The sequence below is a fragment of the Anastrepha ludens genome, chromosome 2 (assembly GCF_028408465.1).
Source record: "Anastrepha ludens isolate Willacy chromosome 2, idAnaLude1.1, whole genome shotgun sequence".
Classification (NCBI taxonomy): domain Eukaryota; kingdom Metazoa; phylum Arthropoda; class Insecta; order Diptera; family Tephritidae; genus Anastrepha; species Anastrepha ludens.
In genome coordinates this window covers 24,147,130-24,219,218 of record NC_071498.1, presented here as the reverse complement: position 1 = coordinate 24,219,218, position 72,089 = coordinate 24,147,130, and the positions used below count along the sequence as shown (strand labels likewise).

Sequence of the window (72,089 nt, the reverse complement as noted above, 5' to 3'; positions counted from 1 at the left end):
ATGTAAGAAATCATTAATGTTTTCTATAATTAAAAAAAAATATGTAAATGCATTGTCACGTTTACATTAATTATTGCAAAAGGGGTAATTTTAATTTGTAGTCGTTAATGGGTTAAATTCCATTTTTTTTTTCAAGATTTATTCTTACTAGTGAATTGCTTTTGGTTTGAATATGAAGATTTTCTAGCTGTAATTAATTTTGCACAGAAAAAGTAGTCATTTGACCTATAGAGCGTAGCAATGAGTTTTACGTTCGAATTACCGAGTGCATAAAAATGTAGGGACATAACTTGAAATATAAAGAGATTTTGTAGGGGACTCGTGATAACTTTGAATTAATGAGAGGTTCGAAATATCGCGGGCTTGAATTAACGAGAGTCAACTGTATATATTTTCCCCAATAATTGTATTGAAATTTGTAAATAGATGTGAAACTAAATATATACAAGGTAGCACAAAATTAATCATAGTATCAGAAGATTTATAATTTTTGCAAATGGCATCGTACGCCAGTGGTCTAATATTTGACACTTATAAACTCGACAGCTGCTGTACATAAACAGATTAGCAATGAAGGTCAAAGTAAAGAGTCCCATCAGTCGAAAACAATTTTTGTTATTTAGTAAAAAGTTATTCAAAAACAAAATTGGATGATTAATTTTGCGCTACCTTCTTTTCAGCGCTTTCAGAAATTTTATTGATGTTTTATTCTCATTTCTTATTCTTCTTTTATTCGCATATTCTTACAGTCTTCTTCTTCTTAATTGGCGCGATAACCGCTTACGCGATTTTGGTCGAGCTTAACAAAGCGCGCCAGTCGTTTCTTTCTCGTGTTAACCGGCGCCAATTGGACACACCAAGTGAAGCCAAGTCCTTCTCTACCTGATCTTTCCAACGCAGAGGAGGCCTTCCTCTTCCTCTGCTACCACCACCTGGTACCGCATCGAATACTTTCAAAGCCGGAGCGTTTGTATCCATTCGGACGACATGACCCAGCCAACGAAGCCGCTGGATCTTTATTCGCTGCGCTATGTCTATGTCGTCGTAAAGCTCATACAGCTCATCGTTCCATCGTCTGCGATATTCGCCGTTGCCAACGTGCAAAGGTCCAAAAATCTTACGTAGAATCTTTCTCTCGAACACTCCAAGCGTCGTTTCATCGGATGTTGTCATCGTCCAAGCTTCTGCGCCATACGTCAGGACGGGTATGATGAGAGTCTTGTAGAGTGTTAGTTTTGTTCGTCGAAAGAGGACTTTACTGCTCAGTTGCCTACTTAGTCCAAAGTAGCACTTGTTGGCAAGAGAGATTCTACGTTGGATTTCAAGGCTGACATTGTTATCGGTGTTAATGCTGGTTCCTAAATAAACGAAGTCTTTGTAAAAAAAAAAAAAAAAATTCTTACAGTACTTTGTACAATAATACATATATTCTTTCACGCAATAATCGATAATCTTTCACGCGATAATCGTTGATTAAATGCAATCATTATTTACTGCGCTGATTTAATGATAAAATCTACTCTTAGGTATATAATTAAGTAGGAAGCGGTAGCTATGAAAAAATATGCCTTCGTAGCACCTTATACAGAATACAAAGAGGCTACTCATCTCATGCCGCTATTTCGCTCTCAGGGAATTTGACCGAATCGCTGTGCGGGGACGTCACACTTGTGGCATTTATTCGTGTGCTATTTGTATAATTCCTTTTTCTTCTTGCATTCTTATTCGCATTTTCACATTTCTCTTAAACAAACTTCACCATTGTTACGTCATGTATTCTATCATTCTTGCCTTAATAGAGCACTATGCCACGGATGGACACACAACGGCCCAACACCGAACAGTGTGCGCCAATTTTATTACCGCACAAACGAACTTACGGCAGTGAGTAGCACAGAAGTTGAGCCAAATGCTGCTTTTCGGCACAATACCTACCAAGGCTGATATGTTTGTAGCATAAATCAAAAGTCAAAAATGTCCAAAAAATTTTAAAGTATGGCTCTAAAAGCTTTGTGCGCGACTATTCGCTTCAATAAACATGAAAATGCAAGTTCATTGCATTGAGTAAACACGAGTACGTTTGTATTTATGTATGTACAGTGGCCACACAATTTATTCGTACGGGGGAGCCTGCTTTAGAGGCTTCAAAAAATCGGTTTTTTCGTGGATTTTTTTGGAAGGAAAAAATATTCGATTGAAGTGAAACTTTTACGCTTTAGTGTTATGTATATATTTCAACAGTCTTCTCAAATTTTTTCATAAAAATATATGTCATATTTTGCCTGGTACAAGGTTTTCTTAAGGTTTTTTAGGTTCAACTAGAAGACAATTTAATTCCAAATACAATCAATGTTATCTCGTTTCGATAGGACGTTTAACTTTTTCCCTATACTTTCCGCCAATTAGGAAACATCGTAAAAATAAAAAACCGAGAAATCGCACTGCGAGCGATCCGGCCGCTCGTATACCTGCTCGACGCTTGCTCACAATTTCTTCTGTAACTCCGAAAATACTTTGAATTTGCTTTTGAAATTTTGAGGACAGATTCTTGGATAGTTTGGGAAGACATTTATGCAAAAAAAAAATCGATTTTTTGAAGCCTCTAAAGCAAGCTCCCCCCTTAATACTGGTAAATTGGAAGTTAATCGCCACCAAGCCGGAGGGCGAAAAATATTGACTCCACGTGAGGAAGGCAACCAAGTAGCATCAGTCGCGCAAAATTCAAAAGTAGCCCCACCGATACTATGCCGAAATATTCAAGAGTCTTTGCATAAAAAAGTAAGCCCACAAATACAGTGAAATTCCTTATAACCGGACACTCACCGTCGCAGTGTTTTTGTCCGGCTATGGGAGATGTCCGCTTATAAGGGATGAAGTCACAAAATATATACCATACATATAAATTGTATTGTACATAGTTTATTTAAGAAATTTTTGGAAGTAAAGAATATTTGCATTCATTATTATTATTACATATAAATACATATAGTATGTACATATATCGATTAAGTGCATTGTACAAGTCTTTACATTTCAATACTAGTTTGATTGAAAAAATTCGGTAATGCTTGATTACTTAAACATTGATTGCTTTAATTTAAAATGTTCATTTTCAAAGTGACTCTCGATATTTTTAATGTGCTGAAAAGCTACATAGTCATTTTTTGCAAATTGTTTCAAGCCCGCAACAAGTTTTAAAGCCTCATCATATGATGTTATAGGCTTACTTATTTCTTCTGAAAATTCGTCTTCTGAATCACTTATGTCCATAGTATCATCTTGTTGGTCAAATTGAATTTCTATATTGTTGTCCTCAGTGAAAACATTTTGATCCATTTGGAGAAAACCTTCCAAATCGTTTGCAAAGTCTAGTCCTTCCTGAAGCCTATTATAGATTGCCAGTGGAATATCATCTTCAGAATCAACATCTGGAAGATCCTCATAAGTTTCCAAAAATCCTGCTTTACGGAAGCAATTTCGGACGGTTGTGGCTTCCACTTTATCCCAAGATGCTTTGATGAAATACACAGCTTCTAGTACATTAATCGATTTTGAAAGCTCTGTGGCTGAACTTGTATTGTCAATTTTAGATAGCAAGTGTTTTAAAACTAAGCTTCTATACAAAGTTTTAAAATTTTGGACTATACCTTGATCAAGGGGTTGGCTAACTGCCGTTGTATTTGGCGGCAAGAAAATAATTTTTATGTTGGTTAAGTTTAATTCCTTTGGGTGAGAAGCCGCGTTATCTAAAAACAAGATAATTTTTCGATTCTGGGCTTTCATTCTTCGATTGACCTGCTGCAGCCATTCCCTCATTACTTCTCGAGTCATCCATGCTTTTTTATTAGACTTCCAATCCACTGGCAGTTTTGCGATTGGGACATGTTTAAAAGATCGAGGACGGACTGCTTTGCCTATAACCAAAAGCTCCTTATCTCCAGCCATGTTAGCACAGAACAAAATTGTGAGTCTTTCCTTTAATAGTGTACCGCCCACGCATTTTTCGGATTTAAGAGCGAGGGGTTTGTCAGGTAAGGCACGAAAAAAAAGCCCACTTTCGTCTGCGTTGTAAATGCCTTGAGGCTTGTAACCGGTCAACAGAGATGGCAGTTTTGTCCTAAACTGTTCGACACCATCCTAGTTTACATCTGCAGCTTCACCAGATACGCATTTGAAAGCAACATTATTCCTTATTCGCCATTTGTTTAACCATCCATCTGAAGCATTAAAATTAGGTACACCCAGAGCCGCCTTCTTTAAGAAAGCCTCGCTTTTGATGAACATTAACTCCAGACTCCCATTTAGAACGAATTTTTTTTTTATTTTTATTGATTTCAGCAGCTTGTGTTTTGCCAATATTGAACCTTTCAAAGCAATAGAAACGTGTACCTACCATTAAATTTTTGGGCTCAGTATACTTTACCTTTTTGCAATTCCACCTACTGATAATTTATCTTTTTCGAAAACATTAATAATTTCCATTTTTTCTTTAATAGAAAGTACTTTCTTTTTCGGCGCCATATTATTACGAATTTTGAACAAAACCATTCGCATGCAACTGACTTAACAAACTGAATGGAAAACTACTCTTAATTTAAAACACAGGACTTGAATGTGTGCATACATGTTAAAAGGGGAATCACCTATTTCATTTTTATAATGAACAACAAAGCTTGCTTGTGATATTTTTGAATTTTGTCCGTTTATGAGAAATTTTTTTATGAAAATGGTTTGAAATACTTTGTCCGCGTCCGGTTATTAGAGTGTCCGTTTATTAGGATGATATTTGTATGAAAAAATGAATGAAAAACCTGTGTGCCCAAAATTTGTCCGGTTATAAGGACTGTCCGTAATGGGGAATTTCACTGTAGTTCATAATTGCCTGCAAAACGCTGGTTATCACAGCAGTGTGGCACGCCACAAGCTCAACATTTCAGATATGAACAGAAAGCAGCCAAACGCTGTATAAATGAGCCAGATTATTTTTGGGAAAATGCCATATTCAGTGATGAGTCGAAATTTTATGTTTTCGGTTCAGAAGAGCCTCTAAAAGTTTGGCGAAAATAAAATACAGAACTGAATGAAAAAGTCGTATTCCTACCGTTAAGCAAGGATGCAGTGAGAAATGCATTGGTTTGGGGGTACATAGCTGCACCTTGAGTTGATGTTGTTGTTGAAGTAGTTGAGTATTTTCACTGAAACAATCCTATTTTGTGACCAGCACCATTTTACTACCCCTGTTATCGTGTGATGATGTCCTTTTTTTTGTTTTTTGCTTCTGAGTCAGATCCATTTAGTGAGGTCCAAATATAGCAGCAAATCCCTTGCCTTGATGTCTGAGATCTCATTAATTTGCTGTAAGAAAAGCTTACCGAAGGAGCGAAGTTGTGCCATAGCTAGCCCTGGACATTCACATAAACAGTGGAAAAGACTTTCCTTCACCCCTTCAAGGGGAGGTTGAGTCTGGCTGTATAATCTGCTACTTTCCAATGACCTGTAAGGGTTGCAGTGATGCGTGAAATGTTTGGTCGAGAACATCCTAACAGGTGATTCGTCCTTTGGATTTTGTACGACAGCCATTTGTTTTTTGTTGTAATAAAAAAAAAAAAAATTGACGCGTACACTTCTGTTAGGTGTTTGGCCGAGCTCCTCCTCCTTTTTGTGGTGTGCGTCTTGATGTTGTTCCACAAATGGAGGGACCTACAGTTTCAAGCCGACTCCGAACGGCAGATATTTTTATGAGGAGCTTTTTCATGGCAGAAATACACTCGGAGGTTTGCCATTGCCTGCCGAGGGGCGACCGGTATTAGAAAAATGTTTTTATTAATTTTGCTTTCACCGAGATTCGAACCAACGACCTCTCTGTGAATTCCGAATGGTAATCACGCACCAACCCATTCGGCTACGGCGGCCGCCGTAATACATGTAGTTAATTGCTTCCACCTTCTTTCGGCTAAAGCATGATAGTGGGAAGCAATGCATGCTTTCATTGTGTTCAGTGGGGTGGAGACTGACACCGCCTCTGCTATGTCTAGTGTCGAACCTTTTCTTGCTAACTCATCCGAATCTCATTACTCCGTATGTTTCTATGACCCGGAACATCTATCAGAGTAATTTCAAGCCAATGACTAAGTAATTCCAGTTCCTCTCTATACTGTAAGACTAGTTTGGATGAATTGGAGTTGGAGTCTAAGGCCTTGATAGCTGCTTAACTGTCTGAGAAGATAGCTACTCTTGCACCAACTTCCTTGTAGAGTTTTAGTGATTTGCATGCTAAAAGTTCTGCCTGGAACACGCTGGCATAGTCAGGCAGTCGAATTGGCTGAGATAGGTTCAGTGGCTCCGAATGGAAGCCAACTGCTACACCACAGTTCATCTTAGAACCGTCAGTATGGATTTCGATATCGTATCTTTCAATCACCTTCCTCTTGCTCAACTCGGCTCTCGGTGGAAACCGTACCGTAAAGTCTTTCTTGAAGTTTAGGTCGGGGACTGTGTAGTCTGATCTATTTTTGGGCAGCGAGGGTCCCTGTAGGAGGATCTTACTGTGACCGTACGACCTTGTTGTCCAGCTTCCTATATCTCTGAGTCTCGCCGCGCTGCAAGTAGCGATTGTTTTTATATGTAAGTCTAATGGTAATAGATGAGTTAGTACATTGAGCGCTTCAGTAGGGTTGGTGCTAAGCGCTCCTGTAATTAGATACACGCTGTTCTTTGTATCTTGTTCAGCTTGGTTTAGTTGTATTTCTTTTCTATTGCGGGCCAGCAAACTAGTGCCGCATATATTAGTATTGGCCTTACAATGCCTGTGTAGGACTAATTGGATAGTTTTGGTTGTAGACCCCATTTTTTACCCAACATTCTCTTACACGTGTAAAGTGCTATATTTGCTTTCTTTACCCTGTACTCTACGTTAGACTTCCAGCTGAGTTTAGGGTCTAAGATAACACCTAGGTATTTGCCTGTTGGGTTAACGTAAGACTAACGCCGTTTAGTTTCGGGGGTTTAAAGTTTGGTACCTTGGTTTTCTTAGTGAATAGCATCAGTTCAGTTTTGCTCGGATTTACACTTTAACCTGTAGTAGAAAAATGGTTTTTCTTGATGATAAAATAGACATTTAAACATTTTGCACAAAAATTCTCATGATAGTGCCGTTAAACTTGGACTGGATGCTAAAAGGTTCTTGTTTCAACAAGACAATGATCCAAAACACTCATCTTATCTTGTGCTACAATGCCTTATTTACCACTGTAAGCAGCTCCACCTCAATCGACGGATCTGAACCCAATTGACATGCCCAGAAAGCTCTTAGAAAGCAGAATCAGAAAGCACAAAATAACATCAAAGGCGTTAAGTGTTGAGTGGGAGAAAATTGCAGCTCATGAAACCAAGGTATTGGTAAAAAGTGTGCATCGACGTTTGGAAGCAGTTATTGAAGCTAAAGGTGACCCATACAAATACTGAATACTTGTTTTTTCGAAAGGGTTTTCCAATAACAAGTGTTATTTAAATGTATAAAAGGCTATCGAGAGATGATTAACAATTTCTTATGGCCGAAATTGGATGGTATTGATCTGGACAACGTTTATTTTCAATAAGACGGCGCTACGTTCCACACAAGCAACGAAACCATTGATATTTTACGGGAAAAGTTTCCGCATTGTGTTCTCTCTCGAAGAGGTGATCATAACACTGCGTTATAAAAACGAACTTTTTTTCTGTCCTATGAACCAAATGTACTTTTTCGGAAAGGAGAGAAAAAATAAAAATACACGTGTATCGGCGATTTTCTGTACACGTCAGAATTTTTTTTTTTATGTATAAAATATAGAGCTCGTAGTCCGCCTGTGTGAAAAACTTTGGATCAATTTTTAACCCTTTTTCCGAGATCCAATCGCGCTGAAATTTCTGCAGGAAGACTCGTGGAAATTTTTTTATTATGTAAAAGTAAAAAAAAAATTTTGTCAATTCTCAGATTTTCTTGAATTTTTTTTTTTTTTTTTTTAAATTTTTTTTCTAAATTTTCGGCATAACTTGAAGGGATTCCAAATTTTTAAACAACTTATTAACCTTTAATTTATTGTTTCATACAACAAATCATTTTGCCATCACTACACATTAAGCTCCGTGTCGTATCAAATTTTGTTAAAAAACTGGATCGTGAGGGCGAGGCGATTGCGAGTTTGCGCAATATTTTTCCGAAACTGAGCGGCGCAAAGATTCATACAGGTATTTTTTTTACGAAGGCTTTTAGTAACTTTATTTTTTTAATGATGTGTAAATTAAACAATTCTATTTATTTGATAATTTTATTCTCCGACACGACCACTTTCAAAGCCGATCTTCTTCTGTTCTTCTTTTACAATATTTTACTTACGCTAAGCCTATCCAATTTTGCTAACCGTTAATCGTAAATATGTTTTTGCTAATTCTATACAATACCATTCATAAAAAACACTTTCCAGGAATTTATCTACCGCTTTAGCGTGCCGTGTGCAAAACCTTTTCCATTCCCGCAATTTTCCTTTGCAATCAATGAAGATCATTCATACAGTTGTAGTGAGGCTTCGTTCTCATTCAACTCTTGTTGTTGTCGCTCTTACTATTTTCTGAATGAACTTTTATCAATGCGAGCGCGTAAAATCATTGTGAGTACTTAAAGGTGATAATGAGGAAAACATACAGTGGTGGTTTTAATAATCCTTACTTAATAAGTTGGGGAAGTTAGCACGTTCCATTAACTTGTATAATTTAAGGTGTTTTCAGTGGTCCGCAGATAAAAAAATAGTTGCAAGTTATGAATTTTCATCAAAATTGAATGCTATCGAACAACGTGCATGGAAAGACACAGTTGCCGTTATTGAGCAGATTCTTGGCAACAAACGAGCTGACAATTATAAAAATATTGTTGGAGAAATGATTTCGGCATATGGCGAAATGGGCATATTAATGTCGCTAAAGATCCATTTCCTTCACAATCATTTAGATTGCTTCCCTGGTGATTTAGGAGCTTGTAGCGATGAACATGGCGAAAGGTCCCATCAGGACATTGCGGCTATTGAAAAGCGCTTTAAAGGACAAGACATTACGCATATGCTTGGCGAATACTGTTGGTCTATTTGTCGCAATACTGACACAAATGCTTACAAACGCAAAAATAAAAGGCCTAAGTTTCTTTAAAAGCATAACAAATTTTTAATGTAACAATTTTTAATTTTAATATAATAAAATTAATAAAAAAATTCGGGGTTTTATATCTCTATTGTAATGCGGAGTGAAATACCTTTCTTTTGATACCCACATCGGCATACCTCATGCAATTTTTTTTTTAATTTCGAACAGGTGGCACCCCTGTGAAACATTGTCAGTGGCAACACCTAGGTGAAAAGTCTAGAAATGTGATACACTATCTGTGTGTCCAATTTCATTCAAATCCGTTAAGCTAATCCTGAGATCGTGTGGCTATACAGATATGCATACAAGAATTGCTCGTTTAAAGTTATAAAACACAAAAAAAAAAATCGTGACGTGTACATGAAAACCGATACACGTGTATTTTTATTTTTTATCCCCTTTCCGAAAAAGTATATTTGGTTCATAGGACAGAATATGTGTAACGCGGTGTAATTGGCCACCGAGAACTTGTGATTTAACTCCTTGTGATTTTATTCTTTGGGGCCACGTGAAAGAGAAGGTCTACGCCATCAGTACAGCGTCGATTCAAGACCTCTAAGATGGAATTCGTGAGGCTATCGAGGACATAGGGCAGCCAATTTGCAATTCGGTTATGGAAAATTTCATGAAAAGGATATTGTCCTGTAAGCGTAGTCGTGGTGGTCATTTGCCTGATGTTATTTTCAACTCCACTATTAACGGCATATAATGAAATAAACCTCCGATCATTTGTATTAAAAAAGTAGCATTTTTCTTTGAATATCAAAATAACACCTCTTATTGGAAAACCCTTTATTATTTTTTTGATAAAATTTTCTTTCTATGGTTATGTACGAATAATATATTTGCCTTAAGTTCTCTAATTCCAGAAATTAATTTGGAAAATTTTGTTCCTTAAATATTGAACGAAAATGTTATTTTTTACGAATATGTTAAAATTTTGTTCTTTTGGGTAAATCGTGCTAAGTACCAGGTGTATCTGTTTATAAACTGTGAGTGTACGAATAAATTGTGTGAACACTGTATGTGTGTAATACACGAAATGGCGTTGATTAATACGTTTTTATTCTACACAAGAATACAGGAGTAATTTGGACTGAGGCAAAGTGAACTTGCAAATAACGAAGTGCATGCATTAGGCAGCCGTAAATACATAAATACGTAGGTGTTTACTTTAATGCAAACATACATACATACCTGTACAGACTCATCCCTGCAGTTAAACCTACTAGCTCTGACCTGCCTTCCCATAACTAAAGTAGTTTGTTTTCCATCTCACTCAAATGCTAGCAACTGGTATTTTTAAAATGGCGATATTCTACCAAATGCCAACTGAGTGAAACCCACAGCTTTTACCCATCAGCCCTATCGAACCAGTAAGCCTATTTTAGCAGTAAATGTACTAGTAAATGTAAAGGGGTTAGTCCGATTTGTGGCGAAATGACCAATTATTGGTGAGTTGCAAAAGAAAAAGAAAATATATGAATTAAGCTCTAAAAAATATTTTATTATGAATTAAAGTATTCACAACATTTTTTCATATCTTTAAATTTGTTGTTCGGACCTGCATCGGATATGCATTTTTTTTAATTCACTTTTTTTAATTTTTATTTCTTTTATAATCAAATGTAAGCAACTTCGAAAAAGAAAAAAAAGAAATATTATTATTTAAAACTATGACAACAATAAAAACAACAAACATAGTAAAAGAATATAATACTTCTTTAATATACAGCTCTGACTGGTCAGCTTGTGACTGATACAATTCTAGTCACTCTCGAACTATTATGATTTAAGCCGTCTTCGATTCGCCAAGCGTTAACAAGAGGCGAATAGATGAAGCAAGTGGCATAAATAAACATATGTTGGCAGCACTGGAAAAGAGTTGCCAAAAATTTGATTTGTCTGGAAGCACTTAATGAGTAATAGTAATACCGCGTTCATACAGGGAAAACTTTGTAGTCACGAGTCCCGAGTCCGAGCATTAGCCCTGTCAATACCCTTTGTTTTTGTGTTATGTAGTTTAAAAATTAATTAACGGTGTGAACACGATGTGCAATACCAAAAGAGAATTCGCAAAATTGAAGCAAAAAAGTTTGCTCTGTATGAACGCGGTCTAATGAAACTTTCTGGAAGGAGAGTTGGTAGCATTGAATATATCGTTGTCGATAACTATGTTTTTTGTTGCTTTTGCTGGTTTCACATAAAAATATTTAGTCAAGCGATCCGAGGGCAAACATAGCGGGCAGAGAAATGGCGAATCGAAGACTAAAATGTTTGCTGAATAGTTTAATTTTTCAAAATGAAAAGTTGCTCCTTCTTTAAAAACATCTGCTTTAATGCAAGAAGCAAGAAAAATAAACAATTTCACAGTTTCTTAAAATAACAAACGATACTAGGTGAAGTCCAAAATAAAAAAGACTTGCGTCATAAAAAAGTGTTTGATGGCGCTAGCTCTTTACTGAGTTGGAAATAACATCCCCAGTTGACTTCCAGTGAAAGCTTGGTGACATTCGGTTCAGTGGAAGCGAAGTTATTGCATCTAAAGTGTCTGTATGTTTGTGCCATCGGTGCAAAAATGAGTTTCGAACAAAGAGCTAATATCAAATTATCAATTCCATATTGGTAAAACGTTTAGCGAAACATTTGAATTGATGAAAAAGTTTATGGCGACGATTGTCTATCTCGTGCCAGAGCTCATGAGTGGTTTACACGTTTCAGAGATGGTTGTGCGGGCATAAATGACAATGAACAAAATCAGTAATCACCGAAAATTCCATCGAAATTCTTCGTAAATTTATCAAAAATGAACCAAAATCATCATTGAAATTGATGGAGTTGAATATCTCCGAAACATCTATTTATTGCAATTCATTTGATCATTTGGGCTTACGAAAGGTCTGTGATCGCATTAAAAAGGCGAGAAAAGATGAGAACTTCCTTTACAATATTGTAACTGGTGATAGAACGTGGTGTTTCCAACATGAACCTGAAACTAAGCGTCAAAGTGCCGAACGGAAGGCCTCAGACGAGCCACCACCCAATAAATTGCGTTTGGAGAAGTCAAAAATCAAGTTGATGCTCATTTGTTTTTACGATTCCAAATTGTCCACAAGGAGTTCGTACCAACGTCCCAAACCGTCAATGCAATTTTCTACCTTGGCGTTTTGATGTGTTTGTTGCATCGCATTTGTCGAATTCGCCCTGAATACCACGAAGGAGGAAGCTGACGCTTATTGCATGATAATGCACCATCTCATCGATCCACTCTTGTGACTGATTTTTTGACTAGAAATCGCATTTTAACCATCAATCACTCACCGTATTCACCTGATATGGCTCCCTGTACTTCTACCTATTCGGAAAATTACATTTGGCCATGAAAGGAAAACGTTTTGCGTCCGTAGAGGCCATCCAAAAGGCTTGTACCGACATCCTGAAGGACATTTCGGATCCCGGTCAATGACCTGAAACACTCTTTCGAAAAGCTTTTAGATCGCACCAAACAGTGTATCGAGGTCAGAGGGGACTATTTTGAAGAAATAACTTTGAAGTTATCAGAACAAAGCTCCTGCCTTTTCTATTAGAGCTCAGTCTTGTTTATTTTAGACTTTACCTTGTATGACTTTTTACGTTCTAGAAATATCCACAGGTCTACCTTTGTATGTGTAGTATAACCTCTCACTCCGTTTTAAATTCTTAAAAATGCACTCTCAGCGGCAAATACCTGTTCCCTAATTCAGTCTCTGAGTTTCGCGGAAAATTTTAAGATTTTCTACTTAGCCCCACATCTATCTGCAGATCTGCATCTAATTTTAAGGTAACTAGTTTATGGATCACTGTTGAACTATTTTGTATGTAATCTTAATTTTCTGTACACATTTCATTGTTTTAACGTCTACAGTTTCAGAATGGAAAACCTTTGTTTCCGACCTTCTTTAGCCCTTTGCCATAAAGCGTTGGGTAAATCGTGAAGGTAATGGCCGAATTTCGTCAGTGGAAATTAGTAGTTGAAGAGTTTGAAAGTCAGCTGTCAGTGACATGTGGGCCGGCAGTCACGAGTGCGAAGATGGCATGCAATTGCATTTCTGCCTCCGTATTCAAGTTCGTTTGTGATATGCAGAAAACAAGAACGCAGCCTAAAATAAGGGTAAGGCCATACCTCAGTGCACATGCATAGACATACAAACCTGCTTATGCAACTATGTACTCGTATGTGTTTGTGTGAGCTGACAAAAACTTATTGATTTGTGTTACGAGTTTCGTTGCCAGTGAATTTCAAAATACTTCCGGCAGGAGTTTAAGCATAAAATTATGCATGTATTGTATGTACGGTGGCGCAAAAATAACTATTCAATTTTAAATGTTTGTTTTTCGTTTATAGATTTAAAATATTTTCAACATGTATCAATCTTTTTATCTAAGAAAAACATAAATTTTTCTACTTCTTGTAAAAAAGTTAATACATTTGCAAATTACTCGCGAAAAATACTTAGGAACGAAGAAAAATAATAGTGAAATCATAAAAAATGCAGGCGAAACGGAGAAGTAATAATACTAATAAGTAATTTCCTTTTTCCTTGTTCACTCGTCTCGGGAGCATAGAGCCTCGACAAGACTCTGCCATCGTTCACGGTTCTGTGCTGTTTTTTTTGTACCGTCCCATGAGATGTCGGCATCAGCTAGTTCGCGCAGCATCGACCTTCTCCAAGTGTTTTTGGTCGACCGCGACCTCTGCTCCCTTGCGGGTTCCAGCCCATTGCTATTCTCATGAATAATAAGTAATAGTTTGTTGAAAATCCTTTTTGCACATTATTAAACTTCTACAACGTTCAACAGGAATGGATTCCCATGCTTCTTTGACCTTTCCAAATAACTGATCCCAATTTGTGATATTCTGCGTACTGAGTGAATGTTCCAAAATCCAAAGCAGTGATCAAATTGTCTTCGAAAAACTTTTTGCAACACGAGAAGTGAGCTTCGGATCAATGTGTTGTTGAAATTACCAAATCACCCGTAAATTCTCTTTCGCATAAGGTGGCATTAAATTTTGAAGTATCTGAACGTACTTGACCGCATCCGTGTTACTTTGAATGCAACGAATTGGCCCGACGTCGTTCCCTGAAAAGCAGTCCCGCACTATTATGGAGTCTCCTCCGTGCTTTATGATTGGTAAGACGAACTTGAGGTCGAATGCTGCACGTTTAAGGCGCCTCACGTACTTCCTATTATCTGAACCAACTCTATTTATTTTCGTTCGTCGCTGAATGAAATATAACTCAATGGCTTCTTTCGTGCCAGTTGACCGTGAAGTATGCTTCTGACGATCGTAGCGCAACTGTTCCTTTGGTTATTGGCGTCTCCAGGGGAGCAATAATGTCAGCTGCACTCTTCTTGGGCTCTTATTTTCGCAATCTAATGATCATCCTATTACTCTGGCTAGTAGTCTTTCGCGGCACTCGAAGTGTAATCAATTAAAAAGGCCATAAACTTAGTTTGGAAAATTACTATTTGCTCGATATGACCTCCTTTTGCCTTGATTATGGCCTTGAGACGGTCCAGAAACGAATCGCAAGGTGCCCGAATGTGACTTTTTGTATTTTGGCCCACTCGCAGACAATGGATTTTTTCAGCGCCTCGAGACTGGAGAATCTTTTATTTCGGACCTTGCTCTCCAAAATGGCGCAAAGAGAATAATCCATTTGGTTCACGTCTGGTGAATTTGAAAGCCATTATGTCGAAGTTATGAAGTTCGGAACGTTGTTTTTTAGCCATTCTTGGCTCACTCGAGCTTTGTGAGACGGTGCCGCGTCATGTTGAAACGAAATGTTTGTCTACCCACAGCTTCAAAACAACCTCCAGAAGACTTTCCCGAAAATATTTCGCATTTACCTTAACGCCAGGCTCGATGAAAACGATTGGAGAACGCCCATATGCGGTTACACCGCCCCAAATCATTACCTGTGACGGGTGCTGCCCACTGGCGGCCAATCGGTGACTCAAATTCTCGTATGAACGGTCGGTCAAATAAACCCTATCGTTTGGGAGTTTACGAATTGCTCAATGTGAAAAATTGTCTCGTCAGAAAATACAATGTTCGGAAATTGACCGCTTTCGGCCAAGCGAAACAACTCCTTCGGCCTTTCAAGTCTGACTTCTTGCTGCTTTGGTGTGAGAATGTGTGCCTTTTGGATCTTGTAAGGCTTGACTTTCAGGTAATTTTTCAATATGCGGCGGATGCTACGATCAGATATTTTGAGTTCTTTCGCCATTTGATTGGCACTTCATCGGGGATTTCGCTCAAGTCGCTTCTTCACTTTTTGAACCATTTCACGTGACGTTGCAGTCTTTTGAAGACCCTCTCCATGACGTTTCGCGATGCTTCCAGTATCATTGTAACGCGTAATGGTGCGATAAACAAAAACTTTATTTACTTTAAGGTGCTCGAGCTCACGAACAGTCCTTGGTTGTGATTTTCCAGCCAACTGTAATGCAATCACACCATTACGTTTGAAATCCATTACTGATTTTCGTTTTTCGGGTTTACTCTCGGTAAAATGCTATATTTCTCACAAAAATATCAGTACTCCTGCTAAAGCGCAGGAAATTAATGTGAACCCTTCAAGAGAAGTAGGTAAATGAATACACGTTACGGCACTGTACTCGATAAAAGATGCCCATATATGGTTGCTTGGTTGATTTTATTGAAAAAAATCTGAAATGGATAGATTTGGGTATCGTTCATAAGTATTTTTCAACGACTGTATATCAAATAAATATGATTGATGGGCACTTTGCATTACCAGTAAAATTGCAGTATAAATAAATTTTTGCTGATTATTAAAACAAAACAAAAATGCAGTGGCCAGTAAACGTTCACTCCTCAAATCTCTTCGAATGAAAGAGGAGAACAACAAGAATCAAAGTTGGAAGTTGGTCGGGAATGCAATGTTCGAATCAGACGCACATTAACGCGGACTTACTAAAATAAATAAACATAATTGGTTAGGGGTAGTCAAAATTTTGCATTTTCTTTAAGTATAATATCTTAAAAAATTGTGTCAAAATGAATGAATGTGAAGTGAATCCGACAAATACTTTTCGAGTTACTCAAAGGTTAACAAAGGACGCTCGGGCACTCCGGAACTTTAAATGCGTTTTTCTCAAAACTATGTTTTTTGAACTGGTGATCACTGTAACTTAAAAACCGATTGGTAGATTTCAACGAAAAATCCAACGTAGAATCTCTCTTGCCAACAAGTGCTACTTTGGACTAAGTAGGCAACTGAGCAGTAAAGTCCTCTCTCGACGAACAAAACTAACACTCTACAAGACTCTCATCATGCCCGTCCTAACGTATGGCGCAGAAGCTTGGACGATGACAGCATCCGATGATGTGACGCTTGGAGTGTTCGAGAGAAAGATTCTGCGTAAGATTTTTGGACCTTTGCACGTTGGCAACGGCGAATATCGCAGACGATGGAACGATGAGCTGTATGAGCTTTACGACGACATAGACATAGCGCAGCGAATAAAGATCTAGCGGCTACTTTGGCTGGGTCATGTCGTCCGAATGGATACAAACGCTCCGGCTTTGAAAGTATTCGATGCGGTACCAGCTGGTGGTAGCAGAGGAAGAGGAAGGCCTCCTCTGCGTTGGAAAGATCAGGTGGAGAAGGACTTGGCTTCACTTGGTGTGTCCAATTGGCGCCGGTTAACACGAGAAAGAAACGACTGGCGCGCTTTGTTAAGCTCGGCCAAAATCGCGTAAGCGGTTATAGCGCCAATTAAGAAGAAGAAGATTTCCAAAAATTGTATACTACTTTTGAAAAACATAAAAAACTCGTGTCTGATCGAAGGATTTTTTGTTTTTTAAATTTGAATTTTTTTAACAATTAATTGTCGAATTTTTTTTTCGAAAATCTGAAATATATTTTCTGAGGCCGCCACGTATTATTTTTGAAAAAAGGTTTCGCTCAGTCACAAGATTATCTATTAATAAAACTAATTTTTCGTGTCCGATTGATTTTAGATGAATCCCCAAGGAGTTGTGATGATCACCGCAAGGGACTTCTTGAGAAACGGGCTCCACACAAATAGCGATAAATTTTACAATTATAAATGTTTTCTTTTTAAATTTTTCTAAAGTCAAGTCGAAACATGATGCATTATTGCTATGTTTTTATTTTTGTAAAATAAAGCAATTGACTAGCAAAAAAAAAATATTGAAAATAATAATTTTTTTGGGCCTCAGAATACACCTAAATAAATAAAACGACCCTTTGAAATATTTTCGCGTTTAAAGTAAATAAGTTTCCTTGCACTTTCTCTCTCTGAGATAGAAGCAGTGTCCGACGAGTTAGCTAGTGGGAAAGTGGGGTGGCGCAAAGTTAATCACCCAATCGAAGATTTATTATTTTTGCAAATGGCGTCGTATGTCAATCATATTTGACACTTGTGAACTAAGCAGCTGCGGTGTACAGAAAGGCAATGGAGCTCGTGAAGGCCAAAATTAAGATTTTCATAACTCAAAATCATTTTTTTATTTAATTTGGATTATTAAGATTTTCAATATAAATTAAACGTTTTTTACTAACTTTTTTCTCTTTCCATACTAAGCGCAAACACTGCACCTGTACGAGGTATTAAATAACTCGAGAGTCATTGACTTGCCATGCACTTGTGCGCTAAAATATTAGCAACACATGACACCCTCAATAATACATAATATTGAGGCTAATAAAATAAAGAAAAGCAAACTCGAATGAAATACAATTATGCACGGCTTGTGGAGTGCCTTAAGATTGGAATTAGAATCAAGTGGGGGTATTGGTTTTCGTGTTTTGCAATTGGCTTCCCACTCTGCGTGAAACTTGAGTAGCAAATGTGTGTGTATGTGTGAGTATGCACTCTCTTTCTTAATGAGTCATATTCAACCACAGTTCACGGCTCACATTTATTTTTATTGTCAATTTGGTTTAGATGCCTGTTGCCACATTCGAAATAATTCATATATTTCAGTTACGAGGGTTGCCTTTTATGAGCTTTAATTCGAAAATTTTTTAGCATAAACTTATAAATAAAATTTTTATTTAATTTTTTTTTTATTTAAAAGCTTTATTTATTCTTTTTTCGGTGAGTTTGTTCCTTTTTAATCTCGCCCAAAATATGGAATTAAGCAGCGCGGAAAATCTGGTCGCAACTGTACTATTGGAGGAACTTAAATCAGTCAATTCAGAGTGGTACACCACCATTACTTTGCCAGAAATTTTCGCAGAAATAAGTGGTTAGGGGTAGTTAGAGGCCCGAAAAAATGATGATTTTCAATAATTTTTTTCTGCTAGTCAATTGCTTTATTTTACAAAAATAAAAACATATCATACACACATCATGTTTCGACTTGACTTTAGCAAAATTTCAAACAAAAAAATTAATAATTGTAAAAATTATCGCTGTTTATGGTGAGCCCGTTCCTCCAGAAGTCCCTTGTGGTAATCAAAACCAGTCCTTGGAAATTCACTAAAGTCTATCGGACAAGAGAAATTAGTTTTATTAATAGATAATCTTGTGCCTGATCGAAGGTTTTCTTTTCAAAATTAACAATATGGCGGCCTCAGGAAATATTTTTCAGATTTTCGAAAAAAACCGACAATTAATTGTAAAAAAAAATCTAAATTAAAAAAATAAAATCCTTCGATCAGGCACGAGTTTTTTATGGTTTTCAAAAGCAGTATACATTTTATTGAAATCTGACAAGGGGATTTTAAGTTACAGTGATCACCAGTTCAAAAAACATAGTTTTGAGAAAAACGCATTTAAACTTTTGTTATCGATTTATCGAGCGCCCGAGCGCCCTTTGTTCAATGTTGAATAACTCGAAAAGTATTTGTCGGATTCACTTCAAATTTTCACACAATTTTTTTAAGATATTATACTTAAGGAAAATGCAAAAAAAGCAAGTTTTTGAAAATTCTGACTACCCCTAACCTCTTAAGGAAAACCAACCGCCGAAGACCCATCATCTTTCGTTCTCAGTCGCTTCTACGCTACTGGAATGACACGGATTTATATTCGGCCAAAGACTGTCACTCCAGCAGCATTTCTTCGTCCAAGTATACGGAATGTTCATGCGGTTACTACAACAACATCAACAGCAAATCATCCTTCACCAAGACAATGCAAGCTCTCACGTGTCGGGTCACACAAGAGAGTTTTCGAGCACTCAAAAGATCGAAAAAGAAAAAAGGCGAGGTCTACGTGTTCCAGTGCCTGAAGAAATTTTGAAACTGCTCGCTTTGGTATTATCTACTTCTAATCGGTAAAAGTAATTTGAAAATTGGTTCGAGCAAATGCCAAGGAGAATAGTTTGAGAAACAATTAAAGATATCTGTTAAGGGTTTAAGGTTTATTTTCGCATCACCCACAATTTGGGCCCACCCTAACTTTATTTTCGCATCACCCACAATTTGGGCTCACCCTATTCCTTTCACTTCTCTATCGCTCACATTTCATTTCATCGTTCATTTCGCTCTTCGCTGCTTTACACATTGTTGTTATCACTTACTCATCATTTCATCGTTCACTTCGCTCTTCGCTGCTTTACACTTTGTTGTTATCACTAACTCATCATTTCGTTGTGCAGAATTTAGTACATCTGCATTGCCAACAACATACATGCACATCGATACATATGTATGCCGAAAAAATACATAAAGCCCACGTCGCATCGTCTTCGCATGATCTCCCCTTCACCTAGCATCGATAAAGGGATAGCGGTGCCCAAAACCATTATAAAAGGATCAGCCTACGCACCTTTTGATACAGTTTCGTTTTCGTTGGCCAGACAGTTTCGTTTTCGTTTGCCATCACAGCTCCCCCGGTATCGGTAATTAATAAATTAAGAATAAATTACTTCATCGCCCTTTTTGCTTCGGTTCGAAAATAATTTACATTTATAAAATAAAGAATAGTTTTTGAATCTAATACTCTCGTTTCAATTTGCGGATAAAACTTAAGTTAACTGGGTTGGCCAGTTCATCATCCATAAATTGGTCCTTCGAGCCGGATTTGAAGAGCTGGCCATCGCCATCGTTGTCAACCAATTGACTTAAGTTTTAATCATCACATACAAGCATTGGAAATGGAGCCTCACAATATACCTGCGGATACGTCACCACCATCAACAACCCCCTTTAGAGAAAGCGATTCGGTGCATCATGAGGCGGGAACACCACGAACTTCCCAATCCGTGTGGTCTCAGGCTAATGATGCGTCTGCTCATTTGAAAACGCAAAATGAGTACCGCATCAAGGTCAAACAGCGTCAACAAATTCTGGATAGAATCAACATCGAACGCATACTTCCGCATCTTAGCAGTATTTCCGTGCACGAGCTCGAGGCAAAATTGTCGGTACTGGAACGTCAGTACGAATCATTTCACCATCTACAATCAGAATTGGAGCTAATGAACGATGAAGAACTCAATCAACCACATCGGGATACATTCGATGAATCCTTTTGTGCAGCGAAGGCAATAATAGTGCAGCGCATAAATGTGCTTAACCCCGCACGCCGAGAAACTATATTCAACAGCACAGCGATTGCATCTCCGTCACATCGAGTCAACCTTCCGAAACTTCAACTCACGAAATTCAATGGTCATCATCGAAATTGGATGGATTTTTACAACATGTTTTTAGCGCTCGTTCACAACAACAGCCAATTAGCAAACATCGAGAAGTTTCAGTACCTCCGATCATGTCTCGTCGACTCAGCAGCTAGCCTCATACAATCGTTTGAGGTGACCGATGAAAATTACATCAAGGCGTTGGATCTGCTACGGTCTAGATATGGAAACAAGCGGCTAATTTTCCAAGCTCATATTCAACACATTTTCGAAGTACAGGGAGAAACAAGGCCGAATGCATCATCGATGAGGGCGTTCATAGACGTCGTCAATACCAACTTACGAGCTGTGCAATCACTAGCTTCAAATCAGCAAGTATCAGATGGCATACTCTTGCATCTGGTATCCTCAAAGCTCAATACAGACACGAAAGCCAAGTGGGAGGAAGAGGTTACCCACTTGTTTGATCAGCGATCAACTGCCATGAGTTTTCATCTGCCCACTTGGGAGGACTTAGCAAAATTCTTAGAACGTCGTTGTCAAATTGCAGATATTTTGGAAGCCGGGCAGCCTAAAACACTCATACCAAGAACTCAGCTAACAACACATAGGCACAACAAACGTGACGAAAAATGGGCTATGGTGACTACCAAACAAGCAAAGTGTGAATTTTGCAATGCGGTTCCCCATCATAATGCCTTCAAATGCGACACGTTCCGTGCCATGGATCCACTTGCAAGATATAACTGTGTGAAAAGACTGAACTTGTGCTTGAATTGCCTTGGATCAGGTCATAAGTCGAATGATTGTCCTTCAGTCCATCTCTGTAAACACTGCAATGTAAAACATCATACACTATTACATCGAAATGATTCAGCCATTACCAACATATCACCAAGAGCAGGTTTGCTCTCATCATCTGCTCTTAAGGTGAGTCTCGATCAATCAGAAGTTATTCTTGGAACAGCAATTATTCATGTTTTTAATTCTCGGGGAGTGAGCATCCGAGCTCGCGCTCTGCTAGATTCCGGATCTCAACTGCATTTCATCACGGAGAAATTGGCACAACATTTAAGAGTAACTCGAAAGGGCGTAGATATCGACGTCAGTGGAATAGGTCAAAGGAGAGCAAAGGCGCAACATTTATGTTGCATAGCGATTAAATCTCTAACCGAAGAGTATAGTGCTACCATTGATGCACTAATCATACCATCCATTACGTCATGTCAACCTAGTCGTCGCATCGATCAGTCAACCATTTCGATTCCAGATACCATTTCCATCGCTGATCCGACATTCAACATACCAGGACAGATTGACATACTCATTGGAGCAGGATTATTTTTTGAGATACTTAGTAAGGGCCAAATACGTCTCAACGGTCCAGTAATACAAAATACCAAATTTGGTTGGGTGGTTGCAGGTGCCATTCCTGCGCACGTAACATCAGCAGCTGATCCATCACCTCCATACAAAGCATTCACATCAGTCACATCAGAGTCCATTTTAGATAAGCTCCTGGAAAGGTTTTGGGCAATCGAAGACATTCCAGCATCGTCATCGTCGACTCTATCATCGGATGAGCTCGAATGTGAATCCTATTTCAGCTCTACTACTCACAGGTGTCCCGTTACCAATAAGTTCATTGTTCGCCTTCCATTTCGTGAAGAACCTCATCACCTGGGTGCTTCAGAAGAAACCGCAGGCAAAAGAATGTTTTCGTTAGAATCCAAACTGAATCAAAACTCAAATCTTCGCAGAGATTACAATGAATTCATGGAAGAATATATCAATATGAAGCATATGATTCCAGTTAATTTAGAATATTCACCAAGAAATCGCCTAAACTATATTCCCCACCACGGGGTCACAAAACTTGATAGCTCGACTACTAAGCTGCGGGTAGTCTTTGACGCCTCCTGCAAAACCTCAAATGGATATTGCCTAAACGATATGTTGAGAGTTGGTCCCCAGCTACAAGATACGATATTCACAATTTTGACCCGATTCAGAAGACACAAATATGTCATTATGGCTGACATTGCCAAAATGTATAGGCAAATCTGGGTCGACGAACGAGATACCCAATGGCAATGCATTTTCTGGCGCCCAACCTCTGAACAACCACTTACCACATATCAGCTACAAACAGTTACTTATGGTACTAGTTGCGCACCGTACCTTGCTGTAAAATGTCTACAACAGCTGGCAATTGATGAAGCAAAAACTTACCCAATCGGATCAAAGGTAACACTAAGCGACTTCTATGTAGACAATTTAATAAGTGGCGCAGCTAGTATCGGCGAGGTCATCGAAATCAAAAATCAAACCATAAACTTACTGAATTGCGCGGGGTTTCCTTTACGAAAATTTGCATCGAACGCATCCGAAATTGTTGCCGATATTTTACCAGAAGACAAAGAAGAGACAATTCGTTTCCACGACACTGAGTTTGTAAAAACGTTAGGGTTAAAATGGTCACCTGTTGAGGATTGCTTTCTATTTCATTTGGTAGCGGATAATAGCGTTAAAACTACAAAGCGTTCAATTCTATCAAAATTGGCAAGTTTTTTTGATCCGATAGGTCTCCTCAATCCTTTGATAGTAACATGCAAAATTTTGATGCAACAACTGTGGAAGCTGAAGTCGCCATGGGATGATGAGGTCCCGCCCGGGATCAAGGTTCATTGGGAGCTATTCAATAAACAATTACCGCTTTTACAAACATTAAAAATACCCAGGTATGCTAATATTGATATCGACACTAAACTTCACGCATTTGCAGATGCAAGCACTAAGGCATATGGAGCATGTGTGTATGCAGCATGGAGTGATGCATATGGTGAGCATTCGTCACTACTCTGTGCTAAATCTCGAGTGGCACCAACGAAAGAGATTACATTACCTAGGCTAGAACTTTGTGCAGCCCTAATGGCCGCAGAACTGATGTCAGCAGTTAACAACATACTCAATCTTCCTAGCGCAAATGTATACTGCTGGTCAGATAGCACAATTGCGCTTGCTTGGATAGCAGGTGAACAGTCGAGATGGAACGTTTTCGTGGCCAACAGGGTAGCAAAAATACAGCAATTAACGAAAACCTTTTCCTGGAATCACGTACCAACATACCAGAATCCCGCTGATATTGTATCACGTGGAGCATGTGCCAGCGAACTTTTACGAAATACACTTTGGTGGCACGGACCAGAATTTATCCAACAGAGCTGTGATTATTGGCCTTCAGCAGTGCATGTATCACAAAACGAATTACCAGAACAGCGGCTTCAAAGAACTGCATTAATTGCTATTCCAACTTCTGACTTCATTAGTAAACATAAGTATGTTAATAGCTACATGAAATTGCTGAGAATTTTTGCTTATGTAAGTCGATTTATTCGTGGATGTCGAAAGCAGTCATCAGTTAATGATTGCATCAACATATCGGCACCTGAAATGGATGAAGCATTAGAATTGATATGCAGACATATTCAATATATTTCATTTTCAGAAAACATCCACGCCATTGAGATTGGAGAACAACATCGCAACTCAAAGCTAATTTCATTGTCGCCATTCTTGCATAAGAACCTACTCAGAGTTGGAGGGCGACTTAAAAATTCATTATTGCCTTTTAACAGTAAACATCCAATTCTACTTCCATCATCACACGCATTTGTAAATACATTAATTCGACATTTTCATCATCATCACTTGCACGCCGGAGTCCAAACGCTTCAAAACATTTTAAGAGACAAGTTCTGGATAACAAACGCACGCCATGTTATAAGAAGGGTAATTCACGATTGCGTATTATGCTACCGCAGTAACCCAATTATTGCTGAGCAGATTATGGGGCATCTTCCAGCCGATCGAGTCCAACAAACTTACCCGTTCGAAGTGACAGGAGTGGATTATTGTGGACCTGTCCTTATAACTCAACGAATTCGCGGCCGTTCACCAATTAAGTCTTATATTGCAGTATTTATTTGTTTTGTAACTAAGGCAGTACATTTAGAAGTTGTACCCAATTTGTCCACACAAGCATTTATAGGTACCTTAAAGAGATTTATCGCTCGACGGGGGAAAAGTCGCAAAATAGTGTCCGACAATGCTACCAATTTTGTGGGTGCCAATCGAGAACTACGCCAGCTTTTGTCCGCTTTCGTTACCAAGGAACATATAGAAGAGGTTCAACGTACATGCCTGGAGAATGGAATCGAGTGGCAGTTCATACCTCCCAGGTCTCCACACTTTGGTGGACTCTGGGAGAGTGCAGTTAAATTAGCAAAGTACTTTCTTCGTCGTGCTATCGGAACCACCACCCTAACGTTGGATGAGCTTCAAACTGTTTGTTGTCAATCCGAGGCAATAATCAACAGCCGTCCACTTACGCCGATGTCGACAGATGCTAATGACATGCGCCCATTAACACCGGCTCATTTTTTAATAGGACGGCCTCTGACAACAATTCCAGACTCGAACTCTTTGGGCCGTAATGATAACTTACTGAAGCGCTACCAAATAGTCCAGCAAATACACCAAAATTTTTGGGAAAGATGGCACTGCGAGTATCTTAAAAATTTACAACAGCGAACAAAATGGAAAACGGAATCTCAAAATTTACAAACGAATGACATGGTCTTAATAAAGGAGGAAAATACACCTCCACTTAAGTGGACAACAGGTCGCATCACTGAAGTCAAGCCTGGCGACGATGGTCGTGTTCGTGTAGTGGTAGTAAAAACCAGAAATGGTCTACAAACACGAGCAATATCAAAGATTTGCAAATTACCAGTATAATTTGTTGATTATTTTGGAGTAGTTGACTCCAACCGGGGGAGGATGTTAAGGGTTTAAGGTTTATTTTCGCATCACCCACAATTTGGGCCCACCCTAACTTTATTTTCGCATCACCCACAATTTGGGCTCACCCTATTCCTTTCACTTCTCTATCGCTCACATTTCATTTCATCGTTCATTTCGCTCTTCGCTGCTTTACACATTGTTGTTATCACTTACTCATCATTTCATCGTTCACTTCGCTCTTCGCTGCTTTACACTTTGTTGTTATCACTAACTCATCATTTCGTTGTGCAGAATTTAGTACATCTGCATTGCCAACAACATACATGCACATCGATACATATGTATGCCGAAAAAATACATAAAGCCCACGTCGCATCGTCTTCGCATGATCTCCCCTTCACCTAGCATCGATAAAGGGATAGCGGTGCCCAAAACCATTATAAAAGGATCAGCCTACGCACCTTTTGATACAGTTTCGTTTTCGTTGGCCAGACAGTTTCGTTTTCGTTTGCCATCACAGCTCCCCCGGTATCGGTAATTAATAAATTAAGAATAAATTACTTCATCGCCCTTTTTGCTTCGGTTCGAAAATAATTTACATTTATAAAATAAAGAATAGTTTTTGAATCTAATACTCTCGTTTCAATTTGCGGATAAAACTTAAGTTAACTGGGTTGGCCAGTTCATCATCCAATATCTTTCTTATTCTTTTCTGTCTAATCTCGAAAAGGCCATTAGCCTAGTATTTATTATTGGCGCCTAAAACTACCACTTAATACCGAACCATCAAGTTTGATTTTGTCGCATAGTGTAACAGTCAATTCAAAATGTTGGTCTTCAACTTAAGGTTGGAGCCTGGTTTATAAGGTCAAAAAAATCAATTTTTTTTTTCGTTTTAAGCGATTCCTAATATATTTCAGAATATTCACACAAAGTTACAGAGCCTAATTCTCAATATTTCCGTAGATACAAAGCCAAAGGTAGGCGAGCGGTAGGTAGTTACGCTGTGACCGGACAGCTATAGTACAAACTTTATCTTCTTTTCTCGACTTTTCATTTTTATGATTTCTTTGAATTGGCGTACATGAATGAAAAAAAACTAATGAACCTTTTGAAATGAATCATAGCTTGTTCCCTTCAGTATTAAATTCTCTTCTATTTGAACTAACAAAATAGATAAAAAAAATTGTTTCAAGATTTTTAGTTGAAGTGAATTTTTTTTTATAGAAAGGCATTTTTTTCTTTAAAACCTCCAAAAAGTTGAAATTTTGGAATTTCTCTCAGTTTTCTTAGTTCATCTAGAATAAAAAATCATGATAATTAGAAATCCATTTGAATCTTTTGCTTTAGATAATAATTACGAGCTGTATCTTGTACGCGCTCTACTAATTTCTATGTTAAAAATTTTTTTCAACTTATTTTAACCAGTACAAACATTTTTTATACTCTTTAAATGTTCACTAAAAGATAGAAAAAACTTTGCAGTGCTAAATTAATTTTTTTCTTAAAAAAAAAATCGCAAAGAGATGCAATTTTTAGACCTCATAAACCAGGCTCCCCCCTTAAAAACTTTGTGGTAGCTAAACAAGAACGAAAAGAGGAAACTATGTTGCCCCATCTGTTGAATGAGGATGATTCGGGCAAAAGCGACAATGCCAGTTCTCTATGTATTTCATCGCTCGTTGAACAACTGCTGACGCCAGGCGACATCAGCATAAATCGCTTTCAAAATGATTAATTGCAACTCATTACATCTTTACAACTCAACAACTGATTACCAGGATAAAGAAAAGTTACAAAAAGTAGTGGATAAACTTTCGGACTCGCCGTAGAACACAACTATTTAAAGGGTCCCGGTGAAATTTCAAAAAATAAATTTTTTATATTTCGAAAATATAGGCTTTTAGGAATATACTGTCGCATTTTTGGAAGGATATTCCCAGTATTTTCGATTCTACAGCTGTTTTAGCAGGTAGAGTCAGATTCGTCACGTGGCGGCATCAACGGTCGCACTTAAATGGTCAAAACTTTAAGCTCAATTATCTCAAAACTACTTTTTTCGGCCTGGTGTTGTCAAAAAAACAAAACACTATTCAACCGAATCGTCTGAATCGTACTAGAATTTATTATTATTTTAATTATTTCGTCTTTTTTTGATTAAAAAACTGGGGAAAAACCGATTTTTAGAGTGTCAAATTCAAAACCGTGCCATTTTTTTAGTTGTTTTTGTTTATTATTATTATTGTATTATTATTCTAATACGGGACACATCTATAGTCATACTGATTAATCATTGTTTTAGTTTTTGTGTTTCAGAAAAATAGAAAAGTCAAAATGGACAACACCGTCTAGGTCCAAGTTTTCGGGAAGGTCAACTTCAGCCCCATTTTTTAAATTACTAAAATTAAAAGAATTTTTTTTTTTTCATTTTTGTATGTAAAGGAAGTTAAATAAAAAGCCTAAGAAATTTAAATATCGTTTTTCACACTTTTTATTATAAAAAAAATTCTAAAAATACCCAAAATTTTCGGGCTCTAGACGACCAAGGCTCCTTAATTTTCCATGCGCCAGCCTGATGAGATGTTAATTTATTGGTTGGCAAGTTCCAACTAACTTAACTCCGTTATCACTTCTTGGTTTGGCACTTACAGTAACTTCAATCGACAGCGGCGCCAGCTTCAATGAATTCGGTAGAAACAATATTTGTTCTGGCGAGGAGCATTCATCAGTAGCACTGTTAAGAAATTATAAATAATAAAATTGCTTCACCTGGGGGTTGAAAGAGCCTCATCTGATTGTTGAGAAGCCAATGTATCAGCAGAGATGCTTAGTTTGTGTGATGTTATTATGTTATCGAACCATGATGACCGCTTTTCGTGGACTGAAATATGAATTTGAACGATTTTTGGTTTCAGATCCAGACACTTAACCCCTTGCCGTGCCATTTACCACGACGAAACTCGAGCCCAAGTGTTAAGCGTCAACGCTTGGTAAACAGATCAGAATAAAAACTACTTTGTAACAGCAATTATAAGACTTCTGACTAACTCTGGTAGCATACAGATAGAAACTAGCATCCAATCACGACTCAGGCTCGTGATGTTTATGTTGGATCCGACGATCTATTTACGAGCCCGGCTCGTCATATTAATGTTTGGACCAAAATTTTCATCACGGGTCAGACTCGTTAAAGCACGGTAAGGGGTTAAGGCGAGTTTCTTCTGAACCATTCCGGAGATAAAACCAGAGACAGTAATGCTTTGTTGACAGGACGATATAACGGGTATGTATTTTATTTATATGATGTGTGTGTATCCCTTCTTCCTTTTTTATTTCGGATAATGGGTGATAGTCATGGTGTAAAGGAATACAGAGGTGGCAACATCGACGAACCACTATTCTGCTCTCAGTGAATTTGACAGAATCAGCTGATTTGATGACGTAATTATATAATATTCGTAATCAGTTTGTTGTTATATTGTTTTTATTTTTATTTTTATTGTTATTCACGAAAGAATCTCTCCTACAACGGCGCTCTCTCTGTTGCTTATTTACTGTTACGTAACAGCCACGCTTGTCGCAATCTTTTAATTGATAAATGGGATAATCACCAGAGTACTCCAAATAATCCCACCCTTTACAAAGGCGCCAATCTCGCTATCAGTGAGTATGATAGAATTGCTGTGTGTGTGACGTCACACATGTGCAATTTATTCGTGTTTTGTTTGTGTGTTTCTTCCGCCAAATCTGTACAACTCTTTCAATTTTCGTGAGATTTGCTTGACATTTTTACACAAATCTATGAAAGCGTCAACATTTCGAAATATGTAAAAAAATAAATAAAAGTGTTGAAAACAAAAATCGGTCAAATTTGCCCAAAGCCTCCCTACCACCTAGTTGCCCTGCCTGAATCCTCTCAGTCAAATTTGTTCAACTCCCTCAATTTTCGTCTGATTTGCTTGAAACAAAATAAAAGGGTTGAAAACAACGCGTCGTCACTTCTCTCCGATAAGCGCAATCTTGTATTTTATCATTCTTGCCCACTCTGGATATATCTGCTAAGGTCGCTCACTTCGTTAAGGCGCCTTGGGTAACATTGTTTTGATTTTCTCTGGCGTAGATCTCCATACCAATTCTGTATTGTCACTGCGAGTTGCACTGGCAGCTTTTATTGCCCAAGCGCACGCGGAAGAACGTGACAACCCGAATTGAGTATCGTAGGTCAATTGTAATTACGAAGCCTCACATGCAACATACACACATATACGGAGAAACATATAACACATGCATACATACATACATACATACATATATGGAGTAAATATATTTAAATATAATAAATTTTTTATTCACACATATAGCAATATTGTAAACATGTGTGTGTGTATATACTACGCTGCATATTCTGAATTGGAAAAGTAAATATTCTACAGATCACGATTACTATGATTTGTACGTGACTCAAAAATTCCATGTCACAGAGGTGCTTCAAGGCTCGATGTGTAGTCGACCATTGAGAAAATTTCAATAAACAAATTTGAAAGCGACATTGGCCTTGAATTTAGCAAGCGAAGTATTAACAAAATGTAAATTGCACTCAGATATCCGTTTTCATATCCATTCATACAAATGTGTAGTGTAGTGTATAAACTTATTGCACAATTGCACATTAGGGCGGGTGAATTTTTTTTGCGACATCGTTGCTAGCTGATTCGGATTCTATAAGTACATGAAATTTAAGAAAAAAAAAATTCATTAGAGCTTAGCTCTAAGGTCGATTTCGAACACCTCAAATTTTAAAAGGAACTATTTTTAATTAATATGAAGATGAGTATTGACCAAAAAAAGTATTATATTATGAATGGTACGAGGTGTGCAACTAAGTTCTCGCTGTTTGTCAATAAATGCCGTCAGCAGTGTGTGCTAGTCGATTCTAACATAACCTTAACGTCATAAACCAAGCTTAGACATATGGTAAACAAACTGCTTCGACACATTAGGGATTTTGTTTTGGTATCATATACTTTTGGTTTTGTGAAAATGTCTGATTTTGTGCCGTATAATTGTCATTTGCGGGAACTCTTGATTTTCCACTTTCATTCGAAAAAAAAACGGCGGCTGAAGCGCATCGAGAGCCACAAAAAGTTTTTGAAGATGCTGCTTTAAGTGAAATAACGTGCCGAGATTGGTTCCGTTGCTTCAAAGATGGTGATTTTAATGTTGACGACCGTCCGCCGTCTCGCGTGAAGGAAGACCAAAAACCTTCGAAGACGCTGAATTGGAGGCATTGCTCAATGAGGATCCGTGTCAAACACAAGAAGAGCTTGCTTCAGTAGTGGGAGTTACCCGCCAATCCATTTCCAAGCGATTGCATGCTTTGGGAATGATTCAGAATCAGGGGACTTGGGTTCCTTATGAGTTAGAACCAAGGGATGTTGAACGTCGTTTTTTCGCCTGTGAACAACTGCTCCAGCGGCAAAAAAGGAAGGATTTTCTTCATCGCATCGTGACGGGTGATGAAAAATTGATTCATTACAGTAATCCAAAGAAAAGAAAGTCATGGGAACTGCCCGGTTAAGCTTCTACGTAGTATTTTTTTCTAATAATTAATTTTTTTGTCTATAATCAACAACTTATTTACAATTATTTTGGATCCTATTCCTTTATATTTAGATATTATTATATATACTATTTATATTTAGATCCAATTTACTTTCGCGCGGAGGTGTATTCTTCGCTCCTATCCTTTCTATCTTCAGTGCCAAAATTAAAGATCCTCGTAATTTCCTTTACCTCCCATTGGAGCATAGGGCCTCAATAAAGCATTTGCATCTGGTCCACCAACCAATTAAAGACAGCTTCTTTAAAATTTTGGGGCGCTCGAAGTTATTTTGAGAGTTATGTTTTATTGGACATTTTGCTTTTTAGAAATTTAGGTAGAAACCGAATCTGCTCTCACGACGCCAAGAAAAATTGTTCGAAGCAAATTGACCCACCCTAATGTATGTATTTACATAGTGTATAAGTAAATAAATATTTAAAATGCATGAATCAGTACGGTTAGGGTGGTTCTAAGTTATGATATTTTGACGTCATTATTTGGTAGGTAGGTAGGTAGGTGAAATGGTTGAAGTGCGACTCTGGCACTCCTCAAGTAGCAGTAAAGCGCCGTTTTGATACCATTTTGAGACCTCTAACAGGAAGATATATACAGCCAAACAGAGCTCTTGATCTAATGGAGATGATTGATAGCATTTAGGTTGGTGCACTGCCCCAGGTTGTGGAAGAAAGGAGCGCTCAGTGACCTTAGTCGTCGGGCTGCCAAGCCCGGTCATTTATAGAGAAAGTGCTCAGCAGTTTCCTGCTCTGAAAAGTCTCCACAGCTTTTGCAATGTGGGTTAAATGGTAAACCTAGCTTTTCCGCGTGTGTGCCGATCGTCCAGTGACCGGTCAGCACAGCAACGAGTTTGGAAATTGAATGGCGTGAAGTCCCCAAGACTTTCTGAGTCTTCCGTATTTTTGTATTAGCGTGATTCGTAATGTTGAAATACATCACAAAGTATATTTTGAGCAGATTTGTTAATTTTTTCGGCGCAAGAACTTACAGGGTCCGGTCCTCGAAGCGTAACCTACTTCAGACTGCTCGCGCAGCTGATGCAAGTAATGGTGTGATTGCATTACATTTGGCTGAAAAATCACAACCAGCGATTGTTCGTGAGCTCGAGCACTTTAAAGTAAATAAAGTTTTTGTGTATCGCACCATTACTCGTTACAATGGTACTGGTATCATCGCGAAACGTCATGGAGGTGGTCATCAAAAGACTGCAGCGTCTCGTGACATGGTTCAACTTGACTTGAGAGGCCGAAGGAGTTGTTTCGCTTGGCCGAAAGCGCTCAATTTCCGAGCATTGTGTTTTCTGAAGAGAAAATTTTTCACATTGAGCAATTCGTAAACTCCCAAAACGATAGGGCTTATTTGACCGACCGTTTATACGAGAACTCGAGTCATCGATTGGCCACCAGGAGGCAGCACCCGCCACAGATAATGGGTTGGGGCGCTGTAACCGCAGATGGGCGCTTTCCAATCGTTTTCATCAAGCCTGGCATCAAGGTAAATGTGAAATATTATCGGGAAAGTATTCTGGAGGTTCCTTTGAAGCTATGCGCAGGCAAACATTTCGGCGGCAGACCATGGACATTTCAACAGTATTCGGCGCCGTCTCACAAAGCTCGAGTGAACCAAGAATGACTAAAAAACAACGTTTCGAACTTCATAATGCCCGCACAATTTCTCTCAATTTCACCGGACGCGAATCCGATGGATTATTATCTTTGGGCCATTTTGGGGAGAAAAGTCCGAACTAAAAGACTCACCAGTCTCGAGGCGCTGTAAATAGTCATTATCTGTGATTGGGCCAAAAAACCTACAAGTCACATTCGGGCAGCTTGCGACTCGTTTCTGGACGTCTCAAGGCCATAGTCAAGGCAAGAGGTGGTCATATCGAGCAAAAAGTAAATTGATTCGTATTTTTGTACTATTTTCACACATTTCTTACTTTAAATTGGATAAAAGTAATTTTCCAAACTGAATTTATGGACTTTTCAATTGGTTTCAATTGGACTTTCGATCACTTAAAATAAAACGAGCGTATTTAAGAAAATCTTGCTGCGTTCGTGAGAGGCAGTGTTAATCAGAGGCGGTAAAGTCTATTTCATGTCGAACTTCAAATGATAATACCAAACAGAAATGTTGCTGGAATGCATTTTTTCAATTTTAAAATCTAATAGAAAATTAATTTGAAGGCTTTAATTTTTTGAATATTATACCCACGCGCTACATGGTTCATTCGATCAGTCAAGTTTTTGACTACTTTTTCCAACAAATCTTGCCGTATCGCGTCAATGGCGGCTTGAAGGTTGCAATAAATCGATTGCTAAGTGCCGCTGTATGGCAAGCTTCGCCGTGTCGTTGGATCGAAATGTCACCGATGTTTATATGATTCATGTTTGGAGCCGAAATTCAGTCAACATCGCTCGATAGGGCTAGCCATTCACCGTAACGGTAGCTCCGTCCTCTTTTCGAAAGAAATAATGACCGATGATGCTGTCAGCATGTAAGCCCTACGTAAAATGGACGAAATGATCTATGAATTTCGTGAACAGATTTATTTTTATTCCACAATTTGTTCTGACGTTAAACGATTCATAATGCCCTGCCAAACCTTAGTGAACAGAAATGACAACTACGTTTGCCAATCTCAGCTGTCAAACCTTGATTATCGATATCGATAGTTCTCATGCAGCTAAAAGAGCACTCGATACAACTTTGCTTGCGCTGTTTTTTCCATATAAAAAAATCGGATATGTATTTATATATTTTGTAAGGAAGGAAAAACATGCCATCTCAGCGAAAAAAAACTTCCAAAAATCAACGGTATTTTGTAGTCACTTGAAACTTGCACTTTGTTATACTAAAGTTCAACGGACTATAAAACTGTATAGCCAAAAATATTCTAAAATGATGCTTGGAAAATTGAGGGTTTCAATAAAATTTAGAAAAATTTTGTACAAAGTTTGGTACTTTGCATTACGTGGTTTTTGTTGTAGCCTGAAAAAATAGTGGTGTGCTTTTATAAAAAAACGCGTACAGGGATGAATTAACAGTGGTTAGGCTAACGATAAGCGCCTTTAGAAGAAACTTTCTTGAATACATAAAAGAAAAAGAAAAATAAATTAAAAATATTTTCTCATCTAAAAACGTGAATTTACAACCTCATATGAACCAACCTCATACTCAACCACCAGATTTCAAAAATAATGGTAAGATACTCCTTTCTTTACATTTTTCATGAAAAGCTTTCTTTAATACTTTCCTTTAAGAATTGAAAATTGAATTTGCTCTGTGAGCCAGTTGCTTAATTTCAATTCCTTCAGTTGAGCTAAGCCACCCCCTAACTTTTGGACATAGAGTAATCAAAATTATAGAAAATGACCAAATAGTAGGTTTGATAGAAGTGTGAATACACATACATATGCATTTGAGTAGTCATGCATACACACACGTATATGGTATGTACGAGGGCCGTTTGAAAAGTCCATGCAAAAATTGTTGGGCTTTAACCTTTTATATTTTTCGACGTTGACCCCTTTAAGGCTTATAAAACCGAAATCATTCTTATGACACGAGGTCACATGACACTCGAGGTCAGGATGCAAATAGGCGACACGTTCTTAGTGACCCAAAAAGTAATGAACTACTTTGGTATTCAACTTGACTGCAGGCTTACTTTCTGAGCTTAGATACGGCATGCGGCTACCAAAGGTCACGGGCATGCTAAGTAGATTAATGGCAAACATCGGTGGGCCAACACAGAGCAAAAGAAAGCTAATTATGGCGGCCACAAACTCAGTTCTCCTGTATGGCAGCTAAGTATGGGGAATTGTGCTAAACTGCAGAGCCAAGCGCAAAGCACTGAAGGCTGTGCAACGAACAGCGGCACTCAGAGTTGCCTCAGCCTACCGCACTGTCTCAGGCGCACCAATTTTCGTGATCAGCGGGCAGATACCCGTCGACCTCATGGTCCGTGAACGAATGGATGCGTGGGACTTCAAGAAGAAACACGGCATCACTAGCATCTCAGAACGGAGTTACCAAACCATGATGCGATGGCAAAGTCGATGGAACACTGAACCGAATGGCAAATGGACGCCGAAACTTATTATTCCATCAATTGACAAATGGGCCTAAAGGAACTTTGGGGAAGTGAACTACTTCTTAACTCAGTTCTTCTCGGGGCACGGAGATACCTATACCGCATGGGCAAGGTAACCGATTCTAAGTGCATATACTGCGAAGCGCTGAGCGATGACGCTGAACACACGTTTTTTAGTTGTAACAGATGGCTTCCGGAAAGAAATGCTCTGAGAGAGCAGATTGGCGATATAACGCCGAGCAGCAAAATGCTCGAAAGTGGGAACACCTGCAACGCGGTATAGAAATACATCGAGAACGTTCAACGAAAAAAGAGATTGACTTCGACACAGTACAGCAAAGTGAATCCGCACAGATGAGACACAAGAAGACGAGCCTATAGCATGAAAGCTGGCTACAAATATAGAGGACGTAGGTGGGTAGAATGGGTCCTTTATAGATGCCGTTCCGGGCCCTCCCGAATTAAGAGTATAGAAAGCAGTTCCGGGAAGGGGGTCTCCCTAGAAGGAGAGGAGGGATTGTTTTAATGACCACACCACTCAAAGTAGCAGACGACGGTTGCTGTAAGTGCGAAGATATTTTGATCCCTACCTCACCCATCAAATAAGAAAAACAAAAACGGCTTATAAGAACGCTGTCTTAGTTAATTGAAACATTCCGAATAGTAGGATTTGTAAAAGTCCGAAAAATAGCAATTTTCTCTCGATTGAATAAAATCTTTTTCCCGCTAGCCATTTCTTCTTGTCACTTCAAATTGGGGAACAAATAGTAGTTCAAGGGATCAGACGGAGACAAGTCTGGAAGATAGCGGAGATATAAAACGAGTTGGAACCCTAAATTTGGAAATTAGTGAAAAATTTGCGACCACAATTGCTGAGACCCGAGCTGGTGCGTTCTAGTGATGGAAAAGGAAAATCCCTCGACTTCCTTGGTTCAAACGAATTAGAAACATAGATAAATAGACCGATCTGGCTGCAACTTGGTGTGTGTTCTTTCAAGAGATGCTGCTAACAAAATTTAGACTCGATATGCACCATTAGTGCGATCTCACTGGTAGGTGGGTAGGTGAAATGGTTGAAGTGCCAGTCTGGCACTCATCAAGTTGCACTGAAGCACTGTTTTGATGCCATTTTGAGACCTCCAATAGGCAGATATCTACAGCCAACCAGAGCTGTTGATATAATGGAGAAGATTGACGGGATTTAGGTTGGCGAAGAAAGGATCTTATTCGTCTAGCTGCCAAATCCGGACATTTGCAGAGAAAGAAAAACACTAGCAGTATTCGGCAGTTTAAAGGAGATAGATGAATTGACTGATGAACTCGCTGACTTTGCACGAACTTTTCAAACGACCCTCGTATATACGTAGCGCCTACAGCCTCTGCTATTATGGCTTGCTAAGAATCTTCGATATTTGTTTGTTGGAAAATAACAATACCACAACTTTGCTCATAAATGAGCTCAGAGAACCATAAACCCACATTAGTTGCAATTAGAATGAAAGAGAGGCCCATTTACATTTGAGTTGGATTGACAACACATTTGCAGCATTAGCGAAATGATGATTTCAGATGGCAATACTGACATCGACAGCGTCGAAAGTTACCTTCCGAATTTTCTACATGCAATTACAAATTTGGCATTTGTCCCAGAAATTATGTAAATAAAATACTGGCTACACAGAACCTAGTGCACTTACATTCACAAAAGCGCGAATATTCATTTGCTTTTTTGAGGCACGAGGCATTAATGTCTGTCCATGTATGTATGTATGTAAGCATGCACTTATGCCTACACACACACATACATGGGTTGGCAGGACGGTGAGACACCTGCTCAATGCGGATATTTTCAAGTAGCAGTTAGCTGCATGTCGGCATGTCGGTATGTCCGTGTGGCAAAATTCAAGTTGCATGCAGAAATTTCGCAAGTACCATTCACTTGCTGCGGCTGGGTATGTTAAATTATGATAATCACTTAAATTAAACTGAGAATAACATGCGAAACTTTGGGTGAAACATATTGCGAGTGTCTTGGTGCACGAGCTGAACTCGAGGAGCCCGAGAATGGCACAGTGACGCACAGACACAAAATTCGGCTTAATTTTGACCATTTGCTGCGAGCCAACTTTTGCTGGGACCGAGGCATTTTTTGTGGAGGAAAATAGACGATTGTTGCGAATTAAGCGGATTTTATTTGTTTAATTTTTCCCATTCTTTACTTTTTAAGCTATTGGAGAATTGCCGGCGGTCTTTGGTCAGTGGCGAGATTTTTATGGTGAGGAGGCTGCAGAAAGTTCAACGTTTGGTGGAGCGTATCAGCGGCGCTCTTAGAACCACACCTTCGCATGCTCTGAATAACCTTTTCTCTTTACCTCCTGTAGACTTGGTTGGTAAACAGAAATGCAGAATGTCAACACTGCTGCTCCGCTTCCTGCAACTAACCAATGACCCGATTTAGGTGTTGGTTACTCGTACTCATAATACAGTATGGCTCCAACTAATCCTGTTGACTATTGTTTGGATGAAACATATTTTAATAGGTTATTTAGTACTAGAATTCCAGTTAGACGTGAGTGGGTTGACGAGTGATAAAATCTGCTTACGGTTTTTTATTGGTGGCTTAAAGCTTGAATCGTCAAGTTGGCTTTGGCGTCTACTGTAAGCAGGCAAAAGTAAGCGTTTCGGCTAGTCTTCCTAATCACTGTCACTTAGTCACCATTAATGAAGTAGCTGTCTGGTTAGGCAAAACTGTGACTGCTCTTAAAGAAGTTCATATTTATTCTTATAGCTAAGCGGCGATGGAGTTGCCACTAATTCCGTCATTGCTCGCATATGGCGGGCATCTCTTAACGAGATGCCGGAATATTTTCGTATCCATTTGATATGGGTGCCAGGACTTAGTGAGTACCAGACAGGGAGGGCACTACCACTCGCTTTCCTCTTGATATGGAGAATCTAAGTATACCCCTCTCAACCTATAAACTGCGTGGTACAAGTAGCATTGTCACTTTAGCCAACATGGGATAGGTTGTTAGTCTGACATGTAACGCTACAAAAAGAATTTGCCCCAAATAGGCACTTCTAAATCGGTCAAGGAAAAACGTCTTTATGTTAGTTGCTTTGATTACAGCCCACTGTCTTCTAGGTCGACAAGTACAAAGATTGAATGTACCGAATTCTGAAGCTGCAATAATGAGGAAGAGTCTGTCCGACAACTTCTTTGTTATTGTCCTGCGTGGCATGCCATTAGGTTAAGATACTTTGACTCAACGTTCTTGAATGATAGAAGACCTTAGGGATATACAGTCTGTGTCAGAAAAAAGGAACTGCGATTATTCATGAAGTATAAAAGATATATGTTTAAAATTTTTTTACATGAAACTATGTACAAAACTATGACTCGCAATCACTCCACCGTTGTCGAGTATTGCCCGGCATCTTCTTCATGCTTTGAACCAGCTTTTCTGCATAGCTCATCAACAAACCTAGTCCTGTTTTTGCGAACTTGACGCACCAGTTGCTTTAAGGCATGGACTGGCCTTCCGGCAAGATGCATTTTCATAGTTCCCCACACATTTTCAATTATACCACTGATTCCACATCACAACAAGTTAGCACTGGCGTCGTAGCCCTTGAGTGGGACTATTACGCAGCAAAAAGCAGAACGAAATATATTTTGCAGTTACAAGAAAAATCCGGTTCTTTTCTTCTGACACAGACTGCAAGAGTCAGCCAGATCAATGGGTTTGTACTTAAAAAAGGAATGGGTTAACGAGGGGTAGCAGGTAAACTGGTGCTGTGTTATAACAATGGATTGGCAACGGTCTAAGTGAGTTGGTTCAAAGACCAACTATCACTTATACCTATGTAGGTGGGTAGAAAGCACCTAAACAATCGCCAAATTCGGATTAAGAAAGTTCTGCTGTGTATTTGGACGTATTGAAAGTGTATTATCTACACAAGTCATCGATTAGAAGTAACAAAATTGGCGAATAGGACGGGTGTTGGGTTCAACCAATACACTCATCTCTCATGGCTCACCAGAAGCTCACAGAACTTGGCTGGATGGCTCATATTATACGTTACTGAGCCCAATCCTGGCACCAAGCGATTATCACATTTTCCACCATTTGCAAGCTTTCTTGATGGCACAAAACTGGCTTCAAGAGAGACTTGTAAAAATCAGTTGGCCAAGTTTTTTTAGCAGTGGGAATGAGGACGGAGTTATGAAAGTGCCTTCAAATAAAAAATAAATATATTAATACAACGAAATAGTGATCAGACTGTTCTTTATTCACATTCAAATACGGGAGGCTAAGTTTTCTCCAAAGGTAATAGGACTATGAATAAGTTCGTGCGGTTTTTTTCGAAATTTGAAACTTTATTGACGTAAAATGGTTACAAATTTAATATTCAAAATATTGTCCATCGCTTACTACTACTTTTTCCCATCTTTCTGGCAATTCACGGATTCCCTTTGTGAAAAATTCGGTCGGTTTTGCCGCAATCCACGAATCGATCCATTTTTTGACTTCATCGTAATTACGGAAGTGCTGGTCAGCCAGGCCATGTTGCATCGATCGGAAGAGATAGTAATCGGATGGCGCAAGGTCTGGACTATACGGCGGGTGGGGTAGGACATCCCATTTGAGCGTTTCTAAGTATGTTTTGACCACTTGTGCAACATGTGGCCGAGCATTGTCATGTTGCAAAATAACTTTGTCGTGTCTATCGGCGTATTGCGGCCGTTTTTCTCGCAGTGCTCGGCTCAAACGCATCAATTGTCGTCGGTAGACATCCCCCGTAATCGTTTCATTCGGTTTCAGTAGCTCATAATACACAACACCCAGCTGGTCCCACCAGATACACAGCATAACCTTCAGGCCATGAATATTCTGCGCCGACGTCGATGTTGAAGCATGGCCAGGGTATCCATACGTTGCCCGACGTTTTGGATTGTCGTAATGGACCCACTTTTCATCGCCAGTCACAATTCGATGCAAAAAACCCTTTCTTTTGTGCCGTTGAAGCAGTTGTTCGCATGCCATAAAACGGCGTTCAACGTCTCTTGGCTTCAATTCATACGGCACCCAATGGCCTACCTTTCGGATCATTCCCATGGCTTTTAAACGTTTGGAAATGGTTGATTGATCAACTCCCAAAGTTTTTGCAACCTCTTCTTGCGTTTGAGCCGGATCTTGATCGAGCAATTCCTCCAATTCGGTATCCATGAACTTTGGCGGCGCACCCTCGCGTTCTTCGTCTTCCAAGCCAAAATCACCACTTTTAAAGCGTGCAAACCACTTCTGGCACGTTCGCTCAGATAGAGCATGCTCACCATAAACTTCCACCAAGATACGATGACTTTCGGCTGCTTTTTTCTTCATATTAAAATAATGAAGAAGAATTCCCCGCAAAAACACATTATTTGGCACGAAATTCGACATTTTCAAGTGTGGTAAAAATAGTGTTGTTTACGCTTCAAATAAAAAACTTATACTGACGTTTGTGCCTTACGACAGTAGCTCTCCAATGAATGTTTGGAAATGTGGATCGATGGAATAATAATCAAGTTACGCCATCTGTTGTAAAACCGCACGAACTTATTGATAGTCCTATTAATAATGTAGAAAATGTGGTACTAAAGGGTGACGAAATATAAATACCCGAATGGGTTGGTGCGTGACTACATTCGAGTCTCGGTGAAACACCAAAATTAAGAAAAAGTTTTTTCTAATAGCGGTCGCCCCTCGGCAGGCAATGGCAAACCTCCGAGTGTATTTCTGCCATGAAAAAGCTCCTCATAAAAAAATATCTGCCGTTCGGAGACGGCTTGAAACTGTAGGTCCCTCCATTTGCGGAACAACATCATCAAGACGCACACAACAAACAGGAGGAGGAGCTCGGTCAAACATCCAAGCAGGGTGTGTTTAAAGCTTGATAATATAGGGCTATTTAATAAGAGGTGTTATTTTGATATTCAAAGAAAAATGCTTTTTTTAATATAAATGACCGGATGTTTATATCATTATAAAGAGGAAGGTATACCGTTAATAGTGGAAAATAACATTAGGTAAATGACCACCACGACCTCGCTTACAGGACAATATCCTTTTCATGAAATTTTCCATAACCGAATTGCAAAGGGCTGTTGGCGTAGACCTTTTTCACGTGGCCCCAAAGAAAAAAGTCACAAGGTGTTAAATCACAAGATCTCGGTGGCCAATTGTGATCACCTCTTCGAGAGATAACACGGTCCGAACACTTTTTCGTTGCTTGCGTGGCACGTAGCGCCATCTTGTTGAAAATAAACGTTGTCCAGATCAATACCTACCAATTCCGGCTATAAAAAATCGTTAATCATCTCTCGATAGTGATAGGAAAACCCTTTAGCTTAAGATCGTTTCGACCCTAAAGCCTTTAATTAATCACTTTATGGATAAGATTATTTTACTTAATTTTTAAATGCGCCAGCTATGCAGAGGGAACCAGCTGCTAGATGGCCCACGCACCAGTCCATTCCGCTTTGACGGCCACCCGCAGGCTTAGGAGATATTTTTTTATAATTTTACTTCCGTTTAAAATCGTTTTCAATGAAATTTTTTTATGTAAATAATTATCTCTTTTCTCGCTCCTTAATATGCCTCCATACCATATTTACATATCCGCGCAACACTGTGCGCCATCTTGCCTTGCGGCTAAAACTTTACAGCAACCTGATGGCGAAACTTTCACTGCGACACTTAAAAATGCACATAATCCTTGTACACGAAAGAGTAGAGATAAAAGGAATTGTAAGAACTTTTCAAAATATGTATGTAGGTATGTGCAAATAAAAGAAAAGGTTGAAATGTAGGCAGTCGCCGTTAGGACCAAGCAATTTGTAGTGTAATGAGAAGCGTTCAATGTTAATACGGACAAAAACTTATTTATTTATTTTCATTTTAGTTAACTGAAATTTGAGCTTCTTAGAATTCGTAATCACCCGTTTTTTATATGCAGCAAAGTGCGAAATTTCGCTAACATCGGATCAGTTAGTTTGGACGTGAAGCGCTCAGTCAGCTCCTCTTTTGTTCAGCATTTCCAATAATCGCTGGCTCTTCTGTTTTTCAACTGCAAAAACGCTTGATTTCCATTTTGTATACAATTATTTGCATTCAAGTGCCTAGATACATATTTTCACTACTGCAGCTGTGTGATCTGCTCTACTTTTTTCGACAAATTCAAAAGATTAATTAAATCATTGCGCATACTTTGCGAAATTAAATGATTTTTTCGCAAGATGAAATCGCTTCCACTATAATCGTAAAGTTTCATGTACATACATATGCATGTATGTATGTATGTATGCAAGTATACACGCTTTGCGAAATATTAAAAAAATAAATAAATTTTCACTTCAGAAACATGTTGCCAAGGAGTTGCAAAAGCTCCGTAACAAAAGCGGAGTTAAACACAAAGAAGAAACTGGCAAAAAACCCCCAACAGCAATACGTCAAGCATTAGCTATGCCAAAACACTCTGTAGAACCAAGAACGACTAAGAAACCAACACTAATACCGGGTAAACAAACATATGCAGACGTAGCAGCCCAAAAGGAAAATACGACAGATAAAGATATATTGACACAAATTTTATTTAAAATTGAAAAGCAGTTAACCTTAAACCAGGATCTACTGAATCGCGTTGAAAAACTTGAGCAAATTAATATATAAATGTCTAAAAACACAATAAGAAAAAGTTTAAAGATAATGGCATGGAACGCGAATGGAATCTTAAAGCACAAAAATGAACTTGAGCTTGTACTTAATCAAAAAAGAATTGATATTTGTTTAGTATCTGAAACTCATTTGACCACCCAAATGTACTCTACATTCAACGGATTTATAATGTATTGCTCAAATCATCCTCTAAACAACGCAAGAGGAGGTAGCGCAATTATTATTAAGAATTCGATTGAACATTTCGAAGAAGAAAAGATCAGCTCCACTGAGTTTCAAGCGACAACAGTTGGAATCAAGTTTTGCAATTACCAACTGTCGGTAACAGCAGTATATAGTCCGCCGAGACATAACATAAAGTCTACAGAATACACACAACTTTTAAATAAACATAAAGGAAGATTCGTTATGGGAGGCGATTTCAATGCAAAGCACATTAACTGGGGATCTCGCCTAACGACAACTAAAGGTCGCGAACTGTGGAAAGCGGCACAACAATGTGGTTGTGAAATATTCTCAACTGGCAATCCAACATACTGGCCAACAGACATTAATAAGACTCCAGATTTGATTGATTTTTTCGTAGTCAAACAACTACCATACAACATCATAACTCTGGAGGATGGTTTAGACCTTAATTCAGATCATTCACCTATATTCATGATTCTTGATGGTGAACCAAAAATCAATGAAAGTAACCTGCTCCTTTCAAATAAATATACAGATTGGCAATACTTCAAGACTAAACTAGACACATATGTAAACACGACAAATGAAATCGATAATGTTGACGAAATTGAGAAGGAAACAATAAAGCTGTCAGCACAGATACAAAAAGCTGCTTGGTTAAGTACACCTGTAAGAGTCCAAAAAATTAATCGCCAAAGATATCCTTCGAATATAATTGAACTCATAAAGGAAAAAAGAAAAATCAGAAAAAAGTGGCAGTCGATTAGGTCTCCATCACTTAAAACACAATTAAACAACCTCACCAAAACAGTGAAATATGCTATTCAAGAAAATAAAAACAGAACTTTAAATATAAAGCTACAAAACCTATCTGCTGATAAAACCTCTGATTACTCTCTATGGCGGACTACGGCACATATGAAAAGACCAATTCAACATAATCCCCCAATTAAACAGCCAAATAGCAACCAACCTTGGGCAAAAACCGATTCGGAAAAAGCAGAGTTATTTGCACAACACCTCCAAAAAATTTTTAAGCCATTTGAAACGATAAATTACACTTTGTTTCCCCATACTGTGCAAGAATCTGTTGAAATTACAAGTTTTACCACTGATGAGGTAGCAAATGAAATCTCCAAACTAAAACAAAAGAAAAGTCCAGGATTTGACTTAATCACAGCCGAAGTGCTAAAGAACTTATCTTACAAAGCGCTAATCAAACTCACTTTAATAATGAATGCATGCATTGAATTTAAATACATACCAATGCACTGGAAAATTTCTGAAATTAAAATGATCCCAAAGCCAGGGAAAAATCCCAACGAAGTCACATCTTACCGCCCAATAGCATTACTCCCAGCCATCGGAAAGCTATTTGAAAAACTATTTTCCAAACGATTAAATGATATAATTTCTAATAAACAATTAATACCATCTCACCAATTTGGATTTCGAGAAAAACATTCAACGATAGATCAGATACATCGTATAGTACACATCGTAGAAGAGGCCATAGAAAACAATCAAGTGTGTTCAGCAATATTCCTTGATATCGCACAGGCGTTTGATAAAGTGTGGCACGAAGGTCTAATCCGTAAGCTCAGAGCGATGCTCCCATATCAATATACTTTGCTATTGGAATCATATCTCACAGACAGATATTTTAGAGTGAAACAAAGACAAGCATACTCAAACATTAAAAAAATTGAAGCTGGTGTACCACAAGGCAGCATTCTTGGGCCAGTACTGTATTTGCTCTTTACTGCAGATCTACCTGTTTCAAATACAAGTAAGATAGCCACTTTTGCTGATGACACGTGTATCTTAGCCTATGGAAATAACGCAAATGAATCAACTAGAAAGTTACAGGCATCGATAGACGAAGTTGTCGCATGGACTGAAAACTGGAGAATCAAACTAAATGAAAGCAAGTCTGTTCACGTAGACTTTACAAACAAGAAAATAGCCTATAACCCAGTGAAAATATCATCTGCTACTGTTCCATATAGTAATACAGCAAAATACTTGGGTATGACTTTGGATGCAAAGCTCAAATGGAAAGAACATGTCAAAATTAAAGCAACTGAAATCAACTTAAAAATTAAAAAAATGAAATGGTTAATTGGCAGAAAGTCTACATTGTCAATACAGAATAAATTATTAATATACAACCAAGTAGTTAAGCCGGTATTGACATACGGCATTCAATTATGGGGATGTACCACTAAATCAAACATTGAAGCTGTACAACGCCTGCAGAATAAGATTCTCAGAGACATGGCCAATACATACCAAGGTGCGTATGTGCGAAATCACGACCTGCACAATGATCTGTCGGTGAAAAAAGTCGCTGATATAATCCAAATTCTTGCAAGTAACCATGAAACCAGGCTGAAAGAGCACATAAACCCGGAGGCCGCAGAGCTTACCAAAACAGTATGCACAAGAAGACTTCGAAGAACTAAGCCACGAGATTTAGTCGCCAACGCTGTATAATTGTTTGTAAAATATTTATAATTGTTTTTAAATTTCAATGTTAAGGATAGAATAATGTTACTTGTTAGCTTATGCTAGGCGTAATACCATGAAATGTATACAAATTTTATAACGTTTCAATAAAAAAAAAAAAAAAAAAAAAAAAAAAAAAAAAGACTTCAGAAACAAAATCTGCGACATCGCCAATTTTAAATTTAATGCACGCGGGTTTAATTGTGTTTGCTTTGCGTTTATAAGTTCGACTCGAATGTTCACTTTTCAGCGCGCGAGGCAACGAGTGCAGATATTTTCACTGCTACCGGTACGAAATAACTTCAAAGGCAACGAGGAACTTAAACTTGCGTGTACAGGAAATTCGTCCAAAGTAAGTACATATATCTGTCGTCATTGTTGTTAGAGTAGTACATAAATCTGGAATCTGGTGAGAAGAGAGCGTAAAAAGTGATTTCTTACAGAATGCCGCAGTGCATCAATTATGGAGTTAGGGGTAGTCAGAGGGCCGAAAAAATGATGAATTTCAATAAGTTTTTTTGCTAGTCAATTGCTTTATTTTACAAAAATAAAAAAATAAAAACATATTATTAATAAATCATGTTCTGACTTGACTTTAGCAAAGTTTGAATAAAAAAAATAAAATTTGCAAAAGTTATCGCGGTTTGTGTGGAGGTCGTTTCTGCATAAGTCCCTTGCGGCGATCATTACAAGTCTTTGAAAATTCATCTAAAATCAATCAGACAAGAGAAATTAGTTTTGTTAATAAATAATCTAGTGCCTCAACGAAGCTTTCAAAATTAACAATATGGCGGCCCCAGGAAATATTTTTCAGATTTTCGAGAAAAAAACCTACAATTAATTGTTTAAAAAAAAGTTTTTTGTGTTTTTCAAAAGCAGTATACATTTTATTGAAATCTACGAAGTGGTTTTAAAGTTACAGTGATCACCAGTTCAAAAAACATAGTTTTGAGAAAAACGCTTTAAAGGTTTTCTATCGCTCCAGAGAGCACGAGCACCCTTTGTTAACTGTTGAATAACTCGAAAAGCATTTGTCGGATTCTCTTCAAATTTTCACACAATATTTTTGAGATATTATATTTTAAGAAATAGCAAAAACAAAATCCATTTTTATTTTAATTCTTCCCCTAACCCCTTAACAGAAGAAGAATATTTTGAAATTATAGCCAACTACTACGAAAGCTTATCCATTACCTAAATTTAGAAAGTTTGACTGTGTTGGGCATAATTTTATAGAACTACGAGGTAATTAGGAAGGACACCACTAATAGTCGAAAACGCCAATCATGAGATATGCAGGCTTTCGGGGCGGGAAACCTGAGGACGTAAGACATAATTCATGAAATGAACTTCAGGGAAAGAGTGCGTCGATTATGAAAATTTAAAAATGGATTTGCAGTGGCCGCTTCGGGGAAAAATAAAAGTCTTAGCTCTAATGCGATTTAAAGATCCAGCGGCATCGTTGGCTGAGTCATGTCGTCCATGAGACAAAAACGCTCCGGCTCTGAAAGTATGCGGTGCGGTACCAGCTAATGGTAGCAGTGAAAGAGGAAGACCTCCTCTGCGTTGGAAAGATCAGGTGGAGAAGAACTTAGCTTTATTTGGTGAGTCCACCTGGGAAAGAAACGTTTGGTGCGCTTTGTTAAACTCGGCCAAAATACTGCAGCGGTTATCGAGTCAATCAAGAAGAAGAAGAAGAAAGCTGCGATTTGCCGATAATACGGATTTCTGAATGAAAAATAGAGACAAGTGCGCATAATTAGCAGATCCGATTTCGTGTTTTAATAATTTTTTTACTAAATAAAAAAAATGATTTTGAGTGACACAAATTTTTATTTTAACCCTTACGCGCTCCATTGCTTGTCTGCCATTTGCAGAAATTATATATAGGGTTTTCCAAACAGAGGTGTTATTTTGATATTCAAAGAAAAATGCTATTTTTTAATACAAATGATCGGATGTTTATTTCATTATAAAGAGGAAGGTATGCCGTTAATAGTGGAAAATAATATCAGGCAAATGACCACCACACGACCATCATGGCCACGCTTACAGGACAATATCCTTTTCATGAAATTTTCCATAAGCGAATTGCAAAGTGGGTGCCGTATGTCCTCGATAGCCTCACGAATTCCATCTGTGGGGTCTTGAATCGACTGTTTGCGTAGACCTTCTCTTTCACGTGGCCCCAAAGAAACAAGTCACAAGGTGTTAAATCACAAGATCTCGGTGGCCAATTGTGATCACCTCTTCGAGAGATAACACGGTCCGGAAACTTTTCCCGTAAAAGATCAATGGTTTCGTTGCTTGTGTGGCACGTAGCGCCGTCTTGTTGAAAATAAACGTTGTCCAGATCAATGTCATCCAATTCCGGCCATAAAAAATCGTTAATCATCACTCAATAGCGCAATCCATTCACCTGTAACACCTGTTATTGGAAAACCCTTCATCTCTCTTTGGGATAATTAATTTTGCGCCACATTGTAATATAACGAAGTAACAAAAGTAATCGAGAGGCTCTCTTACGTTACCACGGCAGTCGGTTTTACATTATCGAAACGAGCCTGCTTTATAATCGTATAAGGACTGTCATTCCAGTAGCATTCTCCGTACAGCTATGGCGGATGTTTATACTGCTACAGCAACAACAAAGGCTATGCCAAGCCAATACGGTAAGGGCGAAACTTTAGAGATACTTTGTTTATTAGATTTGCTTCATTTCCTAGAAAAAATGGGCTCCTAGTATTACGTACGGCTGCTGGAAGAAGTGTTGCTTACCTTGAAGAAGAAAATTCAGTTCTCGAGTTTATTTTCCAGCAGTGTAAGGCAGCGGCCGTCATAGCCGAATGGGTTGGTGTGTGTTTATGATTCGAAAGTGCCCCGGTTTGAAACTCCGGCCACGAAACAACAAATGATGGAAGCAGTTTATTCTAATAGCGGCAGCTCCTCGATAGGCAACGGCAAACGCCCGAATATATTTCTGCTATGAAAAAGCTTGTCTTAAAAAACCATCTGCCATTCGGAGGCGGAATAAAGCTCTAGGTTCTCCAACTTGTGTAAGAAGACGCACGCTACAAACTGGAGGAGGGGCTCGACCAAACACCCACCAAAGGTTATATACTTATATAAAGCAGCTATAAGTTCCTATCTCCCATCTAGGATGGTTGAAGAATTTTGAAGTATTCCAACAGTCTACTGGCCATCTTTCCTTACTCATACATTCCTACCACTCCTAACTCGTGGTCATATGATTACCTCTCATATACACCTCGTTGCAGAATTATAAACACTCCACTATTTTTTTTTTTATAAAAATATAATTCATACTACCAATGGGAGAGATAGGCGTAAAACCGGAACGACCCGGATTTGTATCCGGCCAAGGACTGTCACTTCAGCAGCATTCTTCGTATATGTACGGGGAATGTTTATGCTGATACAACAACAACATAGGCGTAAAACATAGTCACTACTTTTCAACTGGCAGCCTCACCTGAACGTGGTGCATTCTGCTAAGATAAATGAGGCTCCGACGACTGAGACTCAACGTATAACCTACAAACGCACAGAGGAAATACTGAAGCAAAGCCTGTGTGAGGGTTCATCTGGGAGCCACTGCACTCAAACTCGGCTGCGGTAGGCCGATAAGCTGCCTGGCTTAAACCTCATCTACTAAGAATAAAAATCGGTACCTGATATAGTTGATGAACTGTTGCATGAAATCAAGGACACGATTTGGAATCTGGAACAAAAAACGATGTTAGAAACGACTAAATTGAAACAATATTTCCAGTGAATTTGAAGCTCTATCTTCCATACAGGAATAAAAAAATCAAATATCAACAGAAACCATGTAGTTTCAAACTTTGTACAAAATTTTTGAAAATCTTTCAAAATTTCATCAAACTTTAAAATTTTTAATTAGAATTTGTAGAGTTTTTCTGTGTATGCTCGTTGAATTTTAGTATAATGAAGTGTAAGCTTCAAGGGATTTCAAATTACCATTGATTTTAGAATTTTTTTTCGCTGTAGTGTCATGCCTTTTCTTCTATACAAAGTATTTGCTTCTATACAAAGTATAGACTTCCGTAAGGAATACCGTGGCCATCTGTCCTGTGGCATAGAAGTACTTAGTGTCTTCGTCAAAGTACCATCCAGATCCGCTACCATCACTAGTTTTGCATCCGTCTTTATAGAAAGTGTGCTGATATTCCGTTAATAGGTTCCCTAGACTTACCCATTGATCTCTATCTGGGATCAAAACATCACACTTCTTACCGAAGCCAACGAAAGGCACGCGATTCTCCACTGGCATCGAGAACAGTGTGCACAGCTCGGGCAACTGGTGGTATATCTGACAGTGGCCAGAGCATTCTTCATTTCCCCAGACTCCGTTTAACTAGCGCCTGTACGCCGCCTTCATCGCTTCCTTTTGAATTTGAAGATCTAGAGATTGCAAGTTTAAAGTGACATTAAGGGCATCACCAGATGTCGTACTCATAGCACCTGGGATACCCAAGCACACTTCTCTGTAGTCTGTTTAGGGGTTTTACTTTGGAGGCGTATGTAATAATGGGCCTAATCAGGGTGATGTACAATCAGGGTACTATCGGCGGTCTTAGACCCCATGTTTTGCCAAAGGTTCTCTTACACTGCCAGAAGACTTTTAGTGCTCGAGAGACCTTCTGCTCGACGTTCTTCTTTCAGTTAAGCTTACTATCTAGGATTACTCCTAAGTATTTAACCTCAGAAGACAGTTGCAGTGTCACCCCTTTCAATGTGGGTAAGCTATCGTAGCCACAAATGGTTCCACGAAGAAAAATAAATGAGGCTGACGTGTCACACAGTGGCATCACAACGGACCTGTAATATCTAACTGAGTTGGTCGTACAGATTGAATATTTTTGTAACTTTACCTAACCTATGAACGGCTCGAAAGAAATCGATTGCACCACGCAAGATGACACTGCTGGAAGTTTATTAGCAAACAAGAATTTGACAAGTGATTAGTTAGTTGCTTCATTTAGCAGGCAAACCCTACTGTACGGAAGAACAAAGTTTAGCATAATAGCCGATGTGTTACGCACAAGCACATGGTGGCCGTCGCAATTTGGCCAGAGCAACGGTAAATCTAATAATTCAGCAATTTGTCGTAAGCTAATTCGCTAGCATTCATATTTAAATCATCTGCTACGCATAAATTCTCAACTTATTACGAGCACTTTGTTGCTTAGTCAAATGAGTTGGTCGCCGACCAACCAACCAGCCACCCAACCGTTGGCCTTCCTGCCGGCAAAATATCACCAAACGTGGTGGTGAGCGCAAATGCGAATGTTTGCATAATTCATGAGTGCGATTTGCCGCACTTCATACTCCTACATTTTGTATTTATTTTTAATTCTCATTTAAATTTAAATTGCTCACAGTGCCAAGGAATGTTTGTTAAAAAACTTTGTTCGAGTGGTTGCCTTCGTTTTAAAATGTACACCAAATAACTTAGTAACTTATGAACCCTCCATTAAGAAGTGTAGCAGTTGCAAGTGCATATTTACATATTTACATATTTACATATTTACATATTTTCATAGTGATTAAATGAAATTTGCAGTTCCATTGGCTGTTGCTGCTGCAACTGGCGGCCAGTTTAAAGCAACCACTTTGACCTAATTTTCAATTTGCATAAATTAATGGATTTCAAGAATAGTCGCAATGCATGCAATGCAATTTTAATTTACAACCGTCAAATGCAATCCCACAAACAAAACGAAACATACACACATACAAACATACTTATAAATATGTACGAGTATATACAAGAGTAATTATGAATATTGGGAAAAAATCGAAAAATAGTGCAGTGACATTGACGTTCCTTGTCCGTTCGCTTCAGCATTCGCCCACACAATTATTGCCCTCAATTTTCCTTGCTTTCCTTTTCTTGAGTCATCGTTGGTGGTTGGGTGGATGCAGAAAGTGGCAAAAGTTCGCGTGTGTGTGTCTGTCATATACAAAATTTCCTTGCTTGCCCAGTTAAGTGGCATCATTTTCTGCTTGCACGTGTCCTCAATGAAAACATTACTGGACGACGACTAATACTGCCGCCGCGAGAACGCATAAAGCCAACTTTCTTGCATTTTACGCAGTTTTTGTTATTGAAGAGAATTTTTAAAGTAAGTAAGTAACCGAATAAGCGATGAGAAAATTTTATGAAAATACAACTTTATTCTAAAAAAATGGTTACAATTGAATCATTGAAAGTAACGCCCATCGCTGACTACCACTTTTTCTCATCTTTCTGGTAGATCTCGTATACCGTCGCGGTAAAACTGTTCATTTTTGAGGCTATCCACGGATCAAGCCATTTTTTGATGTCTTCATATAAACGGAACTGCTGGTCAGCTAGACCATATGCCACCGATCGGAACAGGTGATAATCAGGCGGCGCAATATCTGAAGAATATGGAGGGATGGGGTAGGATTACCCATTTTAGTGTTTCCAGGTAAGTTTTAACGGGTTTGGCAACGTGAGGCCGCGCGTTGTTTTGCTGTAGAATCACTTTTCCATGCCTCTCCGCTTATTGCGGCCGCTTCTCGCGCAGTGCTCGGCTCAATCGCATCAATTGAAGTTTTTAACAGTTCATAATAAACAACACCAACTTGGTCCCACCAAATACATAGCATAACTTTCGCCACGTGAATATTCGGCCGATACGACGACGTAGAAGCATGACCGTGCAATCCCCATAACTTTCTTTTCTTTGGATTGCTGTAATGAATCAATTTTTCATCACCCGTCACGATGCGATGAAGAAACCCCTTCCTTTTTGCCACTGGAGCAGTTGTTCACAAGCGAAAAAACGACGTTCAAACGACGTCCTTGGTTTTAACTCATAAGGAACCCAAGTCCCAAGTCACCTGTTTCTGAATCATTCCCAAAGCATGCAATCACTTGGAAATGGATTGGCGGGTAACTCCTAATACTGAAGTAAGCTCTTTTTGCGTTTGAAACGGATCCTCATGGGGCAATGCCTCCACTTCAGCGTCTTCGAAGGTTTTTGGTCTTCCTTCACGCGAGACGGCGGACGGTCGTCAACATTAAAATCGCCGTCTTTGAAGCGACGGAACCAATCTCGGCACGTTGTTTCACTCAAAGCAGCATCTCTATAAACTTTTTGTAGCTATCGATGCGCTTCAGCCGCCGTTTTTTTTCGAATGAAAGTGGAAAATCAACACTTTCCGCAAATGACGATTATTCGGCACAAAATCAGACATTTTCACAAAACCAAAAGTATATGATACCAAAACAAAATCCCTAATGTGTCGAAGCAGTTAGTTTACCATATGTCTAAGCTTGGTTTATGACGTTTAGGTTATGTTAGAATCGTTCGCACACACTGCTGGCGGCATCTATTGACAAACAGCGAGAACTTAGTTGGGCACCTAATATAGGATGGCCCGAATATTCCTATTAAATCAACTTTTTCCCCTGACTCTGTGCCTGAATAATGCATGTGTCAACGGCTCGATCCGTGCGTGCGCAACCAAGGCGAACAGTACGCATTCGCCAGCTAGGAATGTCACACCTCATAACTTTACTGATTAATTACATTCTCAATCCAAAATACTAATTGCTGGCAAGAGGAATGCTGCGTCGGAGTGAAAAATATATGGAGAATAAGTTGGTAGCATTTTTACCAAAAACTTTTATTAAACAAAAAACAATAATTATATCGAAATTGAAATTTGAATAAGTCGAGCCAAGAGATTTGACGGCTTCTAAAACACTCAGGTTAAAAGCCCATTGTATTTAGAGCTCTGGATAGAGGGTAGATAGTCCAGGAGGGAAGGAGAAAAGTATAAGAGAAAGAGATAGGAAAGACTAGTGAGTGAGACAGAGATAAAGATAGTTAGTCCTGTGAGAATTTTCCAGATTTTTTGGCAAATCTGTAAATATCCTACAGTTTTAGAGAACGAATATTACTCATTCTAACGACATCGTAACCCAAACCTCGTAGCCTTGCTCTAGCAAAGGCAGGACACTCACAGAGAAAGTGTCAGTGCTATCCGCCTCCTCCAAACATGACATGCACATTGGGTCCTCAATGATTTGAATGGTGGTCATATGCTGACCCCATGGGTTATGCCCTGTAATAATACCGACCATCAACCGAATGTCTTTCCTTCCAAGTTTTATAGAAAGTTTGACAGTTTTCTGTTCGGAATTGTCACAAAACACTTTGCGTTCTAGACCGGACCATCGCTCTTTATGTAAATTACCTACATAATCGCTGATCCAATTCAAGATTCCTACAGAACTGATTCCGATTATTGGCTCTAGCCCTTGTGGAGGAACCTCTAATCCACGGTTGGTCAATTCATCGGAAATTTCCTTTCCTTGAAAACCGAAGTGTCCTGGAACCCATATAAGTACAAGCCTGTTCTGTCTTCCCACAGAATTAAGCTTCTTCTTACATTCTTGAACAATACTTGAGGTTTGATTCACGTTCTTCACTGCCTTTAGTGCAGCCTGACTGTCACTGAAAACTCCAATCTGTTTCCCGCTCCATTTCCTCTCGATTATCCAGTCCTCTACTTTAAGGATGGCAAAAATTTCCGTTTGGAAAACAGTTGCCATTTCCCCCCATAGCATAATGATACATATTACCATCGCTTAAGTACCATCCGGCTCCAGACCCCATTTCGATCTTGGACCCATCGGTGAAAAAAAATATCCGTCAAACCTCCCTGAATAATTATATCAATAAGTTAATCAAATATATATTCGCCGTTGCTGTTGACAATCTCTTCCCACCTCTCGACCAATTTGCTCTGGTGTCAAAGAAGTTCTTGAGTCAGTTTTTATGAACCTATTTGTTATCAACGCCCAAGGAGCGGAAGAGATGGTAATCGGTTGGTGCAAGGCGGTCCGGATGCTCAAGAACCTCCCATTAGAGCTCTTAGAGTGCGGCTTTGATGACTTATGCAACATGAGGCCCTGCGTTGTTGTGAAGGAATATGATTTGGCCATGTCGATCAGGTGTTTTCAGTCGAGTAACCTCATTCACGCGGTGTAGCTGGGCAATGTAGGGCTCCGTGTTGACCGTGGCATTCTTTTCGTGCATTTCCCAGTGCACCATGTGCTCCCAGTCCCACCAAACACATATTATGATCTTCTTTAGATAAAGAGCCGGCTTGACTCTCGGCTTTGAGGTATCTCCTGGAGCCACCCACTTCTTTCTTTGCTTCATATTGATATTTAGGCACCATTTCTCATCTCCCTTGACGATTCGGTATAAAAAGCGTTGTGATTGACAGCATGTTGCTTGCTGGCGGGCGAGATGCTGAGAAGCAATTTGAAGGCGACTTTCTTTGTTTTTTTCATTGACCTCCTGAGGCACCGAAGCTCCCAACTTCTCAATGAATCCCATTCAATGAAGGTGATTGAGAATCGTTTTATGATCGGAACTCATTTTTTTCACCAATTCATGACTGGTTTGGCGAGCGTATCCTTCAAAAGTAGTTTGGGACGTTCTTCATCGGATTCAGAAGGCCTTCCGCTGTGGGACATGTCTTCGACGTCAAAGTCACCATTTTTAAACTTTTCAAACCATTTCCGTGCTATAGACTCGCCTGTGACACCTTCTCCAAACACGTCGCAAATGTCCCGGGCTGTTTCGGCAGCTTTTTGACCCCGCTGAAAATCAAAAAAGAACAGAGTAGGTGTCGAAAATGTTGATTTGTGCCTCCTGGGCATTCTATTTTTAAGCGTAGAAACTAATTAAAATTAAATAACTCAAAAATACAATTAACATAGTTTTGTAGATCTGAAAGAGTTCTATCGAGTGATGTAAGAGTATCTTTTCCAAACAGCACACAATTCGTTGTAAAATAAAAGAAAACATAAAACCGCTATAAACTTATTCTCCAGCCCAATATATAATTGGCGTTTGATCGAGCTCCTCCGATTATTTGTGTTATGTGTCTTGGAGTTGCTCCACAAATAAAGGAATCTTAACTCCTAATCCACCAACCCCCCTCAATCGATTTTCAGGTGTAGGAAAATTTAGAAACATGAAAATTTCAAAATGCGATATCTCAGCGAAAAAAAATGATATTTGAGCAAACTCAACGCCATTTGAAAAAAGAAGGCTTGTATTTAAAGATGTCATTCTTTAATTTTGGTGAAAGAAAACATCTGCAAGGCTACAGACCTCAAATATGGGCAAAAACGGTGTTTTTTGCACTTTTAGGTTAGGATATCTCGAAAACCAGAGCTGATAGAGCAATTCTGAGGCTAGATTTGGATTCAGCGCATCATAAACCTTCGGAAATATATAGTCTCGTTTCTGGGTCTGAATGTTGGTTAAATTTTGTCGGCCTGTGTAATCTAACCCACGGAGAAGCGATACAAGGATCCCTCCCATGAAACTGACACTTTCTAAGCCTAGTCATGAGACTTTCAGTTGCTTATATGGAAAATAATAATGCCATAGAAGCGCACCTGTTCGGTATACGTGAATTTCTCGACAGGGTCGTGCTGCCCATGAGCCACATTTTGTGTATTGAAATGGACGGAAATAGAGCCTCATTCTTGTGAGCATTGTGTTTATTACAAATCAAACAAATGACGGACCTAATTATTGAACCATTCGCATGTGAACTCTTTGTAACACATACTTACATACATACACACCTGCGCTGGTATATAGACAAATTATGACGGAACTAACTAACTAAATAATATTTGTATATGTATAATTTGTCGCTTACCGTCACTGTGCCCATTATTTCATAAATGAGTAGTGAGTGGGCAGCACAGGAACAACTTTATCTCCACACCCAAGCGCAACCGCTAATGTGAACAGCATAGACGTGCCAATAGTTTAGACGCATGTCAATTACCCATGGCCCTTGCCCTCAAATGTTTGCTGCCAATCGCATTCATTGCTAGAGACAATAACTACAACTACAAATATGATACACCTCACTGGGCGCTTTGTGTCCGAACAGTGACCTGTGCGGTGGCTAGGCATGCAATTACTACAAATGGATGTGACAGCAACGTTGGAATACTCGGCTCTGCAGTTCGCTCTGCGCAACCCTAAAACTGACAGCTTAAGACATTTCAGATAATTCCGTTGACTAATTGATCCATTTCTTTCAAATTCATTTACTTTCATATGATTGGTAATTTGTGTGATTATCATATCAAAAATCAATGCCTTTCACAAGGGCCCAACACACACCCAAATGCATATTTTATTAAACTGCATAATGCAGGAGGGCCAAAAATGGAAAATAATTTTTTTATTGGAATTTGCGTCATCAAGGCAGGTTGAGTTGAATCGAATATTAGTGAATGTATTTTAGAGCTACATTTGGAATCAAGTGAAATAAATTGGAAAAAATATATGTATATATTAGTTTTGGGTGCGGTATTTGGTATTCAATAATAATATAAAGGGTTTTCCAATAACTGGTGTTATTTAAGAATGGATTGTGATCGAGAGATGACTAAAGATTTTTTATGGCCGGAATTGGATGGAATTGATCTGGACAACGTGCCACACAAGCAACGAAACCATTGATCTTTTACCGGAAAAGTTTCCGGACCGTGTTATCTCTCGAAGAGGTGATCACAATTGGCCACCGATATCTTGTGATTTAACACCTTGTGACTTTTTTCTTTGGGGCCACGTGAAAGAGAAGGTCTACGCCAACAGCCCAGGGTCGATTCAAGACATCAAAGATGGAATTCGAGAGGCAATCGAGGACATTGGGCAGCCACTTTGCAATTCGGCTATGGAAAATTTCATGAAAAGGATATTGTCCTGTAAGCGTGGTCGTGGTGGTCATTTGTCCGATGTTATTTTCCACTATTAACGGCATACTTTCCTCTTTGTAATGAAATAAACATCCGATCATTTATATTAAAAAATAGAATTTTTCTTTGAATATTATAATAAAACCTCTTATTAAAAACTCTTTACAAGGTGGAGTCTAAAATAAACAACACTGAACTCAAATAGAAACGACAGGAGCTTTGTTCTGATAACTTCGAGTTTACCTATGTATTCAAAATAGTCCCCTCTGGCCCCGATACACTGTTTTGCACGATCTAAAAGCTTTTCGAAAGAGTGTTTCAGGTCATTGACCGGAATGGCCTTCAGGATGTTGGTACAAGCCTTTTGGATGGCCTCTACGGACGCAAAATGTTTTCCTTTCATGGTCAAATGCAAGGCAGAAGTCACAGGGAGCCATATAAGGCGAATACGGTGAGTGATTGATGGTTAAAATGCGATTTCTAGTCAAAAAATCAGTCACAAGAGTGGATCGATGAGATGGTGCATTATCAGATAATGCAAGAAATAAGCGCCAGCTTCTTTCTTCGCGGTATTCTGGGCGAATTCGACGAATGCGATGCAACAAAAGCTTCAAAACGCCAAGATCGAAAATTGCATTGACGGTTTGGCCCGTTGACATGAACTTCTTGTGGCTAATTTCTTTGGAATCGTAAAAATAGAAGAGCATCGACTTGATTTTCGACTTCTTCAAACGCAATGTTTTGAGTGGTGGCTCGTCGGGGGCCTTCCATTCGACACTTTTACGCTTAGTTTCAGGTTCACGTTGGAAACACCGCGTTTCATCACCAGTTACAATGTTGTAAAGGAAGTTCTCGTCTTTTCTCGCCTCTTTTATGAGGTCTTTCGAATGTTGAATTCTGAGCAATTTTTGAAGCTCAGTTAACTGGTGCGGATTGAAACGTGCACAGACCTTTCGTAATCGCAAATGATCAGTTAAAATGCGATAAATCGATATTTTGGAGATATTCAACTCCGATTTCATGAATTTCAACGATGATTTCGGTTCATTTTTGATAAATTTACAAACAATTTCAATGGAGTTTTAGGTGATTATTGATTTTGGGTGGTCCGTATGTTTATTGTCATTTATGTCCTCACAACCATCTCTGAAACGTGGTAAACACTCAGCAACTCTGGCACGCGATGGGCAATCATCGCCAGAAACATTTTTCATCAATTCAAATGTTTCGGTAAACGTTTCAGCGAATTTAAAACAAAATTTGATATTAGCTCTTTGTTCGAACCTCATTTTTGTACCGATGACTCAAATATACTGACACTTTAGACGCAATAACTTCGCTTCCACTAAACCGAATGTCACCAGCCTTTCACTGGAAGTCAGGTAGGGATGTAACTTCCAACGCACTAAGTCATTAAAAAGGTGGCGCCATTAAAAACATTTTCATGACGTCAGTGCTGTTTATTTTGGACGAGTGGCGGCAGCTATTAAAAAATACTTTTCCACCATTTGGTGTTTCATGCCCGGGCTTCGAACCCATGCACTTCCGAGTGACAATAATGCACCAACCATTCGGCTACGACGGCCGCTAGTCCAAGTTGAGTAGTCGATGATATTTCTTCTAAGTTTCCTTCACTAAGTTCATTTATTCCAGTAGAGATTTTTTTCTCTCTACGACAGCTAATGCAACCAGCAATCAATTTGTGCAAAGACGTTAGTTTTTTGCCACACTCAAGAAGGTTTTTGAAGCAAAGTTCGGAAAGTGTAAAAGTATAAATTCATAATACAGAAGCTTTAAGGGATGTGCCAATCAGCACAGATTTGAATCAAACTAATTTGATCTGGACTTTACGCAACGAAACACAATCATATATGTACAGTTATGTGATAAATAATAAAGATACTTACTCTGAAATATTTCAAAACCTAGCTCTGCTTCGATTCATATAAATTGGTCAGAATCAAGTCATTGAAATATCGAACCGTTACCAAAGCTCAAGTATTTTACGTTCCATAATTGCTGATCATTTTGTGAAGTGAGTTCATTTTGGAGTGGGCGAACACATAAGGCCACGATTAATGTGAGATGAGAGCCTTGCAGCGTCCAGTTTCGAGAGCCCTTCGAAATAAATGATTTTCATATCGAAAAATAGCCGAAACGCTGACCTCAGAGAATAGTATATTAAAAAATGCAATAAAATATAAGCCACAAAAAAACACGCGGACGAAAATCGTGGGCTTGAAAAAAAATATGTAGCCAGGCTAGTGAAAAATACTCTCTTTGAACGCCGATTATAAATCTTCCGTTAGGGTGATTAATTTTGCGCCACCTCGCATTTCTCTCATGTCTTATGGGGCGAAGCTCAGTAAATGAAGCTTCTGAAATAAGATTACTGCATAGTTTTTGGCCAAAACGCGCGTTTCCTTCATAAAATTTTCCGATAGTAGAAAATCGTCGATCACACACCTCCCATAAAAGGGCAATATAAACTAAAATTTAAAGCAGCCCACGAAGACGAAAAATCAATATTAAATTTTTTGTTTTGAGAATTTAATACAGGCGGTCTGGTTATAGGCGATAATTGTGATAATAAGTAGTGAAGTACGTATTCAACTTGACTGCAGGCTTACTTTCTGGGCCCAGATACGAGATGCGGCTACCAAAGCATCAAAGGTCACGGGTATGCTAAGAAGATTAATGGCAAACACCGGTGGGCCAACAAATAGCAAAAGAAAGCTAATTATGCCGGTCATAAACTCAATTCTCCTGGACGGCAGCGAAGTATGGGGAATTGTGGTAAACTGCAAAGCCAAGCGCAAAGCACTGGAGGCTGTGCAACGAACAGCGGCACTCAGAGTTGCCTCAGCCTACAGCACTGTCTCAGGCGCACCAATTTCCGTGATCAGCGGGCAGATACCCGTCGACCTCATGGTCCGTGAGCGAATGGATGCGTAGGACTCCAAGAAGAAACACGGCATCACTAGCATCTCAGAACGGAGTTACCAAACCATGATGCGATGGCAAAGTCGATGGAACACTGAACCGAGTGGATGGACGGCAAAACTCATTCCATCAAGAGGCACATGGGTCCAAAGGAACAAGATACCTATACCGCATGGGCAAGGTGACCGATTCCAAGTGCATATAGTGCGAAGCGCTGAGCGATGACGCTGAGCACACGTTTTTTAGTTGTACCAGATGGCTCGCGGAAAGACATGCTCTGAGGGAGCAGATTGGCGATATCACGCCGAGCAACATAATCAGCAAAATGCTCGAAGGCGAGGACAACTGGAAAGCGCTTAAGATATACATCGAGGACATATTACGGGAAAAAGATCGACCTCGACAGAGTGCAACAAAGCCAAGCGGCACAGATGAGACACAAGAAGACGAGCCTATAGCATAAAAGCTGGCTACAAATATAGAGGACCCAGACATGGGTGAATAGAATTGGTCCTTTATAGATGCCGTTCTAGACACTCCCGAAGTAATATAGAAAGCTGTTTCGGGAAGGGTGTCTCCCCAGAAGGAGTGGCCACACCACAAGACGCAGTAGACGACGGTCGATGTGAGAGCGAAAGCATTTTGAACCCTACCTCACCCAACAAAAAAAAAAAAAAACAAATTCAGGACCCAATTAGCAAAATTTAATAGCCCACTTGTAGAACCATAGTTTTTTATTAGTCGAACCATCTTGATTTGACCGTGAAACTGCCTATCTCGTTTATGTTTTTCTCAGCAATTTATTTCAAGTTGACCAAAAAGAATTCCACCAGCGTTCTATGTCGTTGTGCACCCAGACTTGGGCACTCACATAGATAGTGAAAAACTGTTTCCTTAGATTCTTCATGAGCTGCAGCTTCTACATCTATTTTTCTACGACCAACCCATCTTCCTGGCTTGGTCTCTTCAGGGCCAGTGGCCGGTTATTGTTGACGTAATTCTGAATATGTCTGCTCGTGGCTTTCTTAACAACTCGTCAGTTCTGGATTTGTTGAAATTGGGTCACGTTTGTTTAGTTGTTTTGCAGGTATTCGTGTTAGCCCATCTGTCAACGGCCTGTTTCTGTAAGAGAAGGTCTTGTTTTGCGCACGCTTTGGGGACATCCTCTTTCTACCGCTTCAGTTTTGCTATAGGATGGCCCCTGTCTTGCCAGTTGATCAGCTTTCTCATTTCCTTCTAGGTTCCGATGGTCAGGTAGCCCGAAAAGTGAGTGATGTCTGTCGTACGCGCTAAAGCATTAAGTTCTTCTTTGCATTATCTGACTATTTTTGAATTCGTTGTAGGTGTTTTTAAAACTAAGATGGCTGCTTGACTATCTGAAATAATATTTATATCCTTCCGATAGTTGTTGTGGGTGGTTTTTAATTATCTTGCAAACTTCTCTTATCCCGAAAAGTTCTGCTTGAAAAATTTTTTTCTAATTCCCCAGGCGAAAATACTTGGTAGTTTCGAGGTCTTTCGAATATAAAGTTCAAGTATGTGTGGCGCTGACACCGCAATCCATCTTGGATCCGTCAGTGTAAAGTGCAGTTGTATTCCTTTTGACTACTGACTGCAAATTCCATTTCTTTCGTGTGGGGAACTGTACCTTAAACTCTATTCCAAAGTCTAATAGAGGCACAGTCGAGAGTTCTAGAGAAGCTTTCTGGCTTACAGATCTCCGTTATTCTTTGAGCAGCGGCGCAAAAGTGCTACATAACTGTAAACCTTTGGAAGGACATAAAATATGACCTTGTTATTCATATACTAGTCCATGTTGCCTGGGAACTTTTAAGGATTTCTAATATCTCCGGCGTATTCACAAGGTAAGATGACCAAACAAGATCTTGATTGAAACCCCTAAGGAAGCCGCAAGAAGGACGGTTCTAAGACTAACATGCGGTGGATCACCACAAAAAAAAGTCGATGAATGCGAGAAGTCGTAAAACCAGATGAAAATGCTTTATTGAGGACCTATGCTGCAATGGGAGATAAAGGAAATGATGATGAAAACGGTACCAGCAAACTGATCGGAAATGTGGAATTCTCCCCAGCGCTACTCTTTATCTTTTTTGACATACGTGGTCTTCACCGTTAAAGCGAAGTAATGGCTTGGAAAATATTATAAAGACTCCTCTCCATCAGAAACAACAATAAAACGATGGTTTGGAGACACGCCCAGCGTATTAGCCAAATTTGGTCCACAGTGACTACTGGCTGTTCGTAGACTTAAAAAAAAGCTCGCCGGTAATAAATTTCAGTTGTATTAAGAGGTTAACCAATACCAAGAGGTGTACCAATACAACAACAAATCGAAAATTGACTTAGGCGGTTATTGTTTCTGGCAACATACAGTTGCGGACAAAACTCTCCGTACGACCCCTTTTTTCTTAATTTCTCCCGATCTAAAGAATTTAAAAGAAATGTAATGATACAGTTTTGTTGTAAGTCTAATTATATAAAAAATGTAAAAAAAAATTTATTTTCAATATTTACTTTAAAAGTTATTCACGAAAAACCAAAAAAAGGCACTGACAAAAGTGTACATACGAACTTAGAAAATAAGAATTATCTAGGAAAACTGATTAAATTTGTGGAAATTAATATTTATTGGGCCACCACCAGCATCGATGGCTGCTTGCAAACGTCTGGCCATTGAAGCTGCTAAGTTTTCAAGCTCCTTCACCGAGATATTCTGCCATTCCTCCAGCAGCTTCTCTTTGAGGATTGGAGCACTAGTAATAGAGTGCTTCCGAATCTTTCGCTCCAAAATTTCCCAAACCTGCTCAATAATGTTTAAGTCCGGGCTTTGTGGAGGTGAATATAGTTGCCGTGGAGCATAATACAACAGCCAGTCCTTGATGAATTGCGCAGTATGCTTTGGGTCATTATCTTGCTGGAAGATACAGCTCGAGCTTAGGCCTAGTTTGTCCACGGATAGCATCAGGTTTTGTTCCAAAATGGTCTTGTATTGGAAGCAATTCATATTTCCTCCAATGAAATCGAGGTTCCCAACTCCTGTGGCTGCAACTGCTCCCCAAACCATGACACTGCCACCACCATGCTTTACAGTCGGAATAAGATTCCTAGGATCCATGGCAGTATTTGGTTTTCTCCAAACTTTGGCTTTGCCGTCGTATCCAAATATGTTGTATTTCGACTCATCAGTGAATAAAACTAGTTTCCAAAATTCTATTCCCTTATTAAGGTGCTTTTTTGCAAACTCCAGACGAAGCTTTCGGTCTTTCTCGCTTATAAGGGGCTTCTTGCGAGGAATTCTGCAGTTGTAACCTTTATTATTAAGGGCCCTGCTTATTGTACGTGGGTGGAAAACAATTTGATACCTCTCGGCTACCTCCTGGGCCAAATCAGTAGCATGTATTTTCGGATTCTGATTCACTGCTTTGCGAATAAAGGATACATCTCTTCGGTTGAGCTTCTTGGGCCGGCCACTACGCGGCTTACTCTCCCGAGAATTGGATGTTTCAAAGTTTTTACAAATAGTTTGTACCGTAGACTTGCTTAAATGCAATAAATCAGCTATTTTACCAAAGGATTTCTTATTACTTCTGTACTCAGCAACTAATTTTCTCAAATCAGTAGAGATTTCTTTGCGGAGCGACATTTTTTCAGAATGCCATACATTTTAAGAACAATGCAAAGTAGGGCCACAAAATAAAACAAACGGTACTTTACAGTTAAGTATTCGCAGAGAAGAAGAGCCAAATAAGTGTCTTAATATAACGTATGTACACTTTTGCCAGTGCACTTTTTTTCGTGAATAACTTTTAAAGTAAATACTGAAAATAAATTTTTTGTTTTACATTTGTTATATAATTAGACACAACTGCATCATTACATTTCTTTTAAATACTTTAGATCGGGAGAAATTGAGAAAAAGGGGTCGTACGGAGAGTTTTGTCCGCAACTGTATATATTTACTCATGCATGCATGTATGTATGTATGCTCTGTTGCCATGCCTGAAACTTGGTACGCGTATGTACCTGTGATTATAAACGTTTTGTTACCTACGAAATTTCTTTTCTCCACATGGCTTTTTCCATACAAACACACTCACAAATAGCAGCACAAATATGCACACACCTACATATGTTTATATTCATCCAGGCCACTCAAATGCGCATATGTGTGTGTGTATGTGTACGTAAGACCAAAGCTTTCAATCGATCGGATTGCTCCTAATGCTCCTGCGCCTACTTCTACGGCCCGCTACGTACTCAATCGGTTTGCTACGGCAATATTTAATGACTTGGCCTAGTTAGTTGGACTGCTTTGTGTAATTTTGTAAATTGCTTTGTTTAATTTAACTATGGGCTGCTTAATTCCGAAATAGATATAATCCAGTGGGCCAGTATTGAACGCATTTGGCTAAAAATTGCATACCCGCATTTGCATTCAGTTGACTGTAAGTGACTTGAGAATTATTTATAAGAATTAACTCAAGTCACATAAAATTCAAGCTAAAGACCGGCTAAGACATTTAAACCAAATTTGCTACAATTGATCTTTAGCCATCGCTCTGGTGTAAGCAAATTTTAAATTTTTGAAAAAAGTCTTTTGATTTACTCACTAGGAAACACAGAATCCCTCAGCCACGTTCAATTATGCTCAAAGGGGAAGCTCTTGTGATTTCGGAAGAAACCAAGTACTTGGGACTAAACATAGATAGGAAACTGACTTGGAAGTCAAACACCTTAGAAAGAGTCAGGAAAGCGAACCTAGCTTTTTATGCCTGCAAGAGAGCTTTAGGTAAGACCTGGGGAATTAAACTTAAGGTTGGTCATTGGCTCTACACTGCTGTCGTCAGACCCATTCTTCTATATGGAAATATTGTCTGGTGGTGTGCTATGCAGAAAAAAACCTATTCTAATTTATTGAATAAGGTGCAGAGATCAGCGGTACTAGCAATATGTGGCGCCATGAAAACCACGCCATCCATGGCTTTGGACATCATGCTACATCTTCCACCCCTAGATCTCTTCTGCAAATACTCAGCGGCCTGCTCCGCTTTAAGGCTCAAAGCGAGCTCACAATGGAGAACTGTCACACATGACATTCAACCATTTTAGACTCCTACACACATATACCCAGTGACTGTGATTATCACCCTCCCATTCTTTGCTTCGAAAGGAATTTCCTAATGAAAATCCCTCCTAGACTGCAATGGCTTGAAGAAGATCCAACACCCAACACACCCGTTAAGATCTACACGGACGGATCCAAAATGGACACCGGTGTAGGATCATGGTTATTTTGCGAAGAGCTTTCTATTAGTGAATCCTTTAAATTACCGTATCACTGTAGAGTTTTTCAAGCGGAAATAAACGCTATTCATGAAGCCTTAAAATGGTTAAAGATAAACAGAATATCATCAACGGATATCTAGATTCTATCAGACAGCCAAGCTGCCCTACGAGCCCTGGATGCATTCCAAACAACAGCAAGGAGTGTCTTACGTTGTCGCCAATCTCTAAATGAGATGGCCAAACAATATCGGATAATCTTATGCTGGGTCCCAGGCCACAGAGATATACCAGGGAACTGTAGGGCAGACCAACTTGCAAGAGAAGGTACCTGTATGCCAAATATCTATAAGTTATTTTATGGGGTTACCTCTCACAACTTGTAAGCTTCTCATTAAGGGCGCACTAATCAATTCTGCAAATCAGAGATGGATCAGCTCTAACACCTGCGAAATTGCTAGGCAAACATGGCCAAGGCTAAATTTACGTCTGTCCAAAAGTATTATAAAACTGAGTAGTCTTCAAATCAGGACCTTAGTAGGGGCTCTCACAGGACATTGTCTCATAGGAAATCATGCAAAGAGATTAGGCGTATACACGCATGATTTCTGTCGTAGCTGCAGAAACGAGGAGGAATTGGAAACAATTCAACACCTTTTTTGCACATGCCCAGCTCTAGCCAGAAGCACAAACCGATTTTTAAAATCCTACTTCTTAACGAATATAGACAATCTATACACTTTAGGTATCAACAACCTTTTACGCTTTGTCAAAAGCTCAGGATGGTTCAATATGGAAAGGGAAATGTAGCCCAGCCCCCGCGGCTCACGGACCCATTCCGTGGTCTAAGTGTCATCGTTGTCTCTATGTGCGATGCGGCTGCCAAACCTACCTACCTACTCACTACGAGTCCTTGAAGGGAATCAATTATATTCTCGCCACTTCGAAAGCGCTGTCTACTTAGTGATTCTTACTTTTCACTTACTTCCCATCGACTTTCACGTAGTTTCCAACGCTGCTCGAAGTCCAATCAGGTTAAAGGAGGTTGGCCTCGCCATCATAGTCCGCTAGTGTTGGAAATTGAATTTTTTAAATATTTTGAACTTCAAAGTAATAGTTCAACAGTTGCTTTTAATTACTCCTGTTGTAATTTTATTGAATTAAATAATTTGTTTGCACTGGATTGGTCTTGGCAATTTTAAACTGTGACTGTGGCTGGCTGTTAGAATATTTTGAAATCTGTCCAAATCACATCCCAATGCTAAGTACTAAGCCTTCGAAACGGCCGATTTTCGTAAGCGATATGTGTTTTACAGACGTAAATTCAACAAGCTCAATAAATCTTTGTACCGAAGTGATATACGTAACTAGCTGACCCGGCTAACTTTGTTCCGCCCTAGAGGCAATAAAAAAGCAGATTTTTGATTTTATTACGTTAATTTTTGTATTAATCAAGTATTTCAATCAAGCTTTAATAGATTGCACTCTTCAGTTAAGCACCTCGTGATACACGACATTTTATTGTCAGGTGCAAGAACAAACAACGCAGATGGTTTTCCGACCCGTGAACATGCAACGTGTCATATGAACGATGTGTTTCCGATATTTGTTGCAGTTGCCCAGTATGACGACGTGTAAGCCCGATATCGCGTTTTTCCAAGTTTTCACCAACAATCAGGATGGCAACTTCATCTATTGTTGGAGCGTTAAATGTGCGTTCGTGTGTTCCAGATGGTCTGCTCTGATCACGACTTTGTAGTCATCATTTGGCATCCGTTCCAAAGCACTCCTGAACAGCCTCTCCAACGCATGATGTTCATGAAGTAGTTGCTGCAGATCTTTAAGAATTGCTATTTTCATTGCTGCATTGATCCCTTGACGTCGATCAAGTTGTTCTTCCATGTTGCCCATGAAGTATATTTGTAAAAATGTATGCTGTGCATCTACGAAAGGTTGCAAAGATCCAATTCGATGGTGAATCTGTCCTTGTATCTATAAAAAGCAAAGTCAGAATTACTCAGCAACCTACTGTACTCGCAAACAACGTTCATTGGCTTAATGCAAACGCTAGGATGCAAGCAGTAATCAGTGTTGCAATCATATCGAAACGCTGCTCGATTCAAATCAGCACTTGAAAATTCTCTTCATGTGCGTCGAAAATGATCTACAGGGTGGCGCACGAATCGTGCTACAAAAACAAAACGTAATAACTTTTTTTCTGTGTGAGTAATCGGCTTTTTTTTTTTTATTTTGCAGATTAGTATTTAGATTTACAAAAAATGGAGGCTTGGGATACCGAAAAGAGGATTTGGATAGTGCAGCGGTACCATGCTTTGCAGTCCATCATATCCGTCCAAAGGGAATTTAGGCGGGAGTTTGGCGGCACTCCCCCGAGCAGATGGACCATTATGAGGCTGGTGAACATGTTTGCTGAATCTGGAAGCATCGCACGCAGACCGTACCATCGAGATCCCCATGTTCGGGTCGAAGCCACAATCGCGGCTGTAGCATCGTCAATTCAGGCAAATCCAAGAGTTTCGACTCGTAACTTGTCGGCGCAAATTGGAGTTAGCAGACGGTCATTGCAGCGGATAGTTCATGATAACTTAAACTTGTTTCCGTACAAAGTTCAAATCACAAGCAAATTAAACCCTCTGGATTTGTCTATTCGCCTGGAATTTTGCCAAAAAATTATTGAAATGGCCGAAGAAGACAACAACTTCATAAACTGCTTGTTTATGTTTTGATCTAAACGGCAATGTAAACAAGCAAAATTGCCGTATATGGAGTCAATCAAATCCGCAAATACTCCATGAGATGGAACTGCACCCAGAACGAGTCACAGTGTGGTGCGCAGTTTCATCAAGGTGCATTGTCGGGCCATACTTCTTCGAAGAAAACGGTGTAACAGCGACTGTAAATGGGGACCGTTATTTAAACATGTTGAAGGAGTTTTTTTATCCAGAACTGCGGCGAAGACGTATCCCTTTTAACAGCATTTGGTTCCAGCAAGATGGAGCAACTGCACATATAGCCAGACCGGTTATGGAGGAGCTCCAACGAAAATTTAGAAATAAATTGATATCCAGAAATTCCACTTTCCGCTGGCCCCCAAGGTCACCTGACCTCACTGCACCAGATTTTTTTTATGGGGTTATCTCAAACAAGAGGTGTATAAAGCAAAACCAAGTAATTTGACTGAATTGAAGCAGTCCATCACAACAATAATTGAGGCGATCCCGACTTCAATCCTTCAGTGCGCAATGAACAATTTTCTCATCAGGTGTCGCATATGCGTGAATGAGCATGGAGGTCATTTACGTTCTATTATTTTCAAAACTAATTAGTTACATAAAATAAAATTGAATTATCTATACAATAAAAAAACAAAAAGTTAAATACATTGATTAGAAAAAAAGTTATTACGTTTTGTTTTTGTAGCACGATTCGTGCGCCACCCTGTACTTGTTGATCTCTGTTATTCGCTCGACGATTTCGCATTGCCAACCGAGCCGTTCCACGAAGTCGAGCCATACTAAGGCGGCGCTCTTCACGGGCAATTCCTTGTTCTTCTTCAGTCGTTTCATTCGCAATGTTTCGTATCCTTGATTACGGCTTTGTCGGGAAAGATTCGATCGTCTTGGTCGCGGCATTGATAATGATGATTCAAATAGAATACAAATTACTGTGATTATAGATTTCTGACAAAATTTATATTATCAAATTTTCTACTTAACCATAGACAAAACTACGTTTAGCTGTCATTTGCGTTTTGTTATTCCAGATCAGATTTAATAGTGACTTCACGGAAACGCGTTCGAATGCGACATGAAGTATGTATGCCCGTCTCCTGGTTTTAAACTACCTCTCCACCAATTTTCAGCCAAATCGGTTCAGCCGTTCTCGAGTTATAAGTAGGGTAACTAACATGACTTTCTTTTATACAGGGTCCGCCATATAATTTTACGGAATTAAAAATGCTATAAAAAAGAAACTACTCAATATTTTTCCAAACTGACATAGAGACAACGATGCCACTTAGACCACGAAATGGGTCCGTTGTGATGCTGTCAATCTCTTTGCTATTTTTTTTCTTCGAATTTCATTTCAGGCAATATGGGTTTTGAATTTGCTCAAGATATCCTGCCCAATTTAGATACTTCCAGCAACTTTGGGAAATTAAATTTGACTGACGAGGATGTCATTGTTGGCATAAATCAGCTTAAGCCGTCCACTAGTACCGATGTTGATGGTCTATCGGTTATTCTCATTAAACGTGGCCCAGCTTTGCTTACGCGTTTAAAGGACATTTTCAACATGTGACTTTCCGCCGGAGTTTTCATTGAAGACTGGAAATTAACTTACATTACGCCCAAGCTTAAATGCGGCAATACAAATAATATTGTAAATTATTACGATGTGTATATTTGAGTACATAGGCAAAGACAAAATATACTTTGCTATAAAACATTTGAACATGGGTTTGTTCCGGGCAGATATACATTAACGAATTTAGCTGTCTTTACGGAGGACTGTTAGGAAACATTTCAAAGAGGTTTCCAAATGGATGCGATCTATACAGATTTGTCTAAGGCTTTTGATAGCGTATCTCACCCAATATTAAGTGCTAAACTTGAGCGTTTCGGCTTTCTCTCTCAATTCCTTAAGTGGTTATTTTTCTACCTCAATAATAGGCACTGTGTCGTTCGACTTGATAATATATCGTCTTATTCTTTTATTGCTTCGTCTGGTGTTCCCCAAGGTAGTGTCCTAATCCTCTACTATTTATCCTCTTCATTAACGATATTTCTTTCTGTTTTTCATTATGTAATTTTCTTCTATACGCGAATGATCTAAAAATCTATTTTGAAATTAAATCTCCAGAAGATTCATCCATTCTCCAGTGTGAGTTGAATATCTTATATAGTTGGTGTGTGCGTAATTGTTTGTTCCTATTCTTCGTATGCGAAAGTTTTTAATGTTGTTCCAACAGCTACATCTCGAACTCGCCGCTAAAGTCAACTAGTGAATTAAAAAGCCTGTGTGTTTATTTTGACTCCAAGCTCAACTTCGCCCACATAAATTTTATTCTTTCTAAATCGTTCGCAATGTTAGCCTTTATTCGTTTCCGATCCCTATACTCTCAAACTGTTGTACTCGTCCTTAGGTCGGTCCATTTTAGAATACACGGTATTTGTTTGGAGACCGTTTCATGCAGTCTATATTAATAGATTAGAGTCTGTTCAGAGAGCTTTTGTGCGTTTTGCCTTACGCTCGATGAAATTCGTCGATCCTACTTCCGTCTTCTTTAGTCTTTGATTTCTCTTACTCTAAGTTTACTTTTAAGAAGTTACTTATAAGACTCTTGTCACAAGATCTTAATTTGTATCTATCTATGTAATAGTCTGTAAGCCTCTAGTTTGTTGATTAAATAAATAAATAAATAATCCCTCAAGGGACATGGTGACATTTTTGGGCAGTTAACACCGTATTTCACTGAACTTTGTACATATCTTTTTATGCTAAACTGGAGTTTGAGGATCGTGCCAGGGCAATCTTTCCAAGTAGGCAGGATTGCAACGAGGGGAATACCGAATACTGCTAGTGTTTTTTAGGCAGAATTTTTTGCGGAATGCAGAATGCTTAGAGATATCAACATTTTTTTCCGATAGTCAAGCTGAGATAAAGGTTCTGGCGACGCCATGGTGCAGTTCCAAATTGATCAAATCCAAATTGGTCAACTTCAATGTCAAATATCAAATCCCTTGGGTGTGCAGGCAATCAGAGATGTTGATATGAGTTCCACTACATAGGAGGTCTCCTACCCCGTCATCGGCATCCCCCCGACTGTTGTTAAAGGCGAATTGCACAACTTATTTCTCAGGAAAGCGCGGAAGGTATAGAGCTCCATATCTTCCTTGTGCTATTTCGAAAGTCCTATGGCCTCAGTATAATAGGCGCAGTACGCAGATAGTCTGGAGGACTCCACACCATTCAATTTCCAAATTCGTAGCTGTGCTTATCTGTCTTTGGACTATCGGCCATACGCAGGAAAGCTAGGTTTACCATTTAGTTCCCATTGTAGAAACTGTGGGGAACTTTCAGAGAATGACACTTTGAGTACTTTCTCTGTAAATGTTCGAGTTTCTTTCTTCGACAGCCTGGAGCAGTGCGCCGACATAAATCGCATCAATCTTCTCCATTACATCAAAACAGCGCATTCGCTACTTGGGGAGTGCCAGAGGTGTACTTTAACCATTTCACCTACTTACCTCAGTTAG

General features: G+C 39.0%; 1 protein-coding gene across 1 annotated transcript; it reads left to right on the top strand.

Annotated features, from left to right (window-relative positions):
• Positions 1-20,314: 20,314 nt before the first annotated feature.
• On the top strand, positions 20,315-43,034 carry LOC128854838 (uncharacterized). The gene is made up of 2 exons (XM_054089298.1): positions 20,315-24,181; positions 42,723-43,034. Exons 1-2 carry the CDS (start codon positions 20,315-20,317, stop codon positions 43,032-43,034), a joined length of 4,179 nt encoding a protein of 1,392 aa, XP_053945273.1.
• The last annotated feature ends 29,055 nt before the right edge of the window (positions 43,035-72,089 follow it).

Bases quoted from the DNA above. Each gene is read 5' to 3' on its own strand.
- LOC128854838 (XM_054089298.1), top strand. From the start codon at position 20,315: ATGGAGCCTCACAATATACCTGCGGATACGTCACCACCATCAACAACC. The intron at 24,182-42,722 runs GTAAGTCGATTT...TTTTCACTTCAG, and splicing joins TGCTGAGAATTTTTGCTTAT to AAACATGTTGCCAAGGAGTT.